Source organism: Oncorhynchus nerka, linkage group LG20 (assembly GCF_034236695.1).
Source record: "Oncorhynchus nerka isolate Pitt River linkage group LG20, Oner_Uvic_2.0, whole genome shotgun sequence".
Classification (NCBI taxonomy): domain Eukaryota; kingdom Metazoa; phylum Chordata; class Actinopteri; order Salmoniformes; family Salmonidae; genus Oncorhynchus; species Oncorhynchus nerka.
In genome coordinates this window covers 34,281,850-34,344,820 of record NC_088415.1, presented here as the reverse complement: position 1 = coordinate 34,344,820, position 62,971 = coordinate 34,281,850, and the positions used below count along the sequence as shown (strand labels likewise).

The 62,971-nt window shown below is 41.3% G+C and overlaps 3 protein-coding genes across 4 annotated transcripts; all 3 read right to left on the bottom strand.

Moving 5' to 3' along the window:
• Window positions 1-2,272: 2,272 nt before the first annotated feature.
• On the bottom strand, window positions 2,273-21,346 carry LOC115102336 (neurofascin-like). The gene is made up of 12 exons (XM_065006052.1): window positions 17,787-21,346; window positions 17,144-17,278; window positions 14,619-14,724; window positions 14,309-14,499; window positions 13,898-14,020; window positions 13,204-13,422; window positions 12,570-12,681; window positions 11,725-11,909; window positions 4,632-4,766; window positions 4,350-4,523; window positions 4,057-4,188; window positions 2,273-3,829 (listed from the first exon to the last, which is right to left on the bottom strand). The coding sequence occupies exons 2-12, from the start codon at window positions 17,217-17,219 to the stop codon at window positions 3,756-3,758; spliced, it is 1,527 nt and encodes a 508-aa protein (XP_064862124.1). The 5' UTR covers window positions 17,220-17,278; window positions 17,787-21,346; the 3' UTR covers window positions 2,273-3,755.
• A 92-nt stretch (window positions 21,347-21,438) lies between these two features.
• LOC115102335 (calcium-independent phospholipase A2-gamma-like) lies at window positions 21,439-28,896 on the bottom strand. Its single transcript, XM_029622185.2, has 8 exons — window positions 27,221-28,896; window positions 26,854-27,003; window positions 24,200-24,357; window positions 23,979-24,073; window positions 23,686-23,857; window positions 23,499-23,556; window positions 23,208-23,402; window positions 21,439-22,922 (listed from the first exon to the last, which is right to left on the bottom strand). Exons 1-8 carry the CDS (start codon window positions 28,802-28,804, stop codon window positions 22,464-22,466), a joined length of 2,871 nt encoding a protein of 956 aa, XP_029478045.1. The 5' UTR covers window positions 28,805-28,896; the 3' UTR covers window positions 21,439-22,463.
• Window positions 28,897-34,442: 5,546 nt separating this feature from the next.
• Window positions 34,443-40,046, bottom strand: LOC115101657 (uncharacterized). 2 transcript variants are annotated; one of them, XM_029621119.2, is made up of 5 exons: window positions 39,723-40,046; window positions 39,164-39,321; window positions 38,789-38,977; window positions 35,859-35,960; window positions 34,443-35,026 (listed from the first exon to the last, which is right to left on the bottom strand). In XM_029621119.2, the coding sequence occupies exons 2-5, from the start codon at window positions 39,287-39,289 to the stop codon at window positions 34,835-34,837; spliced, it is 609 nt and encodes a 202-aa protein (XP_029476979.1). In that variant the 5' UTR covers window positions 39,290-39,321; window positions 39,723-40,046; the 3' UTR covers window positions 34,443-34,834. The 2 variants fall into 2 exon arrangements, with proteins under 2 accessions (XP_029476979.1, XP_029476980.1); XM_029621120.2 differs by lacking the exon at window positions 35,859-35,960 and having other exon boundaries at window positions 39,723-40,042.
• Window positions 40,047-62,971: the final 22,925 nt, after the last annotated feature.

Below are 62,971 nucleotides of genomic sequence, written 5' to 3'. Positions count from 1 at the left end.
GTGTCCAGTGTACTGGCCAATGAAGGAGCCGTCCTCGTTGAACTCAATCTCCCGTCCATCACCGTACTCCACCAGACTGTCGTCACTCTCTGTTCATTTCATCATGGTGTCGACTGTCGTCTGACCCCTCCTGACTTTAGTCTCATTTTCCCTGGAAGAAAAGTGAAAATATTAGAGGCTGTATTATGGCTCCCAGCTTTCACCATACAGTTCTAGACATTAAAAACAGACTGTCTGGTTGTAATACTTACCGTTGGGCAGAGTAGGGAATGGTGGTGACACAGCTTATCCTGAAATGTTCAAAAATATTGGTTATAATTTGTGTTGAGAGCTACATTTTTGAAGAACATTTCTATGAATTATCAATGATTTTAGGATATTTTAATCAAGTCACTTAAACCATTAACTTGTTTCAACAGCGATAGCATGTTGAAATGCAGACTACCTAAACATTTATTTTAGTTCCAATTTATTGGTTATAAATACAAAATACAGTCAATATATAAGTAAAATAATACAGTAGAAATGGTGTACATGGTGTAGACTTGTGTTAGTGTTCATATTATCATACCTTTCCAGAGACCTTCAGTAGTCCAAAGGAAAAATGTGAAAACATTAGTAGTCAGAATAAAGAGATCAATTCTAAGGATGGGGGAGTTATCAGGAAAAATACATTGTTCTGAAATAATGACAACACTGGATGGTACAATATTGTTAGGAAATGGAATGATTTGTTTCACTGTTGACTATTATTACCACACCATATTATAGTATGGATGGGTCTTTCTATAAACTAGGGTACCAGTGTGCAATTCCTGCAGTGTACAACTGTTTGGAGCTGTTACAGAGACAATCATCACTTTTATTTTCATGTGGATAAATGAAGATAAGGGGGAACATAGATGCATTCTATATAATTCATGATTTGAATCAAAACGAATGTTTAAAAACGAATGTTTAAACCCTTTTTTTGTGTTTGGAGTTTTCACAGATTTGGCAAAAATCATGTGACATAACAATACCTTTCTTTCCTTCCATTTATGATACGGTTTGTATCATATACTAAGCATTTAACAATTGAATTACACATTGACCTTGATCCTGTGAAATTCCTGGACATTGTTTATTTTTTTTGTATGGAGATCTCTGTTTCATACAGAAAGGGGTCAATACTGTAGATATGTGGTAGTGGTGGAGTAGGGGCCTGAGAGCACACAGTGTGTTGTGAAATCTGTGACTGTATTGAATAAACTGCCTTAATTCTGCTGGACCCCAGGAATAGTAGCTGCTGCCTTGGGATCCATAATAAATACAAATACAAACTTTAATATGATGAACAAACATTTATACTGTCATTAAGGTTCTTCAATAAGTACTCATCTTAGTTTGATGTCCGTTTGATGTCTAGCTGTTTAGTTACATGGGGACATTATCACGCAACATCAGCTGATTCATGAATTTTCTGAATGACTGTCAAATGATAAGAGCTTGTGTGAAACTACACGTGACTTAACAGCCAAAGTGCGGGAATTAACTGTAGGATTGACAGAACATTTGATGTCTATGTTGTTAGCCTACTTCGTGGACAACATTAAATCAAGATTCCTGAGGTAAGATTATGGTCCATGTATGTTTAAAACGTTTATTTTCCTAGGTAATACAGAGAAAACGGATACAATTGCATGTAAAACGAAAGAAAATGTGATATTTTGATGTTCAAATGTGTGTGGGGTTAAATATGAAATGGTGGGTCAAGTACAGAGCCAACACTTCATGTCCGAAGAGGTCACCCTTCTAACTCCATTCTATTCATTTATTTATTAATAGCTGCCCATACCGTGCCACAGTGCTAAGATAAAGTAGGGTTTCTTGATTTCTGCATAAGATTTAGTGTGTATTGACTTATGAACTGCTGTTACTGTAAATGGTTAGCTGACTGATATATCCTAGCTACCTAGCTAACCATTGGTAATCTTAAATGATGCAAAACAACCAAAACAGTACCTATTGCTAGACTAGAGATATGCCCTAGCTATAGTTAGTCAATGGTTGCACATCTAACTAGCTGAACTGAAGCAAGCGTGTGAATAGTAGGCATGTAAATATATTCTTTCACTGTTTACAGCAGGTGTCTAGCTACCCAGACCTGTCTGATCAGCCTGATAGGGTGCTGTGGATGTGTCCAGCCTGTGTGTATAGCAATGGAATTAAACATGCAACCAATGCCCCAAGTGTCGTGCTGTAGATCCACCACTCACCCAAAGGGTTGTGGCGTCCTGTCCAGAAACTACCCCTAGCCTCTAGCCCTAGACACTTGTGGAGATCTGAGAGGATTGGACAGGTGTACCCAATACCGTCAAAATTCCTCCAAGCCTATCAGAGGGTAAGGTGGTGCTCTCACCATGTCTCCATCCATCCCTCTCAGATCTCCACATGTGTCTAGACTCTGGGCAGTAGGGGTTAGGGGTTATTTCTGGACAGGCCTTGGGTATTATGGTAGCTCACTCAGTCTGGCACTATCAAAAAAATGTAATAACTGTCAAATGCTTGCTTCCTCTATCCTTGGGAGAATCTCAATTACATTTCCTTGATTTGTTGCATCCTCTCTCCTCAGCTTCTTCTCAAAACCCATTGGACAAGAACGTCAGAGTTCCCACCTCTCTCACCTTCTTATCTAATGGGTTTTAAGGAGGCGGGGAGAGAGGACATGAGGAATGAAGGAAATGCAATCGAGATTCTCCCCGTTTCCTCCAATGTACTTTCAAGGAGAGGCAAGGAGTGGAGGAAACAAGGGCAGAGGAAGCAAGAATGTGATGTCTAGTTTTCACCCACACCCACTGTCTTGTACAGCTAACCTTGTGGAAGGACACAATATTCCCTAACCCCTAAACCTAACCCTAACCTTATCCCAAAAACCTAACCCTGAACCTAACCCTAACCTTAATCCAAAAACCTAACCCTAAACCTAGCTCCTAACCCTTTATGTAATTCTAACCCTGACACTAATTCTAACCTTAACCCTAAACCCCATAGAAATAGCATTTGACCTCTTGGGGACTAACGAGGTTAAATTTGTGTACACACACACACACACACACAGCTTAAAACTTGTAATGATTTCACCAATACTTTTTATGATTATTGGTTATTATTATTGTCAATGATTTTGCTGACAAAACACATATTACATTATTGTTAAAAAAATATAGAAATGCTGTTTATCTTTTAAATTTTCTGGAATGTTTAGCATGGCTTTAAATGATAGAGAAGTTGACTAAAGCACAAACAGACCTGACTAAAGCACAAACAGACCTGGCTACTAGGCATGACAAAGAAACATGCAGTGTCCATGTTTCATGTGACATTTTGAATGACATGTAGATGTTTTATTGTTGCTAGGAGTTATGGTCTCATTGTGCCCATCTAGACTCTTATTCCTGTAATTATACATGTGAAGGTGCAAGAAAATCACGTTTAAATGTATATCAAACTATTTTGAAATGTTGACCCTGATGTCACACATTGGCCCATTTATTTATAGAAAGACCCGAATATATTTTCATATGACTGTAGATTGCTGTTCATGTGGAAGGTTTTAGATACCATAGTTGGCTTGAAGGGAAACTGACACGATCAGCACTACCTCACAAAATGATTATACATGATGTACGTGATTGACTTTGACCTACACAAATATTGATACTTATCTCAACTCAAGGTTCTCAGTTGATTTTCAGCCAGTTCTTTTATATTGCCTACCGATAGTCAAATGATCCCTCCTGATCGTTATCATCCACTGGCTCCAATGTCACTTCTTTCTTGTCCCGTACTGAAAATAAAAAGCTCTGTCTTGTTACTCTGACCAAATATTATATAAGCACTGCACACTTAGGGTAAATATATCCTATCCATTAGCTAATTTAGCACAATCGTGGGATTAGAAGCTTTATGCTAGTGAATGAACTAAAGTATTAAGTCTGTTGGATCTGTCGTTCCATCTAAGAATGTTCGTCCTCTAATGGAGAAGTCTTGTGGACTACAGTATTGCTACAGTACCTGGGTATTTCCCCCCTCGGCTCCTCTTGATAAAGCAGACGACCAGCAGGATGAGCACGAAGAGGGCCGCAGCACACATCACACCAATGACCCAGCCCTGAGTGGAGAGGTCCACCTGCTCCCGTGCATTAGCTGTATGTAAACACACACACACACACACACACACACACACACACACACACACACACACACACACACACACACACACGTTTAATTGTCATGATAAAATCTGTAGGTGTGTGGATGTTTAATGGCTTGTAATTGTGTGTTGTGGTTGACCTGTGGTGTTTTACCTTCAGTTGTATAATGGGGTGATTCCTCTGTGTACCACTCTCCTACCCCAATTCTAGTCTGTGCTGCTATGGCGAATCTATAGCGGGTGTAGCGATCATATCGGCGCACAGCAAAACTGGTGGTGTTTGCGGGAAATTCCTCAACACGCAGTTCCTCCTCCCGGGTTGTGTTCACTGTGGAGGGAGAGCACACCAGGGAGCCAAGAGAAGTTGATTTAGAGACCCGTTTTACCTACTGTACCCACTTTGTTCACCTGACTGACGATGAGTAAGTCTTCCTACCTGTCTGATATTTCAGTATGTATCCAGTGATGATGCCATTGGGCTCTGCAGGAGTGTCCCAGTCCACCCAGATAGTGTCCAAATGTCTCTGCTGGATTCTGAAGAATCTTGGAGCAGAGGGTGCTAGAGACAAATACAATTACATTTCATTTTATTTGTCACATGCTTTCTAAACAGGTGTAGACTAACAGTCAAATGCTTACTTAAGGGCCCTTCATAACAATGCAGAGAGAAAAAAGAGAAATAATAAAAACATTACACAAGGAAGAAATACACAATGAGTAACAATAACTTTGCTACAGAGTCAATTTGCAGGGGTACAGGGTAATTGAGGAAGATACTGTGTGTTCATACAGTGTATTCAGAAAGTATTCAGACCCCTTGACTTTCTCCACATTTTGTTATGTTACAGCCTTATTCTAAAATTGATTCAATCGTTCTTTTCCCGTCAATCTATCATCAATCTACACACAATACCCCATAATGACAGAGCAAAAACAGGTTTTTAGAATTTAGGGAAATGTAAAAAATATATAAAAAACTGAAATATAATTTACTTAAGTTAACACCTTTGGCAGCATTTACAGCCTCGAGTCTTCTTGGGTATGACGCTACAAGCTTAGCACACCTGTATTTGGGGAGTTTCTCCCATTCTTCTCTGCAGATCCTTTCAAGCTCTGTCTGGATTGGATGGGGAGCGTCGCTGCACAGCCATTTTCAGGTCTCTCCAGAGATGTTCGATCGGGTTCAAGTCCGGGCTCTGGCTGGGCCACTCATGGACATTCAGAGACTTGTCCTGAAGCCACTCCTGCATTGTCTTGACTGTGTGCTTAGGATCAATGTCCTGTTGGAAGGTAACCTTTGACCCAGTCTGAGGTCCTGAGCGCTCTGGAGCAGGTTTTCATTAAGGATCTCTCTGTACTTTGCTCCGTTCATCTTTCCCTCGATCCTGACATGTCTCACAATGAAAAATAGTGAAAAACATCCCCACAGCATGATGCTGCCACCACCATGCTTCACCGTAGGGATGGTGCCAGGTTTCCTCCAGATGTGATGCTTGGCATTCAGGCCAAATAGTTCAATCTTGGTTTCATCAGACCAGAGAATCGTGTTTCTCATGGTCTGAGAGTCCTTTGGACTGTCATTTGCCTTTTACTGAGGATTGGCTTCCGTCTGGCCACTCTACCATAAAGGCCTGATTGGTGGAGTGCTGCAGAGATGGTTGTCCTTCTGGAAGGTCCACCCATCTCCACAGAGGAGCTCTGGAGCACTGTTTGAGTGGCCATTGGATTCTTGGTCACCTCCCTAACCAAGACCCTTCTCCCCCGATTGATCAGTTTGGCCGGGCGGCCATCTCTAGGAAGAATCTTGGTGGTCCAAACTTCTTCCATTTCAGAATGATGGCCACTGTCTTCTTGGGAACCTCCAATGCTGCATACAGTTTTTGGTACCCTTCCTCATATCTGTGCCTCGATATCTGTGCCTCGGAGCTTTACAATTCCTTCGACCTGATGGCTCTTTTTTGCTCTTGGGGCGGCAGGTGCCTAGTGGTTAGAGCGTTTTGGCCACTCAAACCATCCTCCTCACTGTGCGTGGGGTTAATATAGGCACACATCCTCTTCCAGGCCGATTGTTAACATCTCCAGTTGCTTTAAACTTCTTAATTATTGTCCTAATAGTAGAAATGGGCATTTTTAACCGTTGAGCTATTTTCTTATCGCAATTTTCTGATTTGTGCAGGTCAACAACCTTTTGTCGCACATCATTCATGTATTTTCGGGTCTTTCCCATAGTGATGGATGACTATGGGAACTTGGCCTGTGTGTCACTTCCAGTGGCGACCCGTCATTCAGGGCAGGTGGGGCAGAGCCCCACATTTTTAGCAATAAATTATATCATCAATATCAAATCAAATTTTATTGGTCACATACACATGGTTAGCAGATGCTAATGTGAGTATAGCGAAATGCTTGTGCTTCTAGTTCCGACAGTGCAGTAATATCTAACAGGTAATCTAACAATTCCCCAACAAACACCTAATACACAAAAATCTAAAGGGATGGAATAAGAATATGTACATATACTATATATGGATGAGTGATGGCCGAGCGTCATAAACAAGATGCAATAGATGGTATAAGATGCCGTATATACATATGAGATGAGTAATGTAAGATATGAAACATTATTAAAGTGGCATTAAACTGACTAGTGAGTCTCTATGCAGGCAGCAGCCTCTCTGTGTTAGTGATTGCTGTTTAGCAGTCTGATGGCCTTGAGATAGAAGCTGTTATTCAGTCTCTCGGTCCCTGCTTTGATGCACCTGTACTGACCTCACCTTCTGGATAGTAGTGGGGTGAACAGGCAATTGCTCAGGTGGTTGTTGTCCTCGATTATCTTTTTGGCTTCCAAAATGCAGGTGTTTCAACCTAGCTTAGTGCTTTCTGTGGGGGTGGGGTAGCCAGCGGAAAATACGGAGAGTAGTTGTTGGTAATGTTCTCTAGTTGCACCATGATTAGCTCAGTGTTCTGTCACCCGTGGGGACAGTACGTCACCGCCAAGTCTTAGGGTAGACCTCGAAAATTCAAGCCCCTTTGGTGCTGCCATAGAGTTACATTAGAAGTGACCATCCAACAAGGCTCAAGGTCATTGGCCACAGATCAAATGACATCAAATCATGTTATATCTACAGTAGCTTTGATTGGACTGATCATGTCAACATCATACCTTCAAAATTTTGGCTAGCAGTCATCATCATGAATGAAGTCAACAATCTACTGGCAAATCCTTTTTAATCCTTGTCATATGAAGAGAAATATTGAAGAGAAATTATAGATAAAAGGTATCGGCCATTGGACATAAACATTACACAACAAGTTGGAAATCGCAAATTCAACAATGAGTGGTTTGGAAGGAATCAGTGACAGTGGCTAACTGCAAGCATTGCAAAGCAATCACTAGCCTGCTATTCAGTGGAGTGGTTGTGTGGTCCCAAATCTCTTTTCCAAGTTTAAAATTATAAACATTCAACATTGGCCATGGTGTCAATGAAGCATGATTTGTGCCACACTCAAAACAACTGTTAACTCTGAACTGCAAAAACTTCAGTGAGTTCAAGACAAAAAACGAGCTCCGACTGCGAAATACGTTTTGAATGGTCATCCAACTCGGAATTGTAAATCGGAAACTCGGGCCTCTTTCTAGAGCTACGACCTGAAGATCAATGACGTCATCATGATTCGACCTTGTTTTTTTCAGAGTTCCTAGTTGTCTTGAAAGCACCATAAATCCAGAGGATGCCAGGCTTTGATGACTAAATTTGCCCACGAAGGACCGCCGTGCCACTTCCTGGTCAAGTGAGCACAGCACAACAAGTTCAAAAATGTATTCTATGCTGCTGCATAAATTATGTAATATGCCAGGGAGATATGTATACTGTAGCTAAGAAAATAATACTAATTGTATGTTGTGTAGTAAGCTGTTAGTAGCCAATGTGCCTCACCCTAATAATTTGGTCTATTTACCCCTCTTAATTTTGCCTACTGTTCTGACTTGGTGGTGCACATGTAGCCTATAACCTGTTTTAGAGAAATGGTTTTTATTTATTTATTTATTTAACCTTTATTTAACCAGGTAGGCTAGCTGAGGACAAGTTCTCATTTGCAACTGTGACCTGGCCAAGATATAATATATCACTAGCCACTTTAAACAATGCTACCTAATATAATGTTTACATACCCTACATTATTCATCTCATATGTATACGTATATACTGTACTCTATATCATCTACTGCATCTTTATGTAATACATGTATCACTAGCCACTTTAACTATGCCACTTTGTTTACATACTCATCTCATACTCATCTCATACAGTGCCTTGCGAAAGTATTCGGCCCCCTTGAACTTTGCGACCTTTTGCCACATTTCAGGCTTCAAACATAAAGATATAAAACTGTATTTTTTTGTGAAGAATCAACAACAAGTGGGACACAATCATGAAGTGGAACGACATTTATTGGATATTTCAAACTTGTTTAACAAATCAAAAACTGAAAAATTGGGCGTGCAAAATTATTCAGCCCCCTTAAGTTAATACTTTGTAGCGCCACCTTTTGCTGCGATTACAGCTGTAAGTCGCTTGGGGTATGTCTCTATCAGTTTTGCACATCGAGAGAATGACATTTTTTCCCATTCCTCCTTGCAAAACAGCTCGAGCTCAGTGAGGTTGGATGGAGAGCATTTGTGAACAGCAGTTTTCAGTTCTTTCCACAGATTCTCGATTGGATTCAGGTCTGGACTTTGACTTGGCCATTCTAACACCTGGATATGTTTATTTTTGAACCATTCCATTGTAGATTTTGCTTTATGTTTTGGATCATTGTCTTGTTGGAAGACAAATCTCCGTCCCAGTCTCAGGTCTTTTGCAGACTCCATCAGGTTTTCTTCCAGAATGGTCCTGTATTTGGCTCCATCCATCTTCCCATCAATTTTAACCATCTTCCCTGTCCCTGCTGAAGAAAAGCAGGCCCAAACCATGATGCTGCCACCACCATGTTTGACAGTGGGGATGGTGTGTTCAGGGTGATGAGCTGTGTTGCTTTTACATTTACATACATTTACATTTAAGTCATTTAGCAGACGCTCTTATCCAGAGCGACTTACAAATTACGCCAAACATAACGTTTTGCATTGTTGCCAAAAAGTTCAATTTTGGTTTCATCTGACCAGAGCACCTTCTTCCACATGTTTGGTGTGTCTCCCAGGTGGCTTGTGGCAAACTTTAAACGACACTTTTTATGGATATCTTTAAGAAATGGCTTTCTTCTTGCCACTCTTCCATAACGGCCAGATTTGTGCAATATACGACTGATTGTTGTCCTTGCCACTCTTCCATAAAGGCCAGATTTGTGCAATGTAGATCTCTGCAGTTCCTCCAGAGTGATCATGGGCCTCTTGGCTGCATCTCTGATCAGTCTTCTCCTTGTATGAGCTGAAAGTTTAGAGGGACGGCCAGGTCTTGGTAGATTTGAAGTGGTCTGATACTCCTTCCATTTCAATATTATCGCTTGCACAGTGCTCCTTGGGATGTTTAAAGCTTGGGAAATCTTTTTGTATCCAAATCCGGCTTTAAACTTCTTCACAACAGTATCTCGGACCTGCCTGGTGTGTTCCTTGTTCTTCATGATGCTCTCTGCGCTTTTAACGGACCTCTGAGACTATCACAGTGCATGTGCATTTATACGGAGACTTGATTACACACAGTTGGATTGTATTTATCATCATTAGTCATTTAGGTCAACATTGGATCATTCAGAGATCCTCACTGAACTTCTGGAGAGAGTTTGCTGCACTGAAAGTAAAGGGGCTGAATAATTTTGCACGCCCAATTTTTCAGTTTTTGATTTGTTAAAAAAGTTTGAAATATCCAATAAATGTCGTTCCACTTCATGATTGTGTCCCACTTGTTGTTGATTCTTCACAAAAAAATACAGTTTTATATCTTTATGTTTGAAGCCTGAAATGTGGCAAAAGGTCGCAAAGTTCAAGGGGGACGAATACTTTCGGTATATACTGTACTCGATACCATCTACTGTATCTTGCCTATGCCGCTCTGTACCATCACTCATTCATATATCTTTATGTACATATTCTTTATCCCCTTACACTTGTGTGTATAAGACAGTAGTTTTGGAATTGTTAGTTAGATTACTTGTTGGTTATTACTGCATTGTCGGAACTAGAAGCACAAGCATTTCGCTACACTCGCATTAACATCTGCTAACCATGTGTATGTGACAAATAAAATGTGATTTGATTTGATTTGATTTGATAAAGCAAAGCAGTTCAACACATACAATAGCACATAGTTACACATGGAATAAACAAACATACAATCAATAATACAGTAAAAAAATATATATACAGCATGTGCAAATGAGGTAGGATAAGAGAGGTAAGGCAATAAATGGGCCATGGTGGCAGAGTAATTACAATATAGCAATTAAACACTGGAATGGTAGAATGTGCAGAAGATGAATGTGCAAGTAGAGATACTGGGGTGCAAAGGAGCAAGATAAATAAATAAATACAGTATTGGGATGAGGTAGATAGGATGGGCTATTTACAGATGAGCTATGTACAGGTGCAGTGATCTGTGAGCTGCTCTGACAGCTGGTAATGTAATAATGACATTTTGTAAGAGCTTTCATTGTCTACTTATATGTCCCCTTAATTTATCCTACGGTTCTGACTTGGTGAACAGGGAGAATACTATAAGAACAGTCCATGTTCTGAATTCTGTCGCTGTACATTTCAAAAGTGCTAAACAAATAGTTATATTGACTACGTCTGTCCTAGCTCGCTCATGAATGTCTTAATCGAAATTACGGATTGCCTCTTATCCGCTTGTCGTCCCCTTATGCCATAGTTTGTAAATCTCAATGGTCATTAGAAACCACATTTGTTTAAACAAGTCAGCCATAACTGCTATGTTTTTTTTAAAGGCAGTAAATGAAGCTGAATTAACTGTTTCGCTGCCAGACAAGGCTCTGCTGATAGCCAGGTGTAGCAGTGGTAAGATGTTGGGGCAGCTTTATGTAGGCCCTAACAGTTTGTGGGCACTGTTTGTCACCATTATAGTGCTATTAATGTATTGTTTATTGTTGTGGCTTTGCTGGCGTACATCCTACTTTATTATGTATTTTGCCCCACCAAGATTTACATGCTAAAATTACCACTGGTCACCACATATTTATACCCCAGTGAAACAGGAAGTCATGGCTTACCACTTAAGTATTCCTAACCACTCAGGTGAACATAAAAACATAAAATATGAATGGGAATATACTTTTGTCCAATTTTACTCATAAGAATTTCTAGGGGTGCCAATAATTCTGGCACACATGATTCTGAGAAAAATATTTATTTCATATTTATTTTTTAAAATAATTTTACTTCAATTAAAATGTAGATTTTTGTGAACATTATCCAAGAGGATAAACAACAAATATTTTTTTTTCACAGCCCATTTTGCTCATACCAAGAGTGCCAATAGTGGAGAACACTGTAGGTATGAAGATGTTGTCTGACCTTTGATCTGGACAGCGATGGTGTGTTCCAGGTAACCCATCTTGTTAGTAGCTGTGCAGGTGTATTCACCAGCGTCCTCAAACGAGGCCTTGGGGATCTGCAACAACTTGTTGTAGTTCTTCACCTTAATGTTGGTTGTGTCCAGTTCATCTCCATCTTTGGTCCATGTGATGACAGGGGTTGGACTGGTCAAATATGGTAAAAAGAAATAGGTCAATTCAGGGTGATTTATGAGGGTTCTTATAAAAGTTAACAGCCTGAGCAAAAAAACATACATAGTGGCGAAGTTACAAATATCATGAAGCGATTTATTACTGTGGCTTGTGAAAGCAGACACACTAAATAGTGTCCAAATTATTTCAGACTTTTTATTATTATTCTTTGGAATGCTACTCCTCTTAAACCATTTAAGCTAGAAACGCCATTCACTTTAAAATGTGTAGACACGTCTGGAATAGTTTGCTTCCATACAACTTTTTGATATCTTTTATAATTTTTAAACTATAAAACTTGTCTTTTTTTTTGTCCTCCATACACTTTCATGGGATTTCCTCAACATTCTAAAGGGCTCATTGTGATCATGACTTCCAACATTCTATTCTATTCACTGTAAACAAGGTAACTTTCTGACACAAAATCAGCTACTTTAACCACTTTCCAAACTGTTTAGTCAAAAAGCTAGAGAGTAGGAAATCTGTGTCTACTTCTCTGCTATTTAAATCTGAAATCAGAACACTTTTTCCACTACCACAAAAAATACTTTTAAAGAGCCAAAGCATGAAACACAATTTTACTTGATAAACACTCGATGAACACTCATGTTTGTGATTGAGAGGATCACTCACACTCCAGCAGCGATGCACTCGAGGAGCAGCTCCTCCCCCTGCAGGACAGTCTGGGAGCTGGACCTTCCGGCCGGAGACAAGAAGGTGGGAGCGGCCTCAGACACCATGCGAGCTGAGGGGGGAATACATGATTTAATTATCCAGGAGTGAAGACTTTTCCCACTGTCAAACATCATGACAGCAGGGACTACGGCTGTGGATTGACTATTGGGACCACACTGGGAGCAAATGCAATGTTTTTGATATTTTCACTCCACAACACTGTCTGATCTCTATTTCAAGACATGTCAATGTTATAGAAGAATGCTCTAGAATGTTATATCGTGTTAAGATGAGGAGATTGTTCATTTCTGATTGTATATATATATATATATATATATATATATATATAAATAATTTAATTAACAACAAAAAGCAGAGCAGTTAGATCAGAGGAGAACGGTAAATCATTTTAGGTGATAAAACCATGTGGAATCTGTAAGTATGCGGCACAATACAATTTAAATCGTACAGCAGTGAGCCAAGGGGGGGACTGTTTAATGAGGTAGGTAAGTTAGTACATGGTAGTAAATACAATGGTGGGACCCTTGTGTCACATACTGTTGATGCACGTTATGCAATAACCAATACTAACTTGTAAGGACTCTGACGGTAGTAGGCATCTTCTGCTGGATAATGTTTTTGTAGGGGAAGCGTGCATTGCAGCAGTAGTCGGTGGCAGAGTCATTGACATAGACATGAGAGAAGTAGAGATCTCCATTCACCCCCATAGACACTCTATGGTCCTGTTTGATAGGCAGCATGACTGGGGGGTGGGGCTGGTGAGGCCAGTTGAAAGGTCTACCAGATGAACCTGAAATTGAATATGAAGTTATGTATGCATTTCCTGGTAAGGTCATCTTGAGTCAATATGTTTGGGATAAGTATCAGAATGCAACAATAAGTTTAAAGAAAGAAGCTCATCAGTTCAGAAAGAGAGACAGGTGGTTGTCATTAGTTATAAAATATAACATTTAATTCCTGGGGTGGCAGGTAGCCTAGTGGTTAGAGTGTAGAGGCTGCAGGTAGCCTAGTGGTTAGAGTGTAGAGGCTGCAGGTAGCCTAGTGGTTAGAGTGTTAGGCCAGTAACCGAAAGGTTGCAAGATTGAATCCCTGAGCTGACATGGTAAAAATGTGTTGTTCTGCCTCTGAACAAGGCAGTTAACCCACTGTTCCTAGGCTGTCATTGTAAATAAGAATTTGTTATTAACTGACTTGCCTAGTTAAACAAACAAAAATCCTAGACACAATGTACTACTGATTTGAGAAAAGGAGGTAGGCCTACTCACACTTGCTCATCCAGTAGATCTCAGGTTTGGGAGGGCCTGGAGGAGGGCTACAGTCCAGGACCAGAGGGAGACCAACACTTACTGTTACTGGCTCCAACACCTCTCTGGGCCACAGAGTGGCCTCTGACATGGACACATAGGGGTCAATTTTTTATATTGGGTTAAGAGGATGATTTAACATACATTTAACACAGGGAGCAGAATCTTGCTGGGACATGGACTTATCTTAACGTTAGAACTATGTTTGAGGTCTGAAAACGGCTGACAGAATTGGATTTTGTAGTGAATTGTCCCTTTAGGCTTTGCTTGTTTCTACCACAAACGTTTAAGCATTATCACGGTTTGAGGCACTGGCTTTTCTAATGTACTCTGTGACAATGGATTCAAAAGCCTGAATGGAGGGCAGCTTACTAGAGATGTGTAGGTGGATCTTGTTTGAGTATGCAGTGCCATACTCGTTGGTGGCAACACACTGGTACTCCCCCTCATAGGCCCCTGGGTCAGTCCAGGCATAGATGTCCAGCGTCCCCGAACGTCTCCTCATTGAGGCCTGAGGGTCCTTTGCCACGTTGAAGTACTTCCCATTACGCATCCATGAGAATCTTAGGGATAAAGGCAAGTCTTTTGGATCAGGTAAATAAAGGTGTTCTACTACAGCTGCTCACAAATTGTACATGGTTTTGACCTGTAAAGAAAGTGTTTTGGATGTGTCAGTTCTTACATTGGGTGGGGGGTGCCTTTGGCTTCACACTCCACGACCATGTTGTTTCTAGGATCCACGACATGTTCCTTCGAGGACTGTTTTATAATGGTGGGGGGCTGTCTGACTGTAGGTCAAAATTAAAGACCTGATTAGGATTGTACCTTAATTGAGATACTGTATTTAAGCAATAAGGCATGAGGGGGTTTGGTACAGTGCAATCGGAAAGTATTCAGACCCCCTTGACTTTTTTTATTTTGTTACGTTACAGCCTTATTTTTAAATGGATTCAATTCAATTTTTCTTATCAATCTACACACAATACCCAATAATGACAAAGCAAAAACAGTTTTTTAGAAATATTTGCAAATTCATAAAAAATGTGAAAATTTCACATTTACAATAGTATTCAGACCCTTTACTCAGTACTTTGTTGAAGCACCTTTGGCAATGATTACAGCCTTGAGTCTTCTTGGGTATGATGCTACAAGCTTGGCACACCTGTTTTTGTGGAGTTTCTCCCATTATTCTCTGCAGATCTTATCAAACTCTGTCAGGTTGGATGGGGAGTGTCGCTGCACAGCTATTTTCAGGTCTCTCCAGAGATGTGGGGACATTCAGAGACTTGTCCCGAAGCCATTCATGCGTTGTCTTGGCTGTCTGCTTAAAGTCGTTGTCCTGTTAGAAGGTGAACCTTCGCACCAGTCTGAGTTCTGGAGCAGATTTTCATCAAGGATCTCTCTGTACTTTGCTCTGATCATCTTTCCCTAAATCCTGACTATTCTCCCTGTCCTTGCTGCTGAAAAACATTCCCTCAGCATGATGTTGCCACCACCATTGCTTCACCGTAGGGATGGCGCCAGGTTTCCTCCAGACACGACCCTTGGAAATCAGGCCAAAGAGTTCAATCTTGGTTTTATCCGACCAGAGAATCTTGTTTCTCATGGTCTGAGAGTCCTTTAGGTGCCTTTGGCAAATTCCAAGCGGGCTGTCATGTGCATTTTACTGAGGAGTGGCTTCCGTCTGTCCACTCTATCATAAAGTCCTGATTGGTGGAGTGCTGCAGAGATGGTTGCCCATCTGGAAGGTACTCCCATCTCCATAAAGGAACTCTGGAATTCTGTCAGAGTGACCATTGGGTTCTTGGTCACCTCCCTGACCAAGGCCCTTCTTTCCCGTTTGCTCAGTTTGGCCAGGCGGCCACCTCTAAGAAGGGTCTTGGTGGTTCCAAATTTCTTTAATTTAAGAATGATGGAGGCCACTGTTTTCTTGGGGACCTCCAATGCTGCATACATGTTTGGTACCCTTCCCCAGATCTGTGCCTTGACACAATCCTGTCTTCGAGCTCTAAGGACAATTCCTTCGACCTCGTGGCTTTGTTTTTGCTCTGACATGCACTGTCAACTATGGGACCTTATATAGACAGGTATGTGCCTTTCCAAATCTTGTCCAATCAATTGAATTTACCACAGGTGGACTCCAATCAAGTTGTAGGAACATTCTGTTTGTGCTTTTCTAATAACCAATTTCTATGTTCATGCAAGTGACTGATTGAGCGTACCTGGGAGGAATCCTCACTATCAGTGAGCAATTTGGCAGAATGCCCAGAACCTTGTTTTGAGAACGAAAAGGATCTCTCAGTTTCAAGGTCTCAGCTTGGAGAGAAGAAGCCTCATGAGGTATTGGTCTGTCACATGCATGAACCACATGTTAATGATGAATTATTTATGAATGATGAATAAGCTAAATCATGCAAATATAACTTGTCTGTGTAAACAGTATACAGTATAAGAGAACTAACGGGACTACCCCGGTGGAGCTCACTTCAGACCGGTACTTAATGCATCTAAGTTTGACTCTGACCTCTCCAGCATGCTGTTAATAAACAATGATTCATTTAAGATTGACTTTGAGTGTCCCTGTGTAGAATTTCCACGACAATCTCAACGATGGTCAATGGAAACAGGATGCATCTGAGCTCAATTTCAAGTCTGAATATTTATGCAAATAAGGTGTTTTTGTTTTTTAAATTGTTTATACATTTGCAAAAAAATCTAAAAACCTATTTTCGCTTTGTCATTTTGGTATTGTGTGTAGATTGATGAGGAATTTGTTTTATGTAATACATTTTAGAATAAGGCTGTAACGTAATAAAATGTGGAAAAACTCAAGGGGTCTGAAGACTTTCCGAATGCATTGTATATGGACAACAAACCCCTTCTAAGGGCTGTGCCTGGACACAGCCCTTAGCTGTGGTATTTTGGCCACATACCACAAATCCCAGAGGTGCCTTATTACTATTATAAACTAGATACCAACATAATTAAAACAGTAAAAATATATTTTTTGTCATACCCGTGGTATACGGTCTGATATACAGTACCACGGCTTTCAGCCAATCATCATTCGGGCTCAAATAACCAAGTTTCTAATTGACATTAGCCATATACCACACCCCTCGTGCCTTATTGCTTAAATATACAGCACTGTACACTGTTACAGTATATCACCATCTAGCAGGGCCACAATAGGTTGTGTTGACTTACTTTCCAGTGGGACATCGATGGCAGTCAGCCGTTGCCATAACAGCAGTAATAGAGTTGATCTGACCAGCGCCCTCATCTCTACAGTGAATGGCCTCCAGAGATCCTGTTGAACTGCTAGATGCACTTACCTATAAACTGTTTTATAAGTGACCGATTAAGCAATTTAAGTTTCATGAATTCAAATTAAATTAAATATTGTGACATTTATAGGACCAATTGTTTTCTAAGACAATATTTTCCAGCACAAAACAACCAAATAAAATGAAATAGTATTTAGTTTCCAAACAGCAATATTTAATTTCTGTCCCACTCAACAGTCAGCACTGGCACATTCTCTGACAGAGTCTCTTTGTCACACAATAGATCCACCTACTAACACATGGCCAGGACTCAACTCCAGTCTCAAGCCATTCTGAAAAACCAGCCTCCACAGGACTACGTTATAAAGCTCTTGTTTGTTGCTGTATAGATTTATTTGAATCCCAAAGAAATACACACGTTGTTATCATGTAATGTCACTACTATTTTACTGTTCAACATAAAGCGCGGCAAAACAGATCATTGATCAGATTCATTGATCAACTCATCAACAACCCTTATCAAAACCTTTCCTCCTCTCGTTAACTCATTACATCTGTGTTACCTTTCATAAGTACAATCGCATCAGTGAAATCGCATCAGGGTTCCCTCTTCCCAATCGTCTACAAGACTTTCCAATGCATTGAGTTTCTCCACAATTCCAGTGTCCAGTTAGTGCAGTAAACGGATAAAATCCTTGGCGCACAATCAGTCAATTCTATTTTCTTGGTCAATCGAACAGCAGGACTCTGGAGAGACAGAGCATAGTGGACAGACTTCTGTCTGTGCCATGGCCATTCTCCCCACCCATCTCATGAATGAGCTCCCTACACCTCCCTCACCAACCACATCTCTGTCCCTGCCTCTCTCTCTCTCTCTCTGCCTCTCTCTCTCTCTCTCTCTGCTTCTCTCTCTCTGCCTCTCGCTCTCTCTCTGCCTCTCTCTCTCTCATGTATTAGCATAGACATGACATCAGTCAAAACATGGCATGGTATAAAGAACAAAAATAAAACTAGCTGAAACAAGTCACTTACTTCTTGTCATTGTTGCCTGCTTTCTGGTCATCTAGAATCACAGCACACACATTTACATTTCTGCCCCACTGAAGCGCGTGCATAGTTTTCGTGATGTTGCCAGCTAACCCGTCTATGGTCTGTGGTCACAACCTTGTATACTGACTCAATATGATGATGCCTATGTGGAGGAAATTATGAGGGAAGCCAGACATCATATTTTGTATTCAACTCAAAGCTGTGTAAACAACAATGCTTTATCTCCATTGCAGTTCCACACGCTTCTTATGGGCTTATTAGTATTTACACCAAAATACTCTGTAACTCACCAGCCAGCCCATAGTATGCACATAGTTTGCATGCTTATAGTTTGTCAGTGATGTGGGCCTTACTGTTGGCTGCTGAAAACTATTTTACATGAATTTTACATGCAAGAAAAAACTCTGGCATATGACCTTATCACAAAGGCTGTTACAGGGGATGAACAATATTGATTTACAGCCAAATCAGAGGCGTATTTGTAACAAGCTGTGTCTGTTTTGTCTGATTGTGAACTGTGTTGAATGTGATTTTATGGTATCTAAACATGCAGACAAACAAACTTCCTTTTGTGCGATAAACACTTGTTGGCACTCTGTCCATCTTCCCACTATTTTCTCCTTCCAATATGTAGCTAATCAGCATTTTCTATTCCTGTTCTGGACCACTCTGATACAGTACACCCAAGCGAGATAAAAAATTCAGACTGACATCTTCAAAAAGGGGAAAGGTCAAAGCCATTCAGCCGAGGACCCTTCAGGCAAACTAAATGCTTTCTTTTCTAGAAACAGCACAGGACCCTTGAAGAGGCCTCTCTCTTTGTGGGAAACAAAAGCCATCTCAAGCCTCTCCACATAGTTCTGATCTGTGTAGGTGCCAAGGAATCCAGACACAGCACTAAAGCATGAATATACAGCATTCTGCACTCTATGCTAGAATGGACCATGACAAATGGCAAGGGTGACATGAAAACCAATAAATTATATCTGCATGTTTGTGCAAAAGACGCTAAAGGGTTTTAAATGATCTTTTGCTAAGGGGGCTTGGAGTCACAGGTCACAATCAGCTCTGACGATGACCTTGACATAAACCATTGAGGTTTTCGCAGTGACAGAGATATAACAATGTCACAGGGATGAGAACAGAACTTGAGTGTGGCTCAGCCTCGTCTTTCCCACCACATCATTGTGATTGAACAGAAGTTGAGGCCCCTCAAAAAGGAAAGAAAAGTGAAAAATGTTCAGCTACTTGGATTTCTTCTTCCCATGTATTTGACCTGAGCAGGGTTTCAGTCTGACCAGTGCCATGCACCAGACTGCACGGTGTGAAGGGCTCGAGAGACGCACAGCTCTGTGAGGACAACAAGGTCTCTATGTCCCGTGGGTCCCCTTTGGCATGTGTGGCCAGGGCTTGGCTAGGAGCAGTTGGCATGTGGGAGGATTTCTCCATCTCTACACAAGCTGCCTGTTCAGGTATGGAGACAGAGGCAACCCGTCACTCAATACACAGCGTCATCAACAGGAGGTAGGGGTTGGGAGGAGAGAAATTCCACTTAAGAGGGACCACTCTATTCTTCTCATCATTCTCATTTGGACTCTGTAACAGTGCGTAGAAATCAAGAACTTATGTTATATTACAAATGACTGTATCTCTTCATTGCCATATTAAATACATAATCAATTACTGCTTTTAACTGCCCGTATCAATGACTCTCAGCACTTCACATTTACATAACTGGACGTTTAGATCTGCCGAGTATTGGACCATTCCATGTGCCATGCAAATCGGTTTAAGTATAAATTATAAAGAGCATGTAAGGTTTCCATTTGAAGTACAAATCTTCAAATCAAAAGAAAATATCTCCGCAAATGAGGAGTACCGCTCCCTTGAGCAAAAAAGACCATTGGCAAAATTCTGACAGCACGCCAACAGCTTAGACCTACACGGAGAATCGTGGGAACTATGCTAAATATTCACTCCGTTTGTCTGATACAAACGTGCTGATTCAGTGGAAGATGGACCCACCCTCTTCTCCAAAGTGGATGAGGTCATTTAAAGCTTGACCCTGCCTATGGCTATAAGAGGTCTCAGTCAGAAACAAACAGTTGTCATGGTGTGTTCATCAGAGAATAAGATCTTTACATAATGTCCATGTAGGACTTATGTGCACATGTCAATAGCCTTTCATGTATCTACTGGTCAAGTAAAGACATTCCACGAGAGAAACATGACTTTTTCTTCAAGCTATAAATTGTTTCTTTACAAAGAACAACAGAAACCTAAACAATAGTGTTGTACTGAGCTCGTTAATAAGGTGAAAGCACCAATTTGTAAGTCGCTCTGGATAAGAGCGTCTGCTAAATGACTTAAATGTAATGTAAATGTAATTCTTCAAAATGGGGTATTACATTAGTTAGTTACCAATGAGCAGCAGAACATTTTGACAGGTTTCATCAAGATTTCTCTGCATTCAAAAGAATCAGATGAAATTCAAGGAAATAAAACAAAGTTACCTGCGGTATTTCCTGTCATCTCTCTTTCCTTTTTGACAGATTTAGTTCTTACGTTGAACAGCCCTTTTCCTCCATCGGTTTCTCAGTGGACTCTGATCTTCTCTGGTCTAATGTGTGTTATCAGGAAAAACGGGCATTCTTTCCAACCACATGCAGGACACGTGTCAATATTTCATGAGGACTTCAGAGGTTAAAATCAGGTCAAACTCTGTTCTGGTCCCACGACTTGTCAAATGGGCACCATCTGATGTCCTTTGTGTAATGTGGATACAACAAACATAACGTCATCTCCATCCATTGTGACAGATCAGCTGTCACCATCAGCTGAAAAAGAGGCAAAATGTCTTCATAACATGTCATTTCTTCATACAACAATCAGTCAAAATGGGGAAGAGGACTATCATATGGCATAGATCGAAGATGATTTGATGTTTAAAGTAATTTCATTTATTTTGTTATCTGTGCTTTTGTTGAGTGAAAGGCTGGGGGTTAATGAACTTGTGTCTTCTCTCTGGCTGGCACATGCACACTCATTCTCTCTCTAACAAAGCATTTCTGTCCCAAACAAAGTGTGTCATTTATAGTGACTGACCAGGGTGGGTACAGCCTCTAGACGCAGGCAGGCTGCCATTAACCACTAAAACTCCAGCAGTACAAAGTCAATACCACAAGCTGCTTTTTAATTGCTCAATTGTTACATCACCAATCCAAATCTGGGTGGGGAATTACTGGGTCTGAGAAGATAGATATGTTACTACTTGAATGTAAAGGCCTCAGCTGAGCACATCATCAGATATTTCACAATTATGTGAGGGACAAGTTTGCTGTACACTTCAGAGCTTTTAAGAGGCATCTTACAAAACACAGCATATCATTTTTCAATAATAATGTGTTTTTAAAAATATATAAATAGGTTTAACATTAACAAAAAATGTGTAATAATATGAGATAACACATATCACTAGCAGCTACACGAATTCCCTCAGTGCAAACATCTTCAATATACGGTCAGTGCTAGACCTGGGTTCAAATACATGTGATTTAAATACTTATTTTCTGTGTATTTGAGCATTTTCAAATAATGAGGCCGGAATCAACTACTTCTATTGGAATTCTTTTTCAAATTATTCCATATAAATAGCCTTCTGCTTGAAAGTATTTTCAAATACCTCAGTTAAATGAATGGGAGGTTATTTTAGTATTTCCAAATAAATTCCAATATTCAACTACTTGTCTTAAATTTGTTTTTACAAAAAATGAAATACTTACTTCCACATGTCTTTAAAAGTAATTGAAATACCCTAAATAGTATTAGAACCCAGGTCTGGAAGTGCAAATACACTTAACAATATTCCATAAAGGAGTGCATCCTCATTCATACCAATACATATACAGTACTGAATATATATATAAATTACTATGCAGTTTTGATTTTGCATACATAAATGCATGACAGACAGAGCCCTTTGCATGGAGTAACAGAGCTCCAACTATGTATTTCCTCATTTTGGTGTTCATATATAGAAACATGTACTTACACAGTCATTTAAACAGAAAGGTGTATGTGAGCATTTGGGAGGAAGGAAGAGTTTGCTAAAACGTTTTAAAAATAAAAACAGGGTAAAACTACAGGCACTGAGTAATAAAACCTAACCTGTGACCTGTGACCTAGGACCCTCAAACCCAGCTCTGCTGCATCTCCCAGGCTCTCTCACTGACCCAGTCCTTGGTGTGGCTCAGCGCAGTGCGCTCCTGCCCCAGCACCTTACACAGCCTGGCCATCTTGGGCTTGTTCCTGTCCAGGTAGACCTGGGTGTCAGCCTGCAGCTGCTCCATGGCCCTGACGCTGCTCTCATCCAGGGATACCTCGGCACTCAGCATGGGGTTGAACCTAAAGTAGACGTTTGGGGCCAGCAAGTCGTCCAGGAGGGTGTGGACCCCCTCTGTGTCGGTGGCACTGCAGATCAGGTGGTTGATCTTGGCACGCAGGCTGGTGGAGGTGCCCGGGCTCCGCGTAGCATTGTCATAGCGACCGGTGCCGAGCGACAGGACACACTGGTAAGGCTGGTTGGGCCACAGGAGACGGCTCTCGTGGACGGCGAGGGCACAAGGGTTGTTTAGAATGAGGCCACCATCCTACAAAGGGACATACATTTTGAGTCAGGATTTGTTGGTACGCATGGTATGCAATGAATTTCATTGTACATGGGGCATCTCACTCTGACTGAAAAACATTACAGTTTTGCACATATCTTTCCTATCAAGGGTCCTGAATTCCACACCCCTCTCAAACAACAGAAAGTGTACGGGCATTAGCTTGATCTGTGCAGTGCTTTCATAGCTGATTTCACCTCTATAGAACCACAGTCTCAGTCAGTATAGGCTATCAGAAACAGAGAGAAGAAGCCAATAAAGTCTTACCTGATGGATGTCACTGTGTAAGGGGAATTCCTGGAAGTATCCCGGGGCAGCGGACGACGCTCTCACCGCCTGCCACATCTGGTACCCAGACCCCCCTGCGTAGCGGCTGAGACGGCCTGGGCTGTGGTTGTAGTTCCTGAAGATAAAGGCCTTGGGACTCGTCCCCCAGTTCACCACGGCGCTCACCGCTGACACCTGAACAACCATTTAGAAAAACACCATGGTCAATTTTCACCATATAAATGTAAGAATAGGTAACACAAAAAAGGGCAGAGTGAATAGTGACATTACCTTAGGGCTCAACTCATCCCTGGCTGTTTTAATCAGAACTTGGTCACCCATCTTCTCTCTGTAGAAGGTCCAATGAAATACAAACAGTACACAGGTGAGAGCAGAACCACGGTTTGAAATTTTAAGAACTCAGGAATTCTTCATTATGATTCAAGCACGGTTGACTGAACAGTAAAAACTGTCATACCTCAGTATCATTTCCCAGGTCTCGGTGCTGTAGTAGGAGTGACTCCAGCCCATCTTCACTGTGCCCACCAAGGGGTTCTGACGGAACACATCCGAGCCAAAACGACGGTACATATCTGCACACTCCTCTAGAGAGAAACGGGCCAGGCCAAGCATGAAGGCCAACACTGCCCCTGTCACACAAAAGAAGGACAAACAGACAGGAAAGGACAAATGAGTTGCATGACAATGGTTAAATGATTCAAGCTCAGGTGTTGAGTCCTCGATGTGTAGGTGAGTCAGGGTTTGTCTTACCTGTGCTCACTCCACAGATGTAGTCAAACAGCTGGTGAACCTGCTTGCCTGTTTCCGCTTCCAGCTGCTTGAGGACCTGCAGTGGCACCACCCCTCTGAAAAGAGACAGGGGAGAAAACAGAAAAGGTGATTTAAGAGAAAAATGTGCTTGTACGCCTTTATAACAGTTACAGTTCATTGTAATGCTTCAGTAGGTTAACCATGAGGAGAAGGATCAGTACCTTGTGCCACCACCATCGATTGAAAGCACTCGGATTCCACGACCTTTGACTGGATCCACATAGCCAATCAGAGCCAAGGTTTCCCTAATGACACACTGAAGTTCCTGGTCTTCTCTATGGCTACGCCGCTGTCTTAAGAGCTGAACAGCAGCTTTCTCCTGGAATGAAAGGCATACTATTTGATTAGAGATGATTGAAGTAGTACATGACTGATAAAAATCACAACATAGGCATCATCATCTATAATCTTCTTGAATTATGGTTCTCTGGGTTGTGAGGGGGGGGGGGGCACGTGGCTGGTCTCTGCAACTTCACTATTACCATTACACTATGTTATTATCAGTAGCATTTCATTATTAGTATTCAAGTTATTATTAGGTCTAAATATTAGTCTCGTATACAATGTCAGATTGGAGAGGAATTCTGAGAAAGAAAATCCAGATTCTGATTTTGACGCACTAAAGCCACTCACACCAAGTCTGATGCCTTTTTCCATCCACTTCTCCGAACAATTCGTATAACGTCACCAATGCTGCTGCGGTAAAATGTTGTTCAAAGTGGCTAGAGAGGACACAGTAATGAGCGAAAAATCATATACTACTGGAAAAATAATATGCTATTGAAAATATGAAGATATAGGCTATGCATCCGATACAGTTCGATGAATCATGAAAGGAGCTTGGCTACGTTTCATTCAGTTGCACAACATTTAATAAGAAAGGAAACGCAAAACTGCCACCTGCTGTTATTCTTCGGGCAAATGTCACCACTGCAACAAGACAGGTTTTTTTCCTGATTAAAGAGATGAAGGCCTATTTTAGGAACATTTCTGAATGGACATAAAGAATTTGTGAACTCATACACGCACACCAACCCACCGACCTAGAAGAATCCATCAATCAACGGACAGCATCTCACTCAGACACATAAGCAAATAACAATTGTCCTTTACCAAAAATGTATTTAAAAAAGTATTAAATATCCTGTTCTGTAGGATTTAAAAAAATTGTCTACATTATAGGATGATGCTTAGTCAATGTAGTCTATAATATAAATTGGCGAGGAAAGTTTTAAAGGGGAGATAGAGGCAACTGTGATACAGGATATGAAGATGAAATTGACAACCATTAGAAAATAGAAGAACATGCAGGCAACCTCTTCATAGCCGGCCCTAATGCCTTAAGATCAGTCTGTCCGTAGCCTAAAGATCAGTCTGTCCGTAGCCTAAAGATCAGTCTGTCCGTAGCCTAAAGATCAGTCTGTCCATAGCCTAATGATCAGTCTGTCCATAGCCTAAAGATCAGTCTGTCCGTAGCCTAATGATCAGTCTGTCCGTAGCCTAAAGATCAGTCTGTCCGTAGCCTAAAGATCAGTCTGTCCGTAGCCTAAAGATCAGTCTGTCCGTAGCCTAAAGATCAGTCTGTCCGTAGCCTAATGATCAGCTTCTCCATAGCCTAAAGATCAGCCTCTCCACAGCCTAATGATCAGCCTCTCCACAGCCTAAAGATCAGTCTGTCCATAGCCTAAAGATCAGTCTGTCCATAGCCTAATGATCAGCCTCTCCACAGCCTAAAGATCAGTCTGTCCATAGCCTAAAGATCAGTCTGTCCATAGCCTAATGATCAGCCTCTCCATGGCCTAATGATCAGCCTCTCCACGGCCTAATGATCAGCCTCTCCACGGCCTAATGATCAGCCTCTCCACGGCCTAATGATCAGCCTCTCCACGGCCTAATGATCAGCCTCTCCACGGCCTAATGATCAGCCTCTCCACGGCCTAACGATCAGCCTCTCCACGGCCTAACGATCAGCTTCTCCACGGCCTAACGATCAGCCTCTCAGCGGCCTAATGATCAGCCTCTCCACGGCCTAATGATCAGCCTCTCCACAGCCTAATGATCAGACTCTCCACAGCCTAATGATCAGACTCTCCACAGCCTAATGATCAGTCTCTCCACAGCCTAATGATCAGACTCTCCACAGCCTAATGATCAGCCTCTCCACAGCCTAATGATCAGCCTCTCCACGGCCTAATGATCAGCCTCTCCACGGCCTAACGATCAGCCTCTCCACGGCCTAATGATCAGCCTCTCCACAGCCTAATGATCAGACTCTCCACAGCCTAATGATCAGACTCTCCACAGCCTAATGATCAGTCTCTCCACAGCCTAATGATCAGACTCTCCACAGCCTAATGATCAGTCTCTCCACGGCCTAAGGATCAGCCTCTCCACGGCCTAATGATCAGCCTCTCCACAGCCTAATGATCAGACTCTCCACGGCCTAACGATCAGCCTCTCCACGGCCTAACGATCAGCCTCTCCACGGCCTAACGATCAGCCTCTCCACGGCCTAACGATCAGCCTCTCCACGGCCTAACGATCAGTCTCTCCACGGCCTAACGATCAGCCTCTCCACGGCCTAACGATCAGCCTCTCCACGGCCTAACGATCAGCCTCTCCACGGCCTAACGATCAGCCTCTCCACGGCCTAACGATCAGCCTCTCCACGGCCTAACGATCAGCCTCTACACGGCCTAATGATCAGCCTCTCCACAGCCTAATGATCAGCTTCTCCACAGCCTAATGATCAGCCTAATGATCAGCAAACTCTTAAAGTACCTAGTCTTGTAAAGACATTCAATGAGGTACAAACCTGCCAGACCACTGCTTTGCATCCTGGGTGTCGGATAAGGTGTGTGTTGAGCTCATCGACAACTTCGGTGATGGCCTCAGGAGAGAAGGCCTGTTGTAGACTGGACACCAAAGCACGGGTCATCTTCTCTGCCTGTCTCCTGCCCATCACCTGAGGAAGGAATGATCACATTGAGAGCTAAAGGAGGAAATGCTCTCTGTTAGTTTTAAATTCAATCAGGTAAAATGTGGTAATATCAATATTTCAGTATCTGGTTCTACAATAGAAAAAACATGTTCATGTTAACCTGGTTGATGTAAATTCATCTAAAAGCAGAAGCAAGCACACAGATAATTTGCATTTCCTGGTTGTGTTGAAGGTGACTCACCATTCTTCTAAGTGTGGCCTCACTGAGCATAGAGGCAGGATGGGCCTGGTTGCTCTGAGCCCAGGAGCCCCCCAGATACCCCCCCAGGAGGCTGGGGATGGCACTACTGGGATTGAGAAGGCACTCCATGAAGGATACAGCAGGCTGTGGTTTCGGGACCCTAACGGATCCATACTCCATCTCCCATTCTCCCCTGCGTTCCTCGATGGGACCTCTTTCTAACTCCTCCTCCTCCACGGCATCATAGCTGCCTTTGAAATAGCTGTTGACGTAATTAGCCATGTATGCATAGTTCTCACCGAAACTGGTTGTGATGTTACTGATGTGGAAAAGGGATTTGGGACGGATGGGTGGATCTTCCTGCTTTAGCCCTGTGGCTGATTGTTCATGTCTGGAGGTAGAAGATTTAGAACACTGCTGTTGATACGTCCTGCTGTTTGGCATGTGGTCCGCAACCAGATGTTCTGTTTGAGGTGGTGGTAGTTCAGTTTCGTCTGTAACGGTTTTGGCTCCAAAGTATCTGTTGACGTGCTGGGCAAAGTGAAGGTAGCCCTCTGCCTCTCCCTCCCAGCTGTTGGAGATATCAGCACGTTCAATGGCTGGTTTCTGAATGGCTGTGGACTGAGCTACAGCTGCACTAGTCTTTAAATGAGCCGTTTCAGTTTCCTTTACACTTTCAATGTAACTGATTTTTAGTGTTTTCCTCCTCCTCATCCTCCCGGTCGACACTCTGCTTGAAGCCAGATCCTCCAGAGACTCTTCCAGAGTCGAACCTAGGACGTCCTGTGCCGAACCTTTGGTGAACACTGACTTTAGGTGTTCATGTGATGAGTTTATGTGATGAGCAACATAACTGAAACTTTCCCCAAACCTGGAGGCAATGGAACTGATGTGAAATAACTGCAGTCCACCATATCGCTGGGGGGCGGAGCTTGTCTCTGTCTGGCTGTCTGACGTCTCAAGATCGTTTTCATTTTCCAAAGGCTGCTGTGTTGTTGTCTCACTGTCCTCCCTGGCTGCCCTGTTACTTTGACTACGCCTCTGTGGCCTGCTTCCCAGACTCTCCTGAGTTGTGACAACAAACCCCACATTCCCAGCAACAGAGGACAGCTGGGTCACATCCTTTCTCTTGAAGTAAATATTGATGTGTCTGGAGAGGCGATTAAAAGAATCACCCAGACAAAGCATGCTCAACTGAAAGGATGTCTGGCTGTCCTCCTGAAGGCTGTCCTCATGAAGGACCCCGATGGGGGCCTCAGCCTTCAACACATCCCTACTAGAGGTTGAGTAGACACGGGCCGCCTGGGAGTATCTCACCCCTCTGGTACCACCCTCAAGGAGGTACTCAGCGGTCAAGCTCATGTGTTTGAACCTCAAGCTCTTGGGGGCTCCTTTCCTGGCAAAGCTGGGAGGCAGGGGAGAGGAAGGCAAGGAGCAGCTATGGAAGTCCAAGGCTAGGGGTGTCTTGGCCAGGTGAGGGAAGGTTCTAAGGATAGTTATGAGGTACCTGAGCTTGCAGAACAGTCTTAACGTCCTCCCTCCCAGGTGACTCACACACAGGTTTATGTTGAGGAACCGACCCATCTTTAGCTTGGATGTAGTTGGCTGGGGACAAAGACAACCAACAGTGGGCTAGGAGCTGGGCCTGTATTGGCTTAGGCTTAGATATCAGAATCATTTGGTCCCTGTAAAATACAAGAGGGAGAGGTAAGCAGGTGCTTCCACCAAAACTGGGATAACTCTAGTTTTAACTATGCTTTCTGTAAAGAAACTATTTTCCAAGGGGAACAAATAATTACTTTTGAGGTAACTACAACTATTTGAATAACAGATCCCCAAAAAGTACTACTTCTGTAAACTATTTGAATACATATCTCAGAAAGCAACTTCTTTTAAAATGATTTGAATACAGATCTCAGAGAGTAGCTACTTCTGTAAACTATTTGAATACAGATCTCAGAGAGTAGCTACTTCTGTAAACTATTTGAATACAGATCTCAGAGAGTAGCTACTTCTGTAAACTATTTGAATACAGATCTCAGAGAGTAGCTACTTCTGTAAACTATTTGAATACAGATCTCAGAGAGTAGCTACTTCTTAAACTATTTGAATACAGATCTCAGAGAGTAGCTACTTCTGTAAACTATTTGAATACAGATCTCAGAGAGTAGCTACTTCTGTAAACTATTTGAATACAGACAGACTTCTGTAAACTATTTGAATACAGATCTCAGAGAGTAGCTACTTCTGTAAACTATTTGAATACAGATCTCAGAGAGTAGCTACTTCTGTAAACTATTTGAATACAGATCTCAGAAAGCAACTACTTTTTTAAAAAATGATTTGAATACAGATCTCAGGAAGTGATTGCTTTTCTGAAACTGTTGGATTGTTTGCCTTCAACTAATGGCAGGGCTGAATGTGGAACTGCATGTTGAAGATAGAAATATAATGAATAGAGGACACAATATTCTATACTATTCCAATCTGACAGATATATTTGAAGAGTTTCGTTACACAAATCTATATTTCAGTATTTTTGTGTGTGTGTAAAATATTACTGTTCTCAGATTCTTACAGATTCTTAATTTATAGATTTTAGATGTATTAAAACGAGTTTTGTTGCAAAACGTTATATATCCTCTGTTTGGCTGAAATGGAATGTTCGTATCATGTCAATTTCACTTTGATATGTGATTGTCTCACCTAACTATTTTAAGATTAATGCACTGACTGTAACTTGCTCTTGATAAGAGCATCTGCTAAATCACTAAAATGTCAATGTAAATATTTGACATACAATCTCATATTACTGCATTGATTCATTTTTGTATTTAAAAAATATTGATGTCACAAATGTATAATTTGTACAGTTCTTTATTAAAAAAAAAAGTTATTTGTCACATTTGACTGTGTAAAACCTCCTAGCAGTACTACTTATTTCTCTGAGAGGGAGGCAGATGGCGTTTTGCAACCATCAAGTGATAGATTTCAAACAAATTCATGTCTGTCATTGAACAAATCCATCCCATCTCTTTCAAAGTTCTTTAAACAATGAAAGCAATAAAAGCTAACTCGCCAACATTTCTGAAAAAAAACTAATTTGATCTACACCATCCATTTCTATCTGAACATTTTGTACATGTCCATTCTCCCGAATATATTTTGAACAGATAACTGTTCTTGTTTCAAACACCATTTTTAAAGGGATAGATTACTCAGCATACAAACTAACATGATTCTCAACCTACCTTGTATTTGATTCAAGAAAGCAGTTTTGGGATATTGAGTTTCCTTTCAACACTTAATAGCCGTATTGTTACAGTTAGCATTCTCAGCAAGAAAACATTCAAAGTTATTGTGCCTGTAATAAAACTGTCATTATTTTTGGAGCAACAGTTTATTAGCATGTTGTTACATAATATTTTGGACGTAGCATTTGAATTGCCTAGCAATGAGCTGAGACTTTGACGGTTCCTTATTCCATGTATGTAATAACTCCATTATTATGCAATTATAAAGACATTTCCAAAGTCCTATGGGACAGGAACGTTTCAGTTACTACACTTTTTTTTTTTACATGGTCAACATCACTTGAATGATCTACCTTTAATAAAAGGGATGTCTGTCTTTATCTGATACAGTAGAGTAGTAGTAGTGGTAGTAGTAGTAGTAGTAGTAGTAGTACATAGATTAAAACAATTCCTAGAGAAAAAATATTTTGGAACATTACTTGAATGCTATTACACCAAGTATGGCTGGTGTCAAGTGTTACTGTATTAACTTATGTCTCACTTATTATGAAAATATATGTACCTCATGTATTTAATTCTAGACTATACTCTATATTAAGATTCAACTCTAAGAGCCCTTCAAACCATGTTGTTATGGTCATATTTTTACACTAATTCAACTGTTGTAGTTTTTGGTTCTTCATCCAAATATTTGTCAGCCTTCAAATAAATATGTGTTGTTTTTAAATAACTTCCATATATTCAAATACCTTCAAATATCATTTGTTTTTCTGCAACCTGTATTTGAATATCAAAAGAAAATAGTTGCCTTTTAGTTGAAACTACTGTATATAAACTATATTTGACTACCAAAATAAAACTATTTTCTGCCCAGCAGGTCTGTTTCCCATAAACAATCAAGAGTAGCTGGCTGACTATTCTAAACAGATCAAAATCCATCTCAATCTGACCTGGAAACAATGTCAAATGTCTGTGTTGAGGTGGAGCCTTTATTTGTAAACAAGCTAAAGAACACAACATTTGGAAGACATCTGCCATTCAAATAATTAGGTCAACATGGTCTTCCCTTAAATGACAACATGAGGTCAAAAAACATCCTGTCCTGCAACCATGTGCCCTCGTCAGTATGGCATATCAATGTCCCTACCACATCACTACAATACGGCAGCTGGCAAGGAGGTATATCTTTACCTGTCACAATAACAACTAGTGGGGAGGGGGGTTGTTTTGATACATTGTGTGTGTATGTGTGTGGTCCTGGTCATATTTTATAAACACCTCTGACAAAATAGACATGCTGTCCCACTCTTCCCTCGTAACTGTAACATGACACCAATGTCAATCTGAATACTGGGACATGTATTAATAAAACACTTTCTACTAAGTCAACTATTAGGACCCAGAAAAGAACTTAGCGGAGGTATCCCTTTAATGTGACAGAAATCTGAGAAGCAGAGAGGATCGTTTTTACCTCATTGCGCCCCAAAAAACAAGATATGACTGTGTCTCTACACGTGGACGTGTCCCTCCTAAATGCAATGTAGTTGCGGTGCATAAAAAAGGAGCACAATTGAATTGAAAATAGCAACTTGCTATTTATAGTATTTATAGAAATACTGTCAACTTGCACCAAGGAAGGTCAAATGCACAGATTTGTCCAGTCAGGTACTGCATGGTTAGACAATGTTCACCATAACCTTGAGACAACATCCAGTACATTCTGATAAATATGAGGCAGGAATAGATTAAACATTTACCTGGGGCAACTCTTCTCCTGTTATCCTCCGCTTTCTTCCTTTAATGTTTTGATCTCTATCCTGAAACAGTTTCTTATTAGATGTCCTGCAGGGCAAACCTTTCAAAGGAACCGACACTGTTTCTGTTTTGATACTTAATCTCATCCTACCTTCCTGTAGGGTCTGTATACTATTGGCTGGTCTGAGCGGAGGGTTGGGCATAGCAGCCCTCTGACTGACCAATCCTCTTTAAGACCGCAGATCCCTCTGCTTAAGGTCATCTGCTGTTACCACAGACTGACTGCAGGCTGTGAAGTACATGGAGTAGATGTCTAAATAAAGAGAAGGGGCGATAGGGATTTCAGAGTGAGTTGAGAAAGGCACAACTTCCATTCTAGCCAGTACATATTTCAGACAGATGTGGGTGTCAAGTGATGTTTTGTTATGCTTCTCAGAACTAACATAATATAGACACGTATGCAGAGTTTCTCAGAACTGATGTACAGTGCATAGTTCCTATTTCACTAGCATTGTTAAAATTCACATTCTACATATTTGCTATGTACAGTGCATTCAGAAAGTATTCAGACCCCTTCACTTTTTGTTACGTTACAGCCTTATTCTACAGCCTTGTTTAATGTCTCAATCTACACACAATACTCCATAATGACAAAGTGAAAACAGTTTTTGCAAATTTATGAAAAATAAATAAACAGAAATACCTTATTTACATAAGTATTCAGACCCTTTGCTATGAGACTCAAAACAGAGCTCAGGTGCATCTTGATCATCCTTGAGATATTTCTACAACTTGATTGGAATCCACCTGTGGCAAATTTAATTGATTGGAAATTATTAGGAAAGGCACACACACCTGGCTATATGAGGTTCCAAAGTTGACAGTGCATGTCAGAGCAAAAACCAAGCCATGAGGTCGAAGGAATTGTCCTTAGAGCTTCGAGACAGGATTGTGTCGAGGCACAAAACTGGGGACTAGTATCAAAACATCTCTGCAGCATTGAAGGTCCCCAAGAACACAGTGGCCTCCATCATTCTTAAATGGAAGAAGTTTGGAACCACCAGGACCTCTTCCTCGACCTGGCAGCCCGGCCAAACTGAGCAATCGATGGAGAAGGGCATTTGTCAGGGAGGTGACAAAGAACCGAATTGTCACTCTGAAAGAGCTCCAGAGTTCCTCTGTGGAGATGGGAGAACCTTCCAGAAGAACAATCATCTCTGCAGCACTTCACCAATCAGGCCTTTATGGTAGAGTGGTCAGACAAAAGCCACTCCTCAGTAAAAGGCACACGACAGCCCAATAGGAGTTTGCCAAAAGGCACCTAAAGGACTCTCAGGCCATGATAAACAAGATCATCTGATCTGATGAAACCAAGATTGAACTCTTTGGCCTGAATGTCAAGCATCACATCTGGCAGAAAACCAGGCACCGCTCATCACCTGGCCAATACAATCCCTACAGTGAAGCATGGTGGTGGCAGCATCATGTAGCATCTTGTAGCGTTACGCCCAATAAGACTTGAGGCTGTAATAGCGGCCAAAGGTGCTTCAACAAAGTACTGAAAAGGGTCTGAATACTTGTGTAAATGTGATATTTCAGTTATATATTTTTTTACTTCTATATACCTGTTTTTGCTTTGTCATTTGGGGATAGTGTGTAGATTGATGAGGAAAAAAACAATTGAAGAATAAGGCTATAACGTAACAAAATAAGGAAAAGGTCAAGGGGTCTGAATACTTTCCGAATGCACTGTAAATTTGCATTAGCCTGATCTGTAAAGCAATATAGGTCAACAGGTGCATAGGCAAGAGCCCAACTCATATATCACAATGTACCCTACAACCAACCTAAAATAACCTTGTCACATACTGGGTCCATGTTTAGTAAACAACAGAACATCACTAAGTATCTCAACCTTTGTCAGGCACATGATGTACAGAGACTCCTTGAGCACTCTGAAAATCAGAAAAGATATAGTTGAGGCATCAAAGTTATCTTGAGTTATTTTCTCAGGATGATCCTCATCATCATTTTGGGAGGATTTTCAACAATATTTACTTTTGAATGACCATTAGGTAGTGAATGACAGTGAATAGTGAATGACTAAGAAATATACAAACTACTAACATACAATATTATACCATCTCTGTAACTGTGTTATTCATCCTTTGTGTCAAACAACCTAATGAAAAAACATGCCAACTTGAAAATGGTTGATGATCATAGCAAATGATTTATTCATGGGTGACTTGCAAACAACACATTTCAATGTACTGGGACCTATTCAATAGCCTCGTCTCAGATAAGGATGCCATCTAGTGGTAGCTTTATGTTGTTACGCCTAAAGATTTCAAATGGAAAGAATGTCTGTATGGCATAAAGAGATGAAGCTAGAAGGGCATTTATATAGTGTACATTTCCTGCATGGGTTCCTACAAAAGGAGTGCAAGCTATATTACGAAGTTTCAGTCAGTGGTGGAACTCAGTGCCCAAGTGCACCTGATATAGTTTATATTGACTGTAAAGAGGTGCCACACATGTAATGAGGTGCTGTCGCCTCTGTTTACGGGTTAGTTTTTAAAATGGTCGTTTTTAACCTCCCTGGTCAAGGTTCTTTCTTCACACAGCGTCCTGTAGTACAGTCTTCCCGTCCGGTCCATTTCAGGCGGTTTTTAGCAAAGATTGCATAGGCTTTGTCCATGACTGGTCTAACGAGAGGCCATGACATGAAGCGGCCGAGCCAGCCTAAACCAACTGCACTGTACATGACTGTAAAGGCTGGAACTCCACGGTGAACCTGGAGGGAGGTGAGAGGAAGTGGCAGAGTTATTGAAAGAAGAGATACATACTGTGGGTGTTACTAACTAAACAAAAATATGAACGCAACATATAAAGAGTTGGCCCCATGTTTCATGAGCAGAAATAAAAGGTCCCAGACATTTTCCATATGCACAAAAAGTTTGTTGCTCTAAAATTTTGTGCACAAATTTGTTTACAACCCTGTTAGTAAGCATTTCTCCTTTGCCAAGATAATCCATCCACCTAACAGGTGTGGCATATCAAGCATGATCATTACACAAGTGCTCCTTGTGCTGGGGACAATAAAAGGCTACTAATGTGCAGGTTTGTCACACAACATCACAGATGTCTCAAGTTGAGGGAGCGTGCAATTGGCATGCTGACTGCAGGATTGTCCACCAGAGCTGTTGCCACAGAATTGAATGTTAATTTCTCTACCACAGGTATTTCAAAACCGTCAAGGGTATGCAAAATTAAAATGTGATTCACATTTTAAAATGTATATTTACATTTTTTTACATTTTCAAACAGTCCATTTATATTTTCCAACGGGGCTATACATTTGGGTGAGTTTTCCCCCTCACCTGAGTAGCCTCGTTTCAATGCCAAAAAATAAAATTAAACCATCTAGTGTTCAGCAAAATAACAACACAATGTCAAATACAAGTAGCCTAGTCAAATAATTAACATCCAATCACATTAACCGTTACTCTCTTGTGGGAACTCCACAAACGGTCCGTATGTAGCCAAACATAGCTGCTGCTCATGTTGGTATCTGTACTGCTGGAGCAAAAGCCATGACAGGAAGACATAGTGGAGTGGTAACGCACGTGCAAGCAGTTGCTCCCGACGCCACTTGGGTACACTGCAGCATCCACCGAGAGGCTCTTGCTGCCAAGGAATGCCTGACAGCTTGAAAGACGTTTTGGACGCTACAGGGAAAATGGTTAACTTTGTTAAAGCAAGGCCCCTGAACTCTCGTGTATTTTCTGCATTATGCAATGATATGGGCAGCGACCATGTAACACTTTTACCACATACAGAAGTTATCTAGTTATCAAGGGGCAAAGTATTGACACATTTTTTTTAATTGAGAGAAGAGCTTAAAGTTCTCTTTACTGACCATAATTTTCACTTGTCTGACCGCATGATGACGAGAGACTGGCCTATCTTGGTGATGTTTTTTCTCGCCTGAATGATCTGAATCTAGGATTACAGGCATTTTCAGCAAATATATTCAAAGTGCGGGACAAAATTGAGGCTATGATTAAGAAGTTGGAGCTTTTCTGTCTGCTTTAACAAGGACAATACACAGGTCTTTCCATCATAGTACAATTTTTTGTGGGCAAATTAACTCAAGTTTACTGACAATGTCAAATGTGATATAGCGAAGCACCTAAGTGAGTTGGGTGTGCAATTACGCAGGTACTTTCCCGAAACGGATAACACAAACAACTGGATTCGTTATCCCTTTTCATGCCCTGCCTCCAGTCCACTTCCCGATATCTGAACAAGAGAGCCTCATAGAAATGGCAACAAGCGGTTCTGTGAATGATTAAATTCAATTGAAGCCACTGCCAGATTTCTGGATAGGGCTGCGCTATCCTGCCTTGGCAAATCGCGCTGTTAAGATAGTGATGCCCTTTGCAACCACGTACCTATGTGAGAGTGGATTCTCGGCCCTCACTAGAATGAAAACGAAATACAGACACAGACTGTGTGTGGAAAATGATTTATGACTGAGACTCTCCAATACAACCCAACATTGCAGAGTTATGTGCATCCTTTCAAGCACACCCTTCTCATTAACCTGTGATGAGTTAGTCACAATTTTTGATGAACAATGATGGCAAGAAACAACATTAGAGAGTGTGCTGACTGGTGCTAGAGGGGGTACGCAGCTGGAGGTTGAATGTTTGAAGGGGTACGGGCGTATAAAAGGTTTGGGAACCACTGCTTTAACATAAGCCGCCCCAACATCATTTTAGAGAATTTGGCAGTACGTCCAACCGGCCTCACAACCACAGACCTCCACATCCGGTTTCTTCACCTGTCGGATCGTCTGCGGCCACCCAGACAGCTGATGAAACTGTGGGTTTGCACAACTAGGGCTGTGGTGGTCATGAAATTTTGCCAGCCAGTGATTGTCAAGCAAATAACTGCTGGTCTCATGGCAATTGACAGTTAATTAACAAACACATTTAGCATCTCCTGGCTTCCACACACAGCCTACAAACCACTGATGCAGACCTTTGGAAAATCTACATTTTAAAAAGTCTAATAAATAAATTGAAATTAGCTTACATCATCACAATAAATCCATTATTTATTTTAGACATTCTAAAATGTAGTCTATTAGTAGTCTAACAGAATAGCATACTCTGAGTTGTCCTCATGTTAGACCCTGATCTGGCTATGCCATATGGCTGTGGGCTAACTAGTTCATTTAGCAGACAAGATTTGCTTTATTTAAAAAATATACTATATATATATAGTATGAAGAACACAATTGAACATAGCTGAATAAAATAGAAATAATATTTTCTCCAAATTATTTGAGGGAGTGAACACATGCGTCTATTCTGTGTTGAGCGGTTAACAAAGAAACAGGTCCTCCTATATGCTTCATTTAGAGTTACTTATGCAACTTTAGTTGTGATACAAATTTTGGGCTATATGTTTTGATATTTAATACATTCTAAGGCTGCATGATACGACTAATGATGATTTGAAAAAAGCTGCATGAAAAGCATGAGCTCTGCTTAGCTTTTTCTTTGCACAGGTAGCACACACTTAATTCACAATTAAACAAGCACTTTAATTTCTCGGATGCATCCCCTTAGTGTGACCGTAACGCACCCTAAAATAATACATGCCTTTGCGGCCGGTGTCCGTTGTGCCCTTGGGATGAATATCCCCCATAGTACAAAAGTTGGCCTATTCCATTCTGTGCAAGAGATAAATATTCCAAGCATAGCCTGGGACAGTTGTGGGATGAGAAAATAAAAAATTAATACAACCACTAGAATCAAAAAACGTTTTAAAAGCAATGAGCAATGATCCAGCCTGTATCACATCCGGCCGTGATTGGGAGTCCCATAAGGCGGCACACAATTGGCCCAGCAGTGTGCCCCAGCAGAGTGCACCATGGTGATGGTGGGGTTCTGATATGGGCAGGTATAAGCTAAGTACAACGAGCACAATCGCATTTTATCGATGGCAATTTGAATTCAGTGAGCTTCCGTGACAAGATCCTGAGGCCCATTGTTGTGCCATTCATCCACTGTAATCACCTCATGTTTCAGCATGATAATGCATGACCCCGTGTCACAAGGATCTGCACACAATTCCTGGAAGCTGAAAATGTCCCAGTTCTTCCATGGCCTGCATACTCAGACATGTCACCTATTGAGCATGTTTGAGATATTCTGGATCGACGTGTTTGACAGTGTGTTCCAGTTCCCGCCAATATCCAGTAACTTTGCACAGCTATTGAAGAGGAGTGGAACAGGAGTGGAACAACATTCCACAGGCCACAATCAACAGCCTGATCAACTCTATGTAAAGGAGATGTGTTGTGCTGCATGAGACAAATGGTGGTCACACCAGATACTGCCTGGTTCTGATCCACGCCCCTACCTTTTTGTTGTTGTTGTTGAGGTATCTTTCATTTAGATTTTTGTTCAGCAAACAAAGGACCGACAACATAGCCATTCTTGCCATGCATATTTGCAGTGTCGTTCCAACTCAAGCTGTTTACCTTGTTATTCTCATCAATCACGTGCATCTCGTCCATGGCCATCTCATAGCTGATTCCCCCATACTTCTCTTCATTGAAGCATTGCAGGGAGATGTCCACAAAGTCTACTTTCCCTGGTCGGTTTCTCTGCAGAAACTGCAGGAATTGGATCTCTTTAACACATATGGGGCATTCTCCATCATATAGCACCTGTGATTGAGTGGAACGGAGAAAAAAACAGTTTATGTATTTCATTGACAGTTGATCTCCAGCTACCTATTAGCTCACAATGTTCCTACAGTCTTGTTGGCTGTCTTATTGTAGCATATGCATTGAATATATTGTTGACATTAATATTGTTTTGGAGCCCAGGATATGCAACATGAGTTATCTTACCCTGACAGCAGCAGGGTCCGTTGAATAGGTCCGATGGCTGCAGAGAGGTCGTGTCAAACCAATCACAGACCTTGAACTCACACTACTGGTTATTCTAGCCAACAATGTCCTCACAGTAGACAGCATTCTGTGGCAGCCACCGCACTAACTGAAGCAGTCTGGAACCCAGGAATATAAAATCAGGAAATATAAAGTATTAATGATAGCTGTGATTATTGCTTGTGCTTAATTAAATTAAAACCATACTTTTCAATTTTGTTTCCAAACATAGTGAGTTTGTAGAACAAATACATTGACCAAAACCTATCCCTAAAAATGTACAAAAACAAATATTTGGAAAATATTTGGAATTACTGGATTACTGGCTAGGTGAAAAAAAGTGGTTTAGCTAGCTAACGTTATTTGCTTTTGCTAGATAGATACCGTAGCTAGCTACAGTATGTCACTTAACAACAAACTGTAGAGAATTAATTAGACTGGCTACCAGATTAGCTAGTCATTCTAGCAAAGGCAATATACAATAAACCTTAACTATACAAAGTATGCGATCAGGTCTTACCAAACAGCAGAGGATGGTCCAATTCAGGCAAGCTGTGATTCTCAATGACACTGGCAGACACTAAAATCCAAACGTTACACAATTGCATTGTAGCTAGTTCAAAATGCTAGCATTGTTGATAGTTTCGCTAATGGTACTTAGTTTCAGCATTGCTGTAGGGAAGCTAACGTTTTTCATGGTAGGTAAGAGTAGGCTCATGTAATTGTTTCCTAGCTAATTAAGATAAAATTACGATGGAAGTTTATTTGGACAGCTGCTGGCTAACGACTAGCTAACAACAACATTTTAGCATGTTTTATAACAAACGTGGTCGCAGGTCATTCTGGGATTTGAAGTCCGTTTTGGGACCTGTAGTCCCGATGTTGGCCAATGACGTGACTTGAGTGAACGCCAACAATTATTGTCTACTATAGTCATTGGCCTCACCTCAGCTAACGGAATGTCTGATACCCGAGCAATGTACACAGAAAACGGTGATACCAAAGAGTAACTATACTCTCTGGTGATACACCCCCTGAAACGTCTGCCGGCTAGTTGTGTTATTCAACAAACCTGCTTTTTTCGCCATCGAGACAATCTGCTGGGAGCTACAGTCGTAATGGGATATTGAAAGGGAACATTTTTTACATGATGGGGAAAGTATTAATTATCAAATTATTAAATGTGTGACAGTTTACTTGACACAAGACTGAAATCAAACATTACACTATTGATTAAATGTGCATTTTACATTTACTGCAACTTTCACAGCATTTGTCAATAACCAAGTCTAGGTTGTACAATCAGTAACATAATAAGAATATTCATTGACATTTTGGGATAGGTGCAACATAAGAAAAACGATAACAAGGGTTTGAGTGAGAGGTCTGTTGTCTCCAAGTGGCCACACACATCTCAAAACTGTGCGCACAGTTCCTAAGTAATTTCCATGCAATAAATGAATAAATAAATGCACACATAAATATACATACAGTACAAGAATAATTAAATTCACATGTAATTAGATAAATAAATACACTGACCAAAAATATAAACACACAACATGTAAAGTGTTGGTCCCATGTTTCATGAGCTGAAATAAAAGATACTCTAAATTTTCCATACGCACAAAAAGCTTATTTCTCAAATTTTGTGCACAAATTTGTTTACATCCCTGTTATTGAGCATTTCTCCTTTGCCAACATAATTCATCCACCTGACAGGTGAGACATATCAAGAAGCTGATTAAACCGCATGATCATTACATAGGTGCACCTTGTACCGGGGACAATAAAAGGACACACACTACAATACCACAGATTTCTCAAGTTGAGGGAGCATGCAATTGGCATGCTGACTGTAGGAATGTCCACCAGAGCTGTTGCTAGAGAATTGCATGTTCATTTCTCTACCATAAGCATACTCAAACGTTGTTTTAGAGAATTTGGCAGTATGTCCATCTGGCCACACAACTGCAGACCACACCAGCCCAGTACCTCCATATCTGGCTTCTTCGCCTGTGGGATCATCTGAGACCAGCCACCTGGACAGCTGATGAAACTGTGGGTTTACACAACTGAATAATTTCTCCACAAACTGTCATAAACTTTCTCAGCGAAGCTCATTTGCGTGCTCGTCGTTTTCACCAGGGTCTTCACCTGACTGCAGTTTGGTGTGATAACTGACTTAGTGGGCAAATGCTCACCTTTGATGGCCACTGGCACGTTGGAGAAGTGTACTCTTCACGGATTAATTTCGGTTTCAACTGTAGCGTGGAGATAACAGACAATGTGTATGGCGTCGTGTGGGAGAGCGGTTTGCTGATGTCAACATTGTGAACAGTGTGCCCCATGGTGGGGGTGGGGGTGGGGGTGGGGTTGTGGTAAAGGCAGGCATAAGCTACGAACAATGAACACAGATGCATTTTATGGATAGCAATTTGAATGCCCAGAGATACCGTGAAAGATCCTAAGGCCCATTGCTGTGCCATTCATCCACTGGCATCACTTCATGTTTCAAGATGATAATGCACAGCCCCATGTCACAAGGATCTGTACACAATTCCTGGAAGCTGAACATGTCCCAGTTCTTCCACAGCCTGCCTGCTCACCAGACACGTCACCCTTTGAGTATGTTTGGGATGCTCTGGATTGTTATCTTCTCATGGCTGGGGGGCAGTATTGAGTAGCTTACATGAATAAGTTGCCCAGAGTATTATTAGTAGATTTGGATAGAAAATACTGTGAAGTTTCTAAAACTGTCTGTGAGTATAACAGAACTCATATGGCAAGCAAAAACCTGAGAAAAAATCCAACCAGGAAGTGGGAAATCTGAGGTTTGTAGGTTTTGTAGGCCTATCCAAGATACGGTGTACATTTGGTCTGATTGCACTTCCTAAGGCTTCCACTAGATGTCAACAGTCTTTAGAACCTTGTTTCAGGCTTCTACTGGGAAGGGGGAGCGAATAAGAGCTGTTTGAACCAGGTGTCTGGCAGAATGCCATGAGCTAAATCTTGCACACGGCCGTGAGAGTTAGCTGCGTTCCTTTTCATTTCTAAAGACAAAGGAATTGTCCGGTTGAAACATTATTGAAGATTTATGTTAAATACATCCTAAAGATTGATTCTATAAATCGTTTGACATGTTCCTACGAACTGTAATATAACTTTTTTTAAACTTTTGTCTGGACTAAGTGTGCCTGCGCCTCATGAATTTATATTTGTGAACTAAACGCTCGAACAAAAAGGAGGTATTTGGACATAAATTATGGACTTTATCGAACAAAACAAACATTTATTGTGTAACTGGGATTCCTGGGAGTGCATTCTGAGGAATGTCATCAAAGGTAAGTGAATATTTATAATGCTATTTCTGCCTTCTGTTGACTCCACAACATGGTGGGTATCTGTATGGCTTGTTTTGGTTCCTGAGCGCTGTACTCAGATTATTGCATGGTGTGCTTTTTCCGTAAAGCTTTTTTGAAATCTGACACAGCGGTTGCATTAAGGAGAAGTTTATCTATAATTCCATGCATAACAGTTGTATCTTTTATCAATGTTTATTATGAATATTTCTGTAAGTTGATGTGGCTCTCTGCAAAATCACCGGATGTTTTGGAAGCAAAATATTACTGAACATAACGCGCCAATGTAAACTGAGATGTTTGGATATAAATATGAACTTTATCGAACAAAACATACATTTATTGTGTAACATGAAGTCTATGAGTGTCATCTGATGAAGATCATCAAAGGTTAGTGATTCATTTTATCTCTGTGTATCTCTGTGTTTTTCTGTGACTAGGTGCTGACCTAACATAATCGCATGGTGTGCTTTCGTCATAAAGCCTTTTTGAAATGGGACACTGTGTTGGAATTAACAACAAGTTTATCTTTAAAATGGTGTTTAATACTTGTATGTTTGAGGAATTTTAATCATGAGATTTCTGTTGTTTGAATTTGGCGGCCTGCACTTTTCCTGGCTATTGTCATATCGATCCCGTTAACGGGATTTCAGCCGTAAGAAGATTTATGACAGCGTGTTCCAGTTTCCACCTGCAACTAGGTAAAATCTTTGAATTTGTGGCATGTTACATTTGATATTTTTGTTCAGTGTTAATGCAGACTTGCCAGGAGAACTGGGCTACTGTAGCTAAGTCTCTCAAGTGTGTGTAGTTTGATTGTTTACTTTTTGGACCATCAGTGCCAGGCAAGTGCAATCGAGCAACGCACTGTGACATTGATCAAGCAATGGTGTGTTACTATCCACAGACGTTTGATTGACACCCCTCATTATCCTATTTGAGGAATAAATACAGAAATGAAAAATATACAAATGAATGACAGTGTGAATAATTAGATCATAGATAAATAATTCAATATATACATACAGTGGGGAGAACAAGTATTTGATACACTGCCGATTTTGATTGTTTTCCTACTTACAAAGCATGTAGAGGACTGTAATTATTTTAATCATTTCAATTGTGAGAGACGGAATCTAAAACAAAAATCCAGAAAATTACATTGTATGATTTTTTAGTAATTAATTTGTATTATATTGCATGACATAAGTATTTGATCACCTACCAACCAGTAAGAATTCCAGCTCTCACAGACCTGTTAGTTTTTCTTTAAGAAGCCCTCCTGTTCTCCACTCATTACCTGTATTAACTGCACCTATTTGAACTCGTTACCTGTATAAAAGACACCTGTCCACACATTCAATCAAACAGACTCCAACCTCTCCACAATGGCCAAGACCAGAGAGCTGTGTAAGGACATCAGGGATACAATTGTAGACCTGCACAAGGCTGGGATGGGCTACAGGACTATAGGCAAGCAGCTTGGTGAGAAGGCAACAACTTTTGGGGCAATTATTAGAAAATGGAAGAAGTTCAAGTTCAAGACAATCACCCTCGGTCTGGGGCTCCATGCAAGATCTCACCTCGTGGGGCATCAAAGATCGTGAGGAAGGTGAGGGATCAGCCCAGAACTACACGGCAGGACCTGGTCGATGACCTGAAGAGAGCTGGGACCACAGTCTCAAAGAAAACCATTAGTAACACACTACGCCATCATGGATTAAAATCCTGCAGCGCACGCAAGGTCTCCCTGCTCAAGCCAGCGCATGTCCAGGCCAGTCTGAAGTTTGCCAATGACCATCTGGATGATCCAGGGGAGGAATGGGAGAAGGTCATGTGGTCTGATGAGACAAAAATAGAGCTTTTTGGTCTAAACTCCACTCGCCGTGTTTGGAGGAAGAAGAAGGATGAGTACAACCCCAAGAACACCATCCCAACCGTGAAGCATGAAGGTGGAAACATCATTCTTTGGGGATGCTTTTCTGCAAAGGGGACAGGACGACTGCACTGTATTAACCTCTTGAACCTATGGGGGCGCTGTGTCATTATTGGATAAAAAGACGTGCACGTTTTAAGCGCAATATTTTGTCACGAAAAGATGCTCGACTATGCATGGAATTGACAGGCTTGGAAAGACAAAACTCTGACGTCTCCAAAATTGCAAAGATATTATCTGTGCGTGCCCCAGAACTAATGCAACAGGCGAAACCAAGATGAAGTGTCATGCAGGAAATGCCCCAGATTCTGAAGGCGCTGTGTTCCAATGTCTCCTTATATGGCTGTGAATGCGCCAGGAATGAGCCTGCGGTTTCTGTCTATTCCCCGAGGTGTCTGCAGCATTGTGACGTGTTTGTAGGCATATCATTGGAAGATTGACCATAAGAGACTACATTTACCTGGTGTCCCGCCTGGTGTCCTGTGTGCGTAATCTGTAGGTCCATGCGCGTTCCATTTCTTCAGAAGAGAAAGTAAAAATCCATCGTGGCAGTTATCGTTGATAGATATGTGAAAAACACCTTGAGGATTGATTCTAAACATCGGTTTGCCATGTTTCTGTCGATATTATGGAGTTAATTTGGAAAAAAGTTCGCGTTTTAATGACTTATTATTTTATTTTTTTCCTTACCCAAACGTGATGAACAAAACGGAGCGATTAGTCGACACAAATAATATTTTTTGTAAAAACGGAACATTTGCTATCTAACAGAGTCTCCTCATTGAAAACATCTGAAGTTCTTCAAAGGTAAATTATTTTATTTGAATGCTTTTATGGTTTTTGTGGAAAATGTTGCATGCTGAATGCTAACGCTAAATGGTACGTTAGCCATCAATACTGTTACACAAATGCTTGTTTTGCAATGGTTGAGAAGCATATTTTGAAAATCTGAGATGACAGTGTTGTTAACAAAAGGCTAAGCTTGAGAGCAAATAAATTATTTTCTTTTCATTTGCGATTTTCATGAATAGTTAACGTTGTGTTATGCTAATGAGCTTGCGGATAGATTTACACAATCCTGGATACAGGTTTTTTTTCGTAGCTAAACGTGACGCAGAAAACGGAGTGATTTGTCCTAAACAAATAATCTTTCAGGAAAAACTGAACATTTGCTATCTGAGAGTCTCCTCATTGAAAACATCTGAAGTTCTTCAAAGGTAAATGATTTTATTTGAATGCTTTTCTGTTTTTTTGTGTAAATGTTGCCTGCCTGCTGAATGCTAACGCTAAATGCTACGCTAAATGCTACGTTAGCTATCAATACTGTTACACAAATGCTTGTTTTGCAATGGTTGAGAAGCATATTTTGAAAATCTGAGATGACAGTGTTGTTAACAAAAGGCTAAGCTTGAGAGCAAATAGATTCATTTCATTTCATTTGCGATTTTCATGAATAGTTAACGTTGCGTTATGGTAATGAGCTTGAGGCTGTAGTCACGATACCGGATCCGGGATGGCTCGACGCAAGAAGTTAAGGGGAGGATGGATGGTGCCATGTATCGCGAGATCTTGGCCAACAACCTCCTTCCCTCCGTAAGAGCATTGAAGATGGATCGTGGCTGGGTCTTCCAGCATGACAACGACCCGAAATACACAGCCAGGGCAACTAAGGAGTGGCTCCATAAGAAGCATCTCAAGATCCTGGAGTAGCCTAGCCAGTCTCCAGACCTGAACCCAATAGAAAATCCTTGGAGGGAGCTGAAAGTCTGTATTGCCCAGCGACAGCCCCGAAACCTGAAGGATCTGGAGAAGGTCTGTATGGAGGAGTGGGCCAAAATCCCTGCTGCAATGTGTGCAAACCTGGTCAAGAACTACAGGAAAATGTATGATCTCTGTAATTGCAAACAAAGGTTTCTGTACCAAATATTAAGTTCTGCTTTTCTGATGTATGAAATACTTATGTCATGCAATAAAATGCAAATTAATTACTTAAAAATCATACAATGTGATTTTCTGGATTTTTGTTTTAGATTCCGTCTCTCACAGTTGAAGTGTGCCTATGATAAAAATTACAGACCTCTACATGCTTTGTAAGTAGGAAAACCTGCAAAATCGGCAGTGTATCAAATACTTGTTCTCCCCACTGTATATGAAGAGAAATTCATGAATTCTGGTCAGCATTTTAGTATGTCCTTGCTCATTTATTTGTTTAAGTGTGGATTTATTTATTCATTTATCTATTTATGTTTGCATTTATTTATAATTATGGCAGATTTGGTCCTCCCTATAGCGCATATGGAAATTATTCATACCCTTTCTCTTTTTACACATTTTGTTACGTTACAGCCTTATTAAAACATGTATGAAATAAAATAAAATCTACATCAATCTACACACAATACCCCATAAAGAAATGTTTGCAAATGTATTAAAAATAAAAAACAAATACCTTATTTGCATAAGTATTTAGACCCTATGCTATGAGACTCGAAATTGAGCTCAGGTGCATCCTGTTTCCATTGACCATCCTTGAGATGTTTCTATAATTTAATTGGAGTCCACCTGTGGTAAATTCAATTGATTGGACATGATTTGGAAAGGTACACACCTGTATATGTAAGGTCCCACAGTTGACAGTGCATGTCAGAGCAAAAACCAAGCCATGAGGTCGAAGGAATTACCCAAAGAGCTCAAAGACAGGATTGTGTTGATGCACAGATCTGGGGAAGGGTACCAAAAAATGTCTGCAGCATTGGTGGTCCCCAAAAACACAGTTGCCTCCATCATTCTTAAATGGAAGAAGTTTGGACAAACCAAGAGCAGGAAGTTTGGAGCTGAGCAATCGGGCCTTGGTCAGGGAGGTGACTAAGAAACCGATTGTCACTCTGGCAGAGCGCTAGAGTTCCTCTGTGGAGATCGGAGAACCTTCCAGAAGGACAACCATTTCTGCAGCACTCCACCAATCAGGCCTTTATGATAGAGTGAGCAGACGGAAGCCACTCCTCAGTAAAAGGCACATGACAGTCCGCTTGGAGTTTGCCAAAGGCACCTAAAGACTCTTAGATCATAAAAATCAAGATTCTCTTGTCTGATGAAACCAAGATTGAACTCTTTGGCCTGAATGCCAAGCTCCATACGAACAGTTATTTTGCTGACGTTGCTTCCAGAGGCAGTATATTGTTGCAATCGAGGGCAAACAGTTGCAACACTCATTGTTACTCCTAGACATTTCATGGCTGTGTGCCTGATTTTATATACGGTGTCACGACTTCCACCGAAGTCGGTCCCTCTCCTTGTTCGGGCGGCGTTCGGCGGTCGACGTCACCGGCCTTCTAGCCACCGCCGATCCACTTTTCATTTTCCATTTGTTTTGTCTTTGTTTTACACACCTGGTTTCACTTCCCCAATCGCATGTTCATTATTTAACCCTCTGTCTTCCCCATGGTTTTTGTGCGTGATTGTTTATGTATGTTCGGTCCGTTATTGTTGGCTCGGTATTACTACATGTTATTGGACTATTTGAGTAAAGTTACTTGTGTTACTCATCTCTGCTGTCCTGCGCCTGACTCCTCTGCACCAGCTACGCCCAGACCACTACATACAGCCAGTCAGCAACAGATGTGGCTGAAACAGCAGAATCCACTAATTTGAAGGATTGTCCACATACGTTTGTATTTATAGTGTATATATGAATTAGATTGTTGCATGATGATAGTGACGAATGCATAATAATATAAAAGAAGGAAGGAGTGTATCTTTTCTCTGTTTTTTGTTGAATGTATAAATCCCTGTGACAGCAATCTATTATCCCAGTCACTTGTAATGTTCTTTTGAGCCAAGTCACAACAGGTCATTTTAGACAACAATATCCTGTTTCCACAGCTCAGTCACTAATTAACCATGCGGCCAGCACTAACCTGGGTTTCAGCCCACCAGATTGAGGCTGGGCTGTGGTTCCTTATGCGCCATCAGGTTCTCATATGCCTTCCCCAAATCGCTCACCATCTAATTCAAGGAAATTCAGAAAATACTTCAACATCTTCTACAGTGATATTGCATGGGTGTCCTCAATCATGCTGGCTGCCATGTACACAGGTGCACAAGTCTATACTGTGTGTTTCATAGTTATGGCTATTCAATCAAATACATGCTTAACTGAATGACAGACAGAATATGATATGGAATTTTATTGAATAGCTTGGGGGTAGGCCTCGTCTCTGAGGAATGCTTTTCAGAGCCATATGCTTATGACAGGGTTCCCTATACTGGGCAGCTGGCATTGAAAAAAAAAATCAGTTACTCACCAGGGAGAAGGGACATGGTGGAGCAATGGTTGCATCTAAAGATAAATACATGTAAAGAGATGCATGTGAATAACAGAACAAAAGTTCAATTGTGCTGTAATGGAAAGTATCATATGGAATGTTTATTAATGCAAGCTCGCTTAGCGCAAGATTAAAATTGTGTAATGTGTTTGGTAGGAACGAGACGTTTGCATGTACGTCTACCCAGCCATGCATGCCGTAAGAGATATGCATGATTAACATGAAACACTAACCGAGCGTCAGGCCCAACAGTGCACACAGAAATGCAGAAAGAAATGGGCACCTTCCCAAGTCTAAACCCAATGCTGTCCTGCTGAGTGCCTCGCATTGTCATGCTGATTTATTTAGAAGAAATGCTATGTATGACGGTACGTAGAACCCTACCACAAATGCTGTAATGTGATTTATAAATGATGAGGCGTTTGCTGCATCTAACCCAGTTGTGCATGCGGTAAACGAGCGATGGGTGGTGTCTGACCCAAAAGCCATTGGAAACTCCCCAACTAAAGTAGCTATTGATAGCCATGGTAAGGAGCCATTGCTCAGAAAATGTCAAATAGATTGGACCTAACATGCGAAACGTAGCAGAGCATAACTATCCACCTAGCTGCTGGAGAGGGATGGTGGAATTATACCTAATGTAGCTGCGGTGGTGTCGGCTCCAGTTTTGAACAAAATACCAGTGTAGCATAGAGGGGAAGATAGCACCTTTTAATATTACTTGAGAAAGGAGAGAAGTGAATTGTGAACTCGCCATTGACGGAATCATGGAGAAAGAAGACGATGTCGCGGAGGCGTCAATGCAGAGGGAACCGGCTTTGAGGCTGAGAGTATATGTTGGAAAATAGGAAGTAGCAAGTTGCTTAGGGCAGAGATTAAAACTGTGATGAACAGTCGCGCTGATTGGATATAAATGGGAAAAGATGGCACGAGACGAAGCAACTAGACGTAAATGCCTGACTAATTTGATTTGCCTAGTGTGCGACATGCTGATGCTAGGCCTATGAGTTGAGGCCCACTAAAGATGAACCAATTATCCTTAACGTAAAACTGATGCTGTGGACTACTAGCCTGAAAGTCCCCCCAAAATTACACAGATGTGAAGAGCAGTGGTGGAAAAAGTACCCAATTGGCATACTTGAGTAAAAGTAAAGACACCTTCATAGAAACTGACTCAAGTAAAAGTCATCCAGTAAAATTTTACTTGAGTAAAAGTCTAAAAGTATTTGGTTTTAAATATACAGTCGTGGCCAAAAGTTTTGAGAATGACACAAATATTAATTTTCACAGTCTGATGCCTCAGTTTGTATGATGGCAATTTGCATATACTCCAGAATGTTATGAAGAGTGATCAGATGAATTGCAATTAATTGCAAAGTCCCTCTTTGCCATGCAAATGAACTGAATCCCAAAACTACATTTCCACTGCATTTCAGCCCTGCCACAAAAGGACCAGCTTACATCATGTCAGTGATTCTCTCGTTAACACAGGTGTGAGTGTTGACGAGGACAAGGCTGGAGATCACTCTGTCATGCTGATTGAGTTCGAATAACAGACTGGAAGCTTCAAAAGGAGGGTGGTGCTTGGAATCATTGTACTTCCTCTGTCAATCATGGTTACCTGCAAGGAAACACGTGCCGTCATCATTGCTTTGCACAAAAAGGGCTTCACAGGCAAGGATATTGCTGCCAGTAAGATTGCCCCTAAATCAACCATTTATTGGATCATCAAGAACTTCAAGGAGAGCGGTTCAATTGTTGTGAAGAAGGCTTCAAGGCGCCCAAGAAAGTCCAGCAAGCGCCAGGACCGTCTGGCAGGTGTGAGTGCATCTGCACGCACAGTGAGGTGAAGACTTTTGGAGGATGGCCTGGTATCAAGAAGGGCAGCAAAGAAGCCACTTCTCTCCAAGAAAAACATCAGGGACAGACTGATATTTTGCAAACGGTACAGGGATTGGACTGCTGAGGACTGGGGTAAAGTCATTTTCTCTGATGAATCCCCTTTCCGATTGTTTGGAGCATCTGGAAAAAAGCTTGTCCGGAGAAGACAAGGTGAGCACTACCATCAGTCCTGTGTCATGCCAACAGTAAAGCATCCTGAGACCATTCATGTGTGGGGTTGCTTCTCAGCCAAGGGAGTGGGCTCACTCACAATTTTGCCTAAGAACACAGCCATGAATAAAGAATGGTACCAACACATCCTCCCAACCATCCAGGAACAGTTTGGTGACGAACAATGCCTTTTCCAGCATGATGGAGCGCCTTGCCATAAGGCAAAAGTGATAACTAAGTGGCTCGGGGAACAAAACATCGATATTTTGGGTCCATGGCCAGGAAACTCCCCAGACCTTAATCCCATTGAGAACTTGTGATCAATCCTCAAAAGGCAGGTTAATTGACAGCATGCCAGGGCGGATTGCTGAGGTCTTGAAAAAGAAGGGTCAACACTGCAAATATTGACTCTTTGCATCAACTTCATGTAATTGTCAATAAAAGCCTTTGACACTTATGAAATGCTTGTAATTATACTTCAGTATTCCATAGTAACATCTGACAAAAATATCTAAAGACACTGAAGCAGCAAACTTTGTGGAAATTAATACTTACTGTACTTAAGTATCAAAAGTAGAAGTATAAATCATTTAAAATTCCTTATATTAAGCAAACCAGGTGGCACCATTTTCTTGTTTTTATTTACGGATAGCCACGTGCACACTCCAACATAATTTACAAACGAAACATGTGTGTTTAGTGAGTCCGCCAGATCAGATGCAGTAGGGAAGACAAGGGATGTTCTGTTGATAAGTGTGTGAATTGGACAATTTTCCTGTCCTGTTAAGCTTTCAAAATGTAACAAGTACTTTTGGGTGTCAATGAAAATGAACAGAGCAAAAAGTACATTATTTTCTTAAGCAATATAGTGAAGTAAAAGTAGTTAAAAAATATACATATTAAAGTAAAGATACCCCAAAAAAACTACTTAAGTAGTATTTTTCCACCACTGGTGAAGAGTCTGTAGTATACCCATTCTCAGAGGCAACAGTCTAACCCATAATAAGATCTGAAATCAGGCGGTATTTCAACATGACCATAGAAACTGTAAGACCAGCTGTCAAAAGGTGCTTGAGTAAAAGTGTTATGAAAAATTGAGTGCAACCCAAACCCTGTGCAGGTGCCAGATTAACCTGGCAAATCAAATCAAATCAAATCAAATGTATTTATATAGCCCTTCGTACATCAGCTGATATCTCAAAGTGCTGTACAGAAACCCAGCCTAAAACCCCAAACAGCAAGCAATGCAGGTGTAGAAGCACGGTGGCTAGGAAACACTCCCTAGAAAGGAGTAATAGCAACACTGCAGCATTCATGCATAATCCTTGGCAACCAACTGACCTGTACCCCCTCCTATCCGTGCTCTAATCCTTGGGACGTCCATACCCCCATGTAGTTTAGGTTTCAAATGGTCAAGGTAAGGGTTAACATTAGGGTTAGGTAACTATACTTTCCTAGTTACTAGCAGTAAAGGAAACAGCGTGGTAAACCCATTACTGGGTAGCCTTCATTTTCATCCAGAAGTTGGTGGCAATGGGACCAAACCGTTGTAAGTAGAGTAGGATGTTCAAATTTGACATAAATAAGCATTTCCCTGGATCAGTTCAGCAAGATGTCACCTGGTTTTTAAAAGACTAAAGCTTCACCTGTAACAATATATATATATATTTAGAATGACAAAACCTGGAAATTAGCATTAATAAGCTACGGGCAACATAACTGAAGCTGAAAGCCACAGTTCTTGATTGATATATTACTGTCGATGGCCACCCTGCCACAGTTCTTGATTGATATATTACTGTCGATGGCCACCCTGCCACAGTTCTTGATTGATATATTACTGTCGATGGCCACCCTGCCATAGTTCTTGATTGATATATTACTGTCGATGGCCACCCTGCCACAGTTCTTGATTGATATATTACTGTCGATGGCCACCCTGCCACAGTTCTTGATTGATATATTACTGTCGATGGCCACCCTGCCACAGTTCTTGATTGATATATTACTGTCGATGGCCACCCTGCCGCAGTTTGCAGCTGGGAGGATGGAGAATATTTCCATCATTTGAGATAAAAACTGATTGCAGGGACTGACACGACATGTCAATTAAATGGAAGACATTTTGTTAATGACGAGATGAAACAAAAATGCCAAGAGTTATGAGAGTTAAAGGCAGTAGTAGGTCGACTGAGCGCAAAGCATGGATAAATATTCCATTTCAGTCACTGACGAATTAATTGATGAAATTACTAATGTTGCAAAGCACCACTTGTGAAAGGCTACGATTATATAAGCAAACTAATGTCAGATATGAATGACTAGCTTACAGACTTATAAAACGTGGTCTCTGATTTCTATAAGATACCAATCCACGATTACTGTGATGGATTATCGGCGAGGCGTTTGACAAACTTTCTGGAGTTCACCCTAGTTCGACTCCACTCATATGCAACCAAGTAGCTCTGAACAGCATTCAGCCTGTGTAGATCAGGCCTGGGAGGGCACAACCATGAATGACACGACAGTGTTATATGACATTCCATACGTTGAGCCACCAAACAGCAAAGATAAACCATTGTCCCTGTAAAGGAAAGATAAAGAAAGTTTAACAAAACATGTTGTTTAGCAAAGAGCCATATTCAAATTTGAGCTGTAATGGTGTTGATACTGCCCGCCTTGACAGCAGAGGACACACTTGTTAATTGTAATGCCCTGTACTGCTTATGAACAGGAAGTAGTTCTATTGGTGAAAGTAGGGAAGCACTTAAATATGAATCATTGTTAATGTTTAGACAATTATTTTCATTTATCATGAATAAGCACAGGTTATTGATACTTCCTATTATGACATTTATTTAGAAGATTCTTGAAATACCGTGACCCCATTCTTGTGGGAAGCTGCTATAGAACACCAGGTGCTAACAGTCAGTATCTGGATAATGTGTGAAATGCTTGATAATGTATGTGATATCAACAGAGAGGTATATTTTCTGGGTAATTTTCAATATTGACTGGCTTTCATCAAGTGCCCACTCAAGAAAATGCTTCAAACTGTAACCAGTGCCTGTAACCTGTTTCAGGTTATCAGTCACCCTACCAGGGTAGTTACAAACAGCACAGGAATGGAATCAACATGTATTAATCACAACTTTACTAACGCTGCAGAAATGTGAAAGAGTATTCAAATTCATAAGATGCAGTGATTACAAAATAGAAGCCATATCTAGGAAAACCAAAGTTCCAAAGAATGGGCTTAATATAGTGTTTAAAAACGTCTTAGGGCTAGGCGTCCCGCTAGCGGTGAAACTGAAGGGCGCGCAATTCAAATAAATAATCATAAAAATTATGGATATTAAACATTTAGGTACATAAAAGTGTCTTATATCGGTTGAAAGTTGAAATTCTTGTTAATCTAACTGCACTGTCCGTTTTACAGCGAAAACATGCCATGCGATTGTTTGAGGACGGAGCCGCACATCAAAATATTTTTCCACTGGCACAGGTTTCATAAATTCACAAATAGCGATTAAATATTCACTTACTTTTTGAAAATCTTCCTCTAATTTGTCATCCAAAGGGTCCCAGCTATAACATGTAGTGTCGTTTTGTCGCTTTATATCCCAAAAAGTCTGTTTAGTTGGCACCATCGATTTGAGTAATCCGCTCGTTCAACATGCAGAGAAAGGAATCCGAAAATCTACCCCTAAACTTCAACAAGTCAAAATACGTTTCTATTTACTCCTCAGATACCCTAAAATGTAATCAAACTATAATATTTCTTACAGAAAGAAGTATGTTCAATAGGATTTTAGCAGGTACATCCTGCCTTCATTGCGAGCGCAAACACGAATTTCCAAGACTGTGTCCTTCTACTAAAACTGTTATTTCTTATTAATTTTTGATGTTACAAGCCTGGAACCTTGAACATAGACTGCTGACCCTGTGGAAGCCATAGGAATTACATCCAGGGAGCAAATTGTAAGAGGATGGTCTCTCTCAAAAAAAAGTGTTTTCCCTCCTACCTCCTCCTATCTATTGTGTTATACATTATTTTATATTTTATTATGTTTTATTATTTTATATTGTGTTATATATTATTTTAACATTTCTACAAACTTCAACGTGTTTTCTTTCCAATGGTACCAATTATATTCATATCCTGGCTTCAGGGCCTGAGCAACAGGCAGTTTATTCTGGGCACATCATTCAGACAGAAATTGAGAAAAAAGGGGCCTAGGTCATACAAGTTTTGCAGTGATTCTTATGTTGATGTAAATAATATTTGCTGCTCTGTGGTATGTAATGAGGAGCAACCAGATGCTGTACTTGACACATTTATGAAATTGCTTATTCCAGTTACTAATAAGCACGCACCAATTAAGAAAATGACTACAAAAACTGTTAAATCCCCTTGGATTGATGAGGAATTGAAACATTTTATGGTTGAAAGGGATGAGGTAAAAGATATGGCAAATAAGTTTGGCAGCACAACAGATTGGTTAAAATGCAAATTGAGAAATCATGTGACTAAACTAAATAAAGAAGAAACTGTACTATGAAACAGAGATACATTATATAAAGAATGATAGTAAAAAGCTTTGAAGCACCTTAAATGAAATGTTGGGGAAACAAAGGTAAACTCAGCTCCATCCAATCTGATGGCTCATTCATCACAAAACCCACTTTTTTCATTGGCAAAATAAGCCAATTTAGGCATGACATGCCAGTAACAAACACTGACACTACACATCCAAGTATATCTGACCAAATTATGAAAGGCAAGCATTGTGCTTTTGAATTCCGTAAAGTGAGTGTAGAAGAGGTGAAAAAAAGTATTGTTGTCTATCAACATGACAAGCCACCAGGGTCTGACAACTTGGATGGAAAATTACTGAGGATAATAGTGGATGATATTGCCACTCGTATTTGCCATATCTTCAGTTTAAGCCTACTAGAAAGTGTGTGCCTGGAGGGGAGTGAAAGTCATTCCGCTACCCAAGAATAGTAAAGCCCCCTTTACTGACTCAAATAGCCGACCAATCAGCCTGTTACCAACCCTTAGTAAACTTCTATAAAATGTATGCGGATGACTCAACACTATACACATCAGCTACTACAGCGACTGAAATGACTGCAACACTTAACAAAGAGCTGCAGTTAGTTTCAGAATGGGTGGCAAGGAATAAGTTAGTCCTAAACATTTCAAAAACTAAAAGCATTGTATTTGGGACAAATCATTCACTAAACCCTAAACCTCCACTAAATATTGTAATGAATTATGTAGAAATTGAGCAAGTTGATGTGACTAAACTGCTTGGAGTAACCCTAGATTGTAAACTGTCATGGTCGAAACCTATTGATACAAAAGTAGCTAAGATGGGGAGAAGTCTGTCCATAATAAAGTGCTACTCTGCCTTCTTAAATGTTGCAGCTGGACTACTGTTCAGTCGTGTGGTTAGGTGCCACAAAAAGGGAGCTGTACACGGGGAGCTAACATTAATGATATCCATGTCAATCTCTCATGGCTCACTACTTGTTTTATATAAAGTGTTGGCAAGCTGAATTCACAGAGCTATCTGTTTAAACTATAGCACACAGTTCGAACACCCATGCATACTCCACAATTTAGTACTGTAGATATGTGGTAGTGGTGGAGTAGGGGCCTGAGAGCACACAGTGTGTTGGGAAATCTGTGACTGTATTGTTGTGTTTTTAAAATGGTATGAACTGCCTTGATTTTGCAAGAGTAGCTGCTGCCTTGGCATCGGATAATGGGGATCCATAATAAATACAAATAAGTTTGTTACAACCTAGCCTAAGAGAGAGAAAACAGAGTAATCAAGGTGACAGACAGTGAGACATTCAATACCGCCTTGCACACTTTTGTCTGCATCTAGCTGATCTAGGGTGTAGTCATTAGTCCAACAGTTGCAAATGAGAAATCAGGTATGTTTCTCTCCGTGCTTCCGTTTAAGAAAGGTTTTTCAACAGAATCAGCGGAATGAACACAGTTCACTTTCATTGCAGCCACATACAAACAGCTTGATCATTTGCTCATTGTATAATTCCTTGTTGCATTTACATGATCTCCTCCTCTCACCTTTGCCCTTCGCTTGTGGACTTCAGTGCACAATACAACAGCTGTCTGTGACCAGGCGAAAAAACCTTTCGAAGCCAAACTATCACTACTAACCGCTACACACAGCCTACATCTTCACCATATTAGCTAATGCATCTTAATCAACATAGCTAGCTACTAGAACTAACCCGCTAATAAACCCACTACAATCATACAGTACAGTGTACAGCAAGCAGTTTAGCAGTTACAACGTCTGGCCCTGGTGGAAATAAATTAATAAAACCAAAAGCTTACCTTGACTTGTAGTATGCTCACACTGCCCTACCCTGTGCTCTGACCTCTTTCTCCCCTCTCTCTCCAGATGAAATCTCGCGTCTTGTGACGGCCGGCCGCCCAACAACCTGCCCGCTTGACCCTATTCCCTCCTCTCTTCTCCAGACCATTTCCGGAGACCTTCTCCCTTACCTCACCTCGCTCATCAACTCATCCCTGACCGCTGGCTACGTCCCTTCTGTCTTCAAGAGAGCGAGAGTTGCACCTCTTCTGAAAAAACCTACACTCGATCCCTCCGATGTCAACAACTACAGACCAGTATCCCTTCTTTCTTTTCTCTCCAAAACTCTTGAACGTGCCGTCCTTGGCCAGCTCTCCCGCTATCTCTCTCAGAATGACCTTCTTGATCCAAATCAGTCAGGTTTCAAGACTAGTCATTCAACTGAGACTGCTCTTCTCTGTATCACGGAGGCCCTCCGCACTGCTAAAGCTAACTCTCTCTCCTCTGCTCTCATCCTTCTAGACCTATCGGCTGCCTTCGATACTGTGAACCATCAGATCCTCCTCTCCACCCTCTCCGAGTTGGGCATCTCCGGCGCGGCCCACGCTTGGATTGCGTCCTACCTGACAGGTCGCTCCTACCAGGTGGCGTGGCGAGAATCTGTCTCCTCACCACGCGCTCTCACCACTGGCGTCCCCAGGGCTCTGTTCTAGGCCCTCTCCTATTCTCGCTATACACCAAGTCACTTGGCTCTGTCATAACCTTACATGGTCTCTCCTATCATTGCTATGCAGACGACACACAATTAATCTTCTCCTTTCCCCCTTCTGATGACCAGGTGGCGAATCGCATCTCTGCATGTCTGGCAGACATATCAGTGTGGATGACGGATCACCACCTCAAGCTGAACCTCGGCAAGACGGAGCTGCTCTTCCTCCCGGGGAAGGACTGCCCGTTCCATGATCTCGCCATCACGGTTGACAACTCCATTGTGTCCTCCTCCCAGAGCGCTAAGAACCTTGGCGTGATCCTGGACAACACCCTGTCGTTCTCAACTAACATCAAGGCAGTGGCCCGTTCTTGTAGGTTCATGCTCTACAACATCCGCAGAGTACGACCCTGCCTCACACAGGAAGCAGCGCAGGTCCTAATCCAGGCACTTGTCATCTCCCGTCTGGATTACTGCAACTCGCTGTTGGCTGGGCTCCTGCCTGTGCCATTAAACCCCTACAACTCATCCAGAACGCCGCAGCCAGTCTGGTGTTCAACCTTCCCAAGTTCTCTCACGTCACCCCGCTCCTCCGCTCTCTCCACTGGCTTCCAGTTGAAGCTCGCATCCGCTACAAGACCATGGTGCTTGCCTACGGAGCTGTGAGGGGAACGGCACCTCAGTACCTCCAGGCTCTGATCAGGCCCTACACCCAAACAAGGGCACTGCGATCATCCACCTCTGGCCTGCTCGCCTCCCTACCACTGAGGAAGTACAGTTCCGCGCAGCCCAGTCAAAACTGTTCGCTGCTCTGGCCCCCAATGGTGGAACAAACTCCCTCACGACGCCAGGACAGCGGAGTCAATCACCACCTTCCGGAGACACCTGAAACCCCACCTCTTTCAGGAATACCTAGGATAGGATAAAGTAATCCTTCTCACCCCCTTAAAAGATTTAGATGCACTATTGTAAAGTGGCTGTTCCACTGGATGTCTTAAGGTGAACGCACCAATTTGTAAGTCGCTCTGGATAAGAGCGTCTGCTAAATGACTTAAATGTAAATGTAAATGTAGTTCCAGTGTTGGATAGCCATAGACATAGCCAGCTAGCTAACATAGCACCCCTCTCCGTTTGTGCAGGGTGTTTGAGTAGGTAAGTGAAAGTGAGAAGAAAAAAAACTCACTTCTTCATTTTTGAAGAACTTAATTTGTTCAAACTGTAAAACTATTGTCTTTCTCTCTCTCTATGAGTCAGCTACTCACCACATTTTATGCACTGCAGTGCTAGCTAGCTGTATTTATGCTTTCAGTACTAGATTAATTCTCTGATCTTTTGATTGGGTCAGCTCTGATAGGTTGGAGGACGTCCTCCGGAAGTTGTCATAATTACCGTGTAAGTCTATGGAAGAGGGTGGTTTTAGAGTAGTTCTGTCGTGTACGCCAGAAGGCTGTGTCACTCATAGAGAAGAAGGCCGCTTTCCTGCTCTCCATCTTTTCCTTAAGTGAACATGTTTGCCAGGCCAGGGACAGGCCTCATCGCTAACACCAAGTGGATCCGGCCCAGGATCCAGTACTTCTTCAGTTTCTCTGTGGCATACGATGGTGTGTGTCACTTACTCTGCCTGTTCTTTGCAGACTACCTGGGGTATGCAGGCCTGGTGGTGTATGCTGTCTTTGGTGTGGTTTTTGCCATGGTGTGTGCCCTGCTCTTTGAGGTCCTGATGGATCTGGTGGGAGCACAGCGGTTCTCAAGCGCAGTAGGACTGGTCACCATCATCAATTGTTGACCCGTGCTTCTGGGTCCCCCAATCTCAGGTGAGTGAATTTACCATTTTCGGAAATATATTCATACATTGGTAGATACCTTTGTAAATATACACAGTGTACAAAACATTAGGAACATCTTCAGTTGCAACCCCTTTTGCCCTCAGAACAGACTCAATTCGTCAGAGAATAGACTCTACAAGGTGTTCAAAGCATTTTGCAGGGATGCTGATCCATGTTGACTCTAGTGCTTCCCACAGGTGTGTCAAGTTGGTTGGATGTCCTTTGGGTGGTGGACCATTATTGATACACACGGGAAACTGTTGATCGTGAAAAACCCAGCAGCGTTGCAGTTCTTGACACACTCAGACCTGTGCGCCTGTCACCTACTACCATACCCTGTTCAAAGGCACTTAAATCTACACATTCCATGTCTCAATTGTCTCAAGGCTTAAAAATGATTCTTTAACCTGTCTCTTCCCCTTCATCTACACTGATTGAAGTGGATTTAACTGGTGACCTCAATAAGGGATCATAGCTTTCACCTGGATTCACCTGGTCAGTCCATGTCATGGAAAGAGGTGTTCCTAATGTTTTGTACACTCTGTGTTTTGTACTTGATATACATTTTGTGTTCTTGAAAATGCTAAGCTTTGTAGTAGTCTAATCTTTGTAAGCGTAATTGATAGCCACAAAGAGCTGTCCATGGAGGTCATACAGTGAGTGCTGCTTACTCACTCTACAAGGGTTTTGGTGGATATCTTTGACATGAGAAATACATGTACTCATGAACTACTTCAATTACAAACAGCTGGACTCGGAGGAAAAGGAGAGACAGAGTGGAGCCATAGGGGTACTCTCTGGTAAGTTGTGAGTAGCGGAGGAGGGAGGAGTAAAGGAAAATGAGGTTAAAATCAGCAAGGATGAGGAAATGATACAGGGGACGAAACATTTTAATGGCAGAGATGGGCTTATTTATAGGTTAATGTTGATGTGTATATCTTGACATTTTGTATTTTTTGTTAGATTTTTTTTTTTTTAAGAAAGTGTTGTGCTTCTTGAAATCTTTGGCCCATGCGGTCTTGTTTGCCAAATTAGCAATGATGTTTTTACCCAAAGGCAAAGCATTGTAAATAGATGGCAATGAAGGCCTCCTACAGAAAACAAGGTTCTCAGAGCAAACCAGGAGTTCAGTACTCCTGTCCTCATGCTGCTGGTTTTCATATCTCCCTGGCACTTCATTGACCAATGAATGAATATCACTTATTGGCTAAGGAATTGACAATTCCTAGGATTCTATTTCTTGGAGGAATCTTGTATTACTTTAAAGCATGTTTTACATGAATTAGGTGTGCATAATATCCCTAAATATTCTCAACTATTGTATTCAATGTTCAATGTCTAGTTTTGATTTATATTTGGTTGAGTTGTCAACTAATGTGAATTAAATGTGGAATAAAAAAAACATTCTGATTTCTTTATTTTGATGACTTTTAAAAAATCAAATCAGTTATCCATGTTGATTCAATGTCATCGCAATTCATTTTTGGGTTGAAAGGACGTGTAACGGGATTCTTCCTGGGAAGGAGAGGCGGACCAAAACGCAGGGTGGTTACTTTGATACATATTTAATAAAGATGACAATAGAACAATATACAAAACCAATAAACGTGGAAAAAACAAAACAGCCCTATCTGGTGCAACAAACACAGAGACCGGAACAATCACCCAGAAAACACAACACCAAACAGGCTACCTAAATATGGTTCCCAATCAGAGACAATGACTAACACCTGCCTCTGATTGAGAACCATATCAGGCCAAACACAGAAACAGACAAACTAGACACACAACATAGAATGCCCACTCAGATCACACCCTGACCAAACAAAACATAGAAACATACAAAGCAAACTATGGTCAGGGTGTGACAGGACGTGGAAACAACGTTTATTCAACCAATTTTTGTCAAGTGTCTTCCTTCTAGCGTGGTCCTTATCTAAGATCAATACTCATCATAACAGATAGATATCCTCATCATTAAATTCCCTTTAAGGCAGAAATTACCTCTGTCTAAGGAAAATCACTTATCAGAGAAAATCAATGGGTTTATAATAACCTGTAATATCATAACCTGGAAATCTGATAAGCAACACATGTAACTGCCAGAGAAAGATCTATCTAGGCACTTGGTCTTGGTCTTGGTCTTGGTCTTGTCTAATCGTCAAACACAGTGTTGCAGGGTTCAGCTTGAGCTTCAGTTCTTTAGATGCCTGGTGGACACCATGCCACCATGCCTCAGTATGTCGTTAAGTATGCAGAAAATAGGGTAGATCATAGTTCACATGGGTAAATGATTGATTGCCAGTGTACAGAGTTAACCACAACACCCTAAGGACACTGACAGACATCCACAGTGTACAGAGTTAACCACAACACCCTAAGGACAATGACAGACATCCACAGTGTACAGAGTTAACCACAACACCCTAAGGACAATGACAGACATCCACAGTGTACAGAGTTAACCACAACACCCTAAGGACAATGACAGACATCCACAGTGTACAGAGTTAACCACAACACCCTAAGGACACTGACAGACATCCACAGTGTACAGAGTTAACCACAACACCCTAAGGACACTGACAGACATCCACAGTGTACAGAGTTAACCACAACACCCTAAGGACACTGACAGACATCCACAGTGTACAGAGTTAACCACAACACCCTAAGGACACTGACAGACATCCACAGTGTACAGAGTTAACCACAACACCCTAAGGACACTGACAGACATCCACAGTGTACAGAGTTAACCACAACACCCTAAGGACACTGACAGACATCCACAGTGTACAGAGTTAACCACAACACCCTAAGGACACTGACAGACATCCACAGAGTTAACCACAACACCCTAAGGACACTGACAGACATCCACAGTGTACAGAGTTAACCACAACACCCTAAGGACACTGACAGACATCCACAGTTCAAGTCATGGGCACAAACCGAGAAAGTGAAGGCCTCCAATTAGTAGCCTTTCCTATAAAACCCTGCATTATCTCCTTACGGAACAGCTTGTATGTAATTACACACACTGAACTGGTACTGATGTCAGTAAATCTGCCTTTAATTGAGACCCAGAAGATTGGATCCTGGCAGCTTCTCAGGATGGGTCAATCCTTCTTTCCTTGTGATGGAGACTGCAGAGTCCAGCCACGGTTTATCTTAACTTCGGGTGGAGGAGATAGATGGAG

Excerpts from the sequence above, each read along its gene's own strand:
- LOC115102336 (XM_065006052.1), bottom strand. The coding sequence starts at position 17,219 with ATGAGGGCGCTGGTCAGATCAACTCTATTACTGCTGTTATGGCAACGG. Across the intron at positions 14,500-14,618 it reads AAAGGCACCCCCCACCCAAT|ATTCTCATGGATGCGTAATG; the intron begins GTAAGAACTGAC and ends TTTATCCCTAAG. Across the intron at positions 12,682-13,203 it reads TACCGTCAGAGTCCTTACAA|CTCGCATGGTGTCTGAGGCC; the intron begins GTTAGTATTGGT and ends TTCCCCCCTCAG.
- LOC115102335 (XM_029622185.2), bottom strand. The coding sequence starts at position 28,804 with ATGGGTCGGTTCCTCAACATAAACCTGTGTGTGAGTCACCTGGGAGGG. Across the intron at positions 23,403-23,498 it reads GGGATGAGTTGAGCCCTAAG|GTGTCAGCGGTGAGCGCCGT; the intron begins GTAATGTCACTA and ends ATGGTTGTTCAG. Across the intron at positions 22,923-23,207 it reads TACACAGTGACATCCATCAG|GATGGTGGCCTCATTCTAAA; the intron begins GTAAGACTTTAT and ends GTCCCTTTGTAG.
- LOC115101657 (XM_029621119.2), bottom strand. The coding sequence starts at position 39,289 with ATGCTGTCTACTGTGAGGACATTGTTGGCTAGAATAACCAGTAGTGTG. Across the intron at positions 38,978-39,163 it reads CGGACCCTGCTGCTGTCAGG|GTGCTATATGATGGAGAATG; the intron begins GTAAGATAACTC and ends ACTCAATCACAG. Across the intron at positions 35,027-35,858 it reads TCGGGAGCAACTGCTTGCAC|GTTCACCGTGGAGTTCCAGC; the intron begins GTGCGTTACCAC and ends ACCTCCCTCCAG.